This window comes from Hyla sarda, chromosome 9 (genome assembly GCF_029499605.1).
Source record: "Hyla sarda isolate aHylSar1 chromosome 9, aHylSar1.hap1, whole genome shotgun sequence".
NCBI lineage: Eukaryota > Metazoa > Chordata > Amphibia > Anura > Hylidae > Hyla > Hyla sarda.
Window position 1 is genome coordinate 169,348,873 of NC_079197.1, and position 59,141 is coordinate 169,408,013.

Consider the following 59,141-nt stretch of genomic DNA (forward strand, 5'->3'; position numbering starts at 1 on the left):
AAGATCTACCATTAGGAATCCGAAACCGAATCTAAATTGGTTATTATTTTTTAGATCTGACCTAACTGAGGAGATCTTGTTCTTCAATAACATTTGTATGTCTTTTGCAGGTAACATTGCTCTCCACCAGATCTCCTCCTCAGGCTCCTATGAGCTCCGTGTGGATCTCCGGGCTGGAGGAGAATCCGCCTACGCGGTGTATGATGACTTCCGTGTGGAGTCGGAAGCCAATAACTTCAGGCTGAGGCTCGGACAATACAGAGGAGATGCAGGTGAGGGGGACAGCCAGTATTTGGGAATGTATCATGGAGAACTTCCTCATTCTGTTCTGAGCACATGGGGAGCAGTAGATGCTATTATGGTTTGTGTAGAGAAGACTTAAAGGGGCACTCTGCCCCTAGACATTTTATCCCCTATCCAAAGGACAAGGGATAAGATGTATGATTCATAGAATGAATGAATGTAGGGGGCGTGGTGTGATGTCACAAGGGGGCGTGGCCATGACATCACGCCTCAGAAGCAGTGCCCGGCACAGAATGCCAGGGGGCTGCACCGAGATCACGGGGGTCCCAGCGGTGATTTGGATAGGGGATAAGATTTATAAAGCTGGAATACCCCTTTAAGGTCCCCATACACAATAGAAAAATGTCAGCCAAACCCACCGATCATCCATGGGGTATATGGCTGCTGGTCAATTGCTATTGGCAGTGTGTGGCCCAGTTAAATCCCTAAAAGTCCAGTTCAATTTTTATTTTTGCACTTTAGTTTTGTTTGCCTCATTTTAATAAGCATAACTCTTATTTTTTTTATCTGCACACCCATATGAGGGCTTGTTTTATGTGGGATCAATTTTACTTTATAATGACTTCCTACTCTGGGACCTAGGAATTGCAGATTAGACCCCCTAAACAAATACAGACCCCAGGTCCCATAAACTAATAAAGACTACAGACCAGACCTCCTAAACAAATACAGACCACAGGCCCTATCAATGTATACAGATTCCAGGCCAGAACCCCTGAATTAATAATGACTCCAGACTCCCAAAAAGTAATACAGAACTCAAACCAGACCCCCTAAACTAATAGACTCCAGATCAAACCCCTAAACTAATACAGACTCCAGACCAAAGCCCCTAAACTAATACAGACTCCAGACCAGACCCCCTAAACTAATACAGACTCCAGAACAGACTCCCTAAATAAATACTTACTCCAGACTAGAGCCCCTAAACAAATACAGACTTCAGACTACAAAAAGTAATACAGAACTCAAACCAGACCCCCTAAACTAATACAGACTCCAGATCAAACCCCTAAACTAATACAGACTCCAGACCAGACCCCCTAAACTAATACAGACTCCAGATCAAACCCCTAAACTAATACAGACTCCAGATCAAACCCCTAAACTAATACAGACTCCAGACCAGAGCCCCTAAACTAATACAGACTCCAGACTCCCAATAGTAAGACACACCCCAGATCAGACCCCCTAAACTAATACAGACTCCAGAACAGACTCCTTAAATAAATACTGACTCCAGACTAGAGCCCCTAAACAAATACAGACTTCAGACTACAAAAAGTAATACAGAACTCAAACCAGACCCCCTAAACTAATACAGACTCCAGATCAAACCCCTAAACTAATACAGACTCCAGACCAGACCCCCTAAACTAATACAGATGCCAGATCAAACCCCTAAACTAATACAGACTCCAGACCAGAGCCCCTAAACTAATACAGACTCTAGACTCCCAATAGTAAGACAGACCCCAGATCAGACCCCCTAAACTAATACAGACTCCAGACCAGGCCCCCTAAACTAATACAGACTCCAGATCAGACCCCCTAAACTAATACAGACTCCAGACCAGAGCCCCTAAACTTATACAGACTCCAGACTCCCAATAGTAAGACAGACCCCAGATCAGACCCCCTAAACTAATACAGACTCCAGAACAGACTCCCTAAATAAATACTTACTCCAGACTAGAGCCCCTAAACAAATACAGACTTCAGACTACAAAAAGTAATACAGAACTCAAACCAGACCCCCTAAACTAATACAGAGTTCAGACCAGACCACCTAAACTAATACAGACTCCAGAACAGACTCCCTAAATAAATACTTACTCCAGACTAGAGCCCCTAAACAAATACAGACTTCAGACTACAAAAAGTAATACAGAACTCAAACCAGACCCCCTAAACTAATACAGAGTTCAGACCAGACCACCTAAACTAATACAGACTCCAGAACAGACTCCCTAAATAAATACTTACTCCAGACTAGAGCCCCTAAACAAATACAGACTTCAGACTGCAAAAAGTAATACAGAACTCAAACCAGACATTCTAAGCTAATACAGAGTTCAGACCAGACCACCTAAACTAATACAGACTCCAGACCAGACCCTCTAAACTAATACAGACTCCAGACCAGACCCTCTAAACTAATACAGACTCCAGACCAGACCCCCTAAACTAATACATATCCCATATGAGACCCCCTAAATAAATAAAAGAATAAATAAATAATGAAATACCTTTATACCAGACCCCCTACACAATATAGACCTAAAGCTAGTACCCTGAAAGTAATGAATTCCCCAGACCAGACTCTGCATATAATCAGCTCTCCTTATTCCTCCAGGTACTGGCCCAGGTAATGGTTCCTCTCTTATTGGTTCCCCTAGGCAGATGCCTGCTTCTCTGGTCCTGTTCATCTCAATAATGCATCCATGACACCCGATCACTTTGTGCATTAAAGTGAAAACCATATGATGAAGGTTTCTGAGACGAAGTATATGGTGGAGCACATAGAACCTGTATACGATAGATGACTGAGCCTGGAGTGGACACTGACGTATGATATATTTATATTTTAGGAGACTCCATGAGCTATCACAACAATATGATCTTCTCTACACGAGACCGAGACGCACAGAAGAGAATCCTGCCATGTGCCATGTCCTATAGGGGAGCCTGGTGGTACAGGAACTGTCACTACGCCAATCTCAACGGGATATACAACAACAACAAAGACCACCAAGTAAGTGATGAAGTCCTGATTAATCGTATTTTTTAATTCAATTTCATTCTAAATCCAAAACATTTTGTTCCTGTATTATTTGCTTACAATCGCAATGTGTTTGGATCCCCCGCGTCTCTACAAGAACATAGTGTAGCCTTCAGGATCTGGGGCTCCAGACACATAAATTACTAAATTAAAAAATACTTATTACATTACAATAAACAACTAAATTAAGGAATTAACCGGCTTAAAGGGGTACTCCGGTGGAAAAAAAAAAACCTTTTTTTTTAAATCAACTGGTGCCAGAAAGTTAAACAGATTTGTAAATTACTTCTTTAAAAAAAATCTTCATCCTTCCAGTACTTTTTAGCAGCTGTATGCTACAGAGGAAATTCTTTTCTTTTTTAATTTCTTTTTTGTCTTGCCCACAGTGCTCTCTGCCGACACCTGATGCCCGTATCAGGAACTGTCCAGAGCAGGAGAAAATCCCCATAGCAAACCCATGCTGCTCTGGACAGTTCCTGACACGGACAGAGGTGTCAGCAGAGAGCACTGTGGACAAGACAAAAAAAGAAATTCAAAAAGCAAATAATTTCCTCTGTAGCATACAGCTGTTAATAAGTACTGGAGGGATAAAGATTTTTTAATAGAAGTCATTTACAAATCTGTTTAACTTTCTGGCACCAGTTCATTTAAAAAAAAAAAAAGTTTTCCACCGGAGTACCCCTTTAAGCTTTTTGCAGTGACGCTTGTCGAGCCTGAGACACATGTAAGACATTTTATAGTCAGACTTCAAGCATAAAGGAACATAATAGAGACCAAAGTGTAATGCAGGATCAATTCCCTTTAAGGTCGCCACCTTTCTTTCCTAAAAAATACAGGCTATGCTAATTTGCATAATTAATTATATATGCGTGACATCACAGGATACACATATGAGGGGAAAATGTTGTCCGATTCTGACCCCTATAACTTATTTATTCCTCCTTATACGTCCTGTATGAGGCTCATTTTTTGCGCCCCGATCTGTAGTTTTTAACAGGACCATTTTTGTTTCGATGGGACTTTTTGTTCGCTTCTTTTATTAAATTCAGGAGTTATAGTTAGTTACTAACTACAACTCCCAGCATGCCCTGATACAGCCTGTGGCTCAGCAGCTGCCCCAAATGAAAACTACAACTCCCAGCATGTTGGACTATACAGTAGTATATAGTATAGGTCAGTGTTTCCCAACCGGCGGTGCCTCCAGCTGTTGCAAAACTACAACTCCCAGTATGCCCAGACAGCCAACGGCTGTCCGGGCATACTGGGAGTTGTAGTTTTGCAACAGCTGGAGGCGTTTTAGTTGGGAAACACTGGTATAGGTTCTGGTGCAACATTCCGGGAGTTGGAGGATTGGTTGGATAAATACCAGTCAGGTGGCAACCCTAATTCCCTTTTATAAGACAATCACTGACAATGTCATTGAAAGAGATTTATTTTACTCCTATTCACATACAGCAATTTCGATAGTTCTAGTTCTAAGATGAGGCAAAAAAGCTTAATGCTTATATTCACACTGAAATCCAACCTTAATAGGCATATAACAGCATTGAACAGTATAGAATGTGGTTTAGGTCCCTGTCCACTCTACACAGGCCCCTCCCATTGCTGTGTTACTCTACACAGGCCCCTCCCATTGCTGTGTTACTCTACACAGGCCCCTCCCATTGTTGTGTTACTCTACACAGGCCCCTCCCATTGCTGTGTTACTCTACACAGGCCCCTCCCATTGTTGTGTTACTCTACACAGGCCCCTCCCATTGCTGTGTTATTCTACACAGGCCCCTCCCATTGCTGTGTTACTCTACACATGCCCCTCCCATTGCTGTGTTACTCTACACATGCCCCTCTGTCACGATCACACCCTATCGGTCCAGCCAAGACATTAGAGAGAGTGTGATGGTGCAAGGGTTAAAGCCGCCAGACCTCTGGGTATACACTACTAGTCCCAGCAAGTCACCAAATTAACCCTTAGATAAACGTGTTTCCACCAGAGCTGCCTTCAGAAAGGTGAGCTCATATATTTAGAGATCAAAGACCAGAGCTGATTAATTAAACATTTAATCTGATAAAAGGTATCACAGTGCTATGCATAAAAATAAACAAATGACATACAGTTACAAAAATAGATAAAAGAATTTTGCAAGACAAGTTCAGAAAACAAAAGATGAAGTTCTTACAGCGTAATAGTATAGCAGTCCTTCAGTGAGTTCCAGCTGTTCTTAGGATGGTCTTGTCAGCTTGTTGCACAGCATTGAACAACCTGAGTCTAGCATTGTTTTAAATATCATATCTGCTTTCTTGGGAGGGAGACTCCATTCCCCCCTCCCTTCTGATCCCACCAGGGGGTCTTCTCTCTTCCTGGCCCCTTATCTGTTTGATTATAGGATGGGACCAGAGTGCATGACTTAAAAAAAGCCTTTCACTTCAAAGGAGATGTAAACAAACAGCCAGACTCCCAATAAAATGCAATACACAAACCCACAGTCTGAATGACCTCTCACCCAGTTATAATTATAATACACATATAGGATTTTAATAATCAGGCCTTGGGCCTGACACCCTCCCATTGCTGTGTTACTCTACACATGCCCCTCCCATTGCTGTGTTACTCTACACAGGCCCCTCCCATTGCTGTGTTACTCTACACAGGCCCCTCCCATTGTTGTGTTACTCTACACAGGCCCCTCCCATTGCTGTGTTACTCTACAAAGACCCACACCAGTTCCATACTTTCTGCTATCCCTGTGAGAACCTGCTCTTTTCTGGCACCACTAAGGCCTGCCTACAGCACAGCCAGGATGTAGTCTCAGGTCTCATGACCCTACCCCCAGGGGCTCTCACTACCACTCCCACAATTCAATGGGCCCAGCCCACTACTCTCAGAACCGTCCTAACTAGGTACCTCAGATCAAAATATCCAGGGCACTCAGCAAAACCAGACTTTGACACAGCTTTCTATTGGCCCAACACAATGCTGGCTCGCCCCTTACATGTTCTCCATATCGGGCTAACTTTACTTCCACTCCCTCAGCCGAATCTCCAGAGATTATGACTCTAAGGTTATCAGTACACACTTAGCCCATAATGTTTCAGAGAAGGCCCATGCAGGACACTGTAAGCCACCCTCCTCTGCATCCAAGTGTCCTAGCCTCAGATTATAGTGGTCACTCTGTGACCTTTGTGCAATCTCCCATTGGTGAAGCCACCAAACCATGTCACCATAAAGGGGTACTCCGCCCCTAGACATCTTATTCTCTATCCAAAGGCTGCGGCACCCCAGACATCCAATGCACGGAGCGAACTTTGCTGACTGGCAATGCGGGGCGGAGGCTCGTGATGTCACGGCCACGCCCCATCAATGCAAAACTATGGGAGGGGGCATGACTGCCATCACGCCCTCTCCCATAGACTTGCATTGAGGGGGCGTGGCCATGATGTCATGAGCAGGGCGCGGCCGTGACATCACGAGTATCCGGCGATGTTCCCGATGCTCTAAACATACGACGGGTGTAGCCGGGAGATCGCGAGGGGCCCCAGCAACGGGACCCCTATGATCAGACAGGGGATAAGATGTGGAGTACCCCTTTAAAGACTCTCTGCACACACAGAAGGGGACCTTGTTGCACAGCCTTCCACATGTCCACGTCATCTCACCCCTGTCATCATCCCCCACCCTCAAGCCCACCACTGCTCTCAGAGGGGAATCTTCTCTCAGGCCACCACTGGGGTTCTAAATGCCAAGAAAAAAGTAATTTCTTCCAAGATGGTGTTTTTTCTAGGGTGGAAGGCTGCAAGTCAGACCATGTAATGTTGCTTTGTAGACCAAGTTAATTGATGGATAATGTTCTCGGTGTACCTCATTCTTTTGGTCTGCATCCAAAGTCCCATGTGGCCACTTGACACATGACTATACAGACTAGCCAATTTTATGTGCAATATCCCTCGGCCGGTTCCGTTTAATCATGGAAAGTGTAATAAATCTTTTCTCCTTTCTTTAGGGTGTAAATTGGAAAACTTGGAAAGGTTTTGAGTTCTCCATTCCCTTCACTGAGATGAAAATGCGCCCTCGAGGAGTGGGCAACAGACGCCGACTCTAGATCTACGACCTTCTCTGGAACCACTAAACTGAAAACTGGAAGCAATGTGACACCTCCTGCAACCTTAACATAAAAATCCATCCTTCCAGAATCCTCGAACTCAGCGCAAACTCCAGACCTTTCAGAATCAGACCGGCTTTATCATGCAACACAGTATACATATTATACCATTGGAAATAAATACGTTTAGGGACAATCTCTGCAGGAAGGAGAAATCTGGAATCATAGTCAGGACTATAGATACAGAACCAACTATGGGTTAAGGATATGCACAACAAAGTGGAACAATGGCGTACACAAGAGGGTGTCCCATTATGGTGCCAATTTTTGCCACCAAGGAGAGAAGGGCTTGGTATGTCTCCCCCCCTCCATGACCCTTTCCTCTCGATACGGGAGTCCTGCACGGGTTCTTGCCACCCAGTAGAAAAGGGGTTGGGACCAACCAAGGCTAGGCCCCTTCTCTCTAAGGGCCCCATAGCAGTAACATGGTCTGCCTCTATGTAGGATGGACAATGAAGGATGGGTTAGTAGATATCGAAACCATGACTATAGAACGGTGAGATTAAACTAAGATCCAGATATTTTGGATGTATATAGATGTAAATGCAATAGTCAGTTCTAGAATAAAAAAAATATGAGAAAAAAAAAAAGAGAACATTTTTTTGTCATAAGGGATAAAAGAGCAATTGTCACCAGGAACCTGTGAGCAGGGTTGCAACCTCCACGATGAGGTCTGGGTCAAGAGGTATGTGTCACAGCGTCAATGAGATAATGGTGGCGGAAGTAGGGCCCTGGTTCTACCCTATAACCGCCATCACTATATAAATAGATATATATAGCAAAATGGATACACTGTCTATTTTTATAAAAGCACAGCATTGGAGGAACGTTATGGGAGGGACGAGATGGGGAAACTCTATTCTGCAAACCGCTTCAAATAAAATCTGACGGGACATGATGGCGAATGGGTCTTGTGTTTGATGTGGCTTAAAATACATGGTATTGTGGCACACTGAGCCAAAACCTGGTTCAATCAAAGCCCCAAAAAGCGAGAAAATAAATACTAGAAAAAAAAGGGAGAATTATTTAGCAAACTAAGGGTCCCAAGAGGTGTAACTATCATTTCTACAGGATGTGTGTGGAGGGTGGGTCAGGCCATAGAGGAAAAGCCTGACTGCACCAAAATTTTAAGTAGAAAATTCATACCATATTGTGCAGTTTTTGGTATTTTTAAAGATAAAAATATGAGAGATGAGGAAATCTCCTGAAATTTAATTTGGCCATCAGATGTGATTTGGATTCAATACTATGTACAGTGAAGGATATAAATATTAGATTTTGATCCTCTGATGATTTTTTACTTTTGCCCAATGACAAAAAAAAAAAAAAGATCGGTCATTAATTTTAATGGTCGATTTATTTAAACAGTGAAAGAGTGTAGTGTGTTACCAATAGATTTCCTGGTGTTTATGGTCCCAGCTGCCTTGAGATCATTGACAAGATCCTCCCGTGTAGTTCTGGGCTGATTCCTCACCGGTCACATGATCATTGAAACTCCACCTGGTGAGAACTTACATGGAGCCCCCGACCGAGGGAGACTGATGGTTATTTTGTGTTTCTTCTATTTGTGAATAATGGCACCGACTGCTGTAAACGTCTCCCCAAGCTCCTTGGCGATGGTCGTGTAGCCCATTCCAGCCTTGTGGGTCTACAATCTTGTCCCTGACATCCTTGGACATCTCTTTGGTCTTGGCCATGGCGGAGAGTTTATAATCTGATTGATTCCGTGGACAGGTGTCTCGTATACAAGTAACAAGCTGAGATTAGGAGCACTCCCTTTAAGATAGTGCTCCTAATCTCAGCTTGTTACCTGTACAAAAGACTCCTGGGAGACAGAAATCTTACTAATTGATAAGATAAGATCAAATACTTATTTCACTTAAAGGGGTATTCCAAAGGATAGGGGATAAGATGTCAGATCGCCGCGGTCCCGCTGCTGGGGACCCCTGGGATCGCTGCTGCAGCACCCCGCTATCATTACTGCACAGAGCGAGATCGCTCTGCACGTAATGACGGGCAATACAGGGGCCGGAGCATCGTTGCGTCACGGCTCCGCCCCTCATGACGTCACGGCCCGCACCCGTCACGGCAACGCCTCATGACGTCACGGCCCGCACCCGTCGTGACATCACGGCAACGCCCCTTGTGATGTCAAAACTCACCTCCTCAATACAAGTCTATGGGACGGGGCGTGGCGGCTGCCGCCACGCCCCCTCCCATAGACTTGCATTGAGGAGGCATGGTGTGATGTCATGAGGGGCGTGGCCGTGACATCACGACCCCCAACGCCCACTCCAAGCAACTGTGGCAGTGGAGTACCCCTTTAATGTGCAAATAAACCGAGCGTTAAAATTATAGACTGATAATTTCAGTCTATAGGCAAATGTACAAAATAAGGGGGTCAAATAATTGTTTCCTTCACTGTACAGAAGCAGGGAGTCCTCTCAAAGACAGACGTCCCTGCTCCTGTACATTGTTATTTTCAACAGTTAGTTAATTTTTACTCGTCTGGGTGCAGAACACCTAGCCCAGCAAATGTAGTGAGTGTAAGGGCAATGCATACAGAATCACCACTTACCTCCGGGCAGCCATACCCATTCGCCGGGCCAGGCACCCTGTTAACATGAACAGTGAGGCACTGTACAGGGGCAAGGACTCTTGACTTTGACAGGTGTCCCTGCTCCTGTACATACTTGCGATATTCCCTCCCAAAAAGTTAAATTTGGACAAATCTGAATTTTTTTTTTAGAAAATTTTGGTAAATTTAATTACAAATGATTCGCTAATTTTTATTGCCATTGTATTGAAAAATCTGCCATTGCGGATCCACTGTGGACTTATTGTGGAGGTTGAGTCCCTCATTCTAGTCAATAGAAAAAATTCACAATAAATGTTTCCAGAACATAAATTCACAAGCTGTGAATATAAAGTTCCTTTGGTAAATCTATTTTTCTGTGAAAAATGTGTAATTTTTTTCTGTATCATGATATTCTGTAAGCTTATCCAGGTCGCTTGAACCGTTAAAGGGGTACTCCAGTGGAAAACGTTTTTTTTTTTTTTTTTTAAATCAACTGGTGCCAGAAAGTTAAACAGATTTGTAAATTACTTCTATTAAAAACTCTTAATCCTTCCAGTACCTATTAGCTTCTGAATACTACAGAGGAAATTATTTTCTTCTTGGAACACAGAGCTGTCTGCTGACATCATGACCACAGTGCTCTCTGCTGACATCTCTGTCCATTTTAAGAACTGTCCAGAGTAGGAGAAAATCCCCATAGAAAACATACGCTGCACTGGACAGTTCCTAAAATGGACAGAGATGTCAGCAGAGAGCTCTGTGTTCCGAAAAGAAAATAATTTCCTCTGTAGTATTCAGCAGCTAATAAGTACTGGAAGGATTAAGATTTTTTTAATAGAAGTATTTTACAAATCTAATAAATAATAAATACAAGTCGGTTGGTGGGGATCGATCTTTTAGCCGCATTAAGCCTCGGAGACTTGGTTGTGAGCTGCACACATTTTCAGCCGTTGGCTGTCCGGGCATGCTGGGAGTTGTAGTTTTGCAACATCTGGAGGACCGCAGATTGAAGACCACTGCAGGAGGAGGTAATACTCACGTGTCCCTGCCGCTCCGGACCCGTCACCGCTGCCCTGGATGTCGCTCCATCGCTGTCGCCGTGTCCCCGTCGCTCCGGAACGTCTCTGCTGCCGGCCGGGTATCCTCGCTCTCCGTCGCCGCCATCACGTCGTTCCGCACGCCGGCGCACGTACGCGACGACGTGATGACGAGGAAGGAGAGCGCCGGCCATACAGGGGATCCCTGAACGGAGAAGACACCGAGGAGGCAGGTAAGGTCCCTCCCGGTGTCCTGTAAGCACTAACCCGGCTATTCGGTCGGGCTGTTCGGGAACGGCGCGGTGAAATCGCGGCGGTCCCGAACAGCCCGACTGAACAGCCGGGTTAGTGTCACTTTCGCTTCAGATGCGGCGGTCAGCTTTGATCGCGGCGTCTGAAGGGTTAATACAGGGCATCACCGCGATCGGCGATGTCCTGTATTAGCCGCGGGTCCCGGCCGTTGATGGCCGCAGAGACCGCCGCGATAGGTGTGTGTATTCGCCGTAAAATACGGTATATAAAATATATATACAGAAACCAGTCCTCAAGAGCACTAGGGGTATAAAAGGAAACAAGGATAAGAAAAGGAGAAAAGAGGTTTAGGATCCAGTAAAAGTATATTTATTAATTATAATATATGTAATGAAATATGTTAATGAATGGCCGATCACCTTGCAGGGGCGAAATGTATATATTAATACAAATAATATTAGGTAAAATAAATGAATACAGCACTGATCAAATAACAATAATTACAGTGGTCCCTCAAGTTACAATATTAATTGGTTATGGGACGACCATTGTATGTTGAAACCATTGTATGTTGAGACCAGAACTCTATGGAAACCTGGTGATTGGTTCTAAAGGCACCAAAATGTCATCCAAAAATAGGAAAAAGTGAGGATTAAAGAAAAATAAGTAGATAACTAATATAGATAAAGAAAGTTCTTACATATAAAAGTAATAAAAGATCTGCTGGGAGCTGTAATCACTGTCTATGTCAGTGTTTCCCAACCAGGGGGCCTTAAGCTGTTGCAAAACTACAACTCCCAGCATGCCCGGACAGCCAAAGGCTGTGTGGGCATGCTGGGAGTTGTAGTTTTGCAAAAGCTTGGGCCACCCTGCTTGGGAAACACTGGTCTATGTAGAGGACAGAAGCATCTTCAGGGTCCTGTACAGTACACAATGTCCTAAAAAGTAACATGGAGTCGCCCTCAACTAGTATCCAGAGGAGCAGCTAACCCTGGTACAGGTAAAGAGTACAGAACATGTAATACCTCCCTGTACTGTAGGGGCGCTACCAGTCAGTGCATACACTTCAGTAATACAGGTAAAGAGTACAGAACATATAATACCTTCCTGTACTGTAGGAGGCGCTACCAGACATCAGTCAGTGCATACACTTCAGTAATACAGGTAAAGAGTACAGAACATGTAATACCTCCCTGTACTGTAGGGGGAGCTACCAGACATCAGTCAGTGCATACACTTCAGTAATACAGGTAAAGAGTACAGAACATGTAATACCTCCCTGTACTGTAGGGGGCGCTACCAGACACCAGTCAGTGCATACACTTCAGTAATACAGGTAAAGAGTACAGAACATGTAATACCTCCCTGTACTGTAGGGGGCGCTACCAGTCAGTGCATACACTTCAGTAATACAGGTAAAGAGTATAGAACATGTAATACCTCCCTGCACTGTAGGGGGCGCTACCAGACACCAGTCAGTGCATACACTTCAGTAATACAGGTAAAGAGTACAGAACACGTAATACCTCCCTGTACTGTAGGGGGCGCTACCAGACACCAGTCAGTGCATACACTTCAGTAATACAGGTAAAGAGTACAGAACATGTAATACCTCCCTGTACTGTAGGGGGCGCTACCAGTCAGTGCATACACTTCAGTAATACAGGTAAAGAGTATAGAACATGTAATACCTCCCTGTACTGTAGAGGGCGCTACCAGACACCAGTCAGTGCATACACTTCAGTAAAACAGGGGTTTTACCAGTGAATGCCTATTCTGATTGGTCAGTTCTTCCGGCCATTGACACGTTTCACAAATCTGGACTGACTGTGCATTGTATGTTGAGTCTGGTCCAGAAAAGACCATTGTATGTTGAAACTATTGTATGTTGAGGCCATTGTAAGTTGAGACTATTGTATGTTGAGGCCATTGTAAGTTGAGGGATCACTGTATAATAAGTCTTGAGTCTTATTCTGTTGGTATAGGTATATAGTTCACAGGTATATAGTTCACAGGTATAGGTATATAGTTCACAGGTATAGGTATATAGCTCACAGGTATAGGTATATAGTTCACAGGTATAGGTATATAGTTCACAGGTATATAGTTCACAGGTATAGGTATATAGTTCACAGGTATATAGTTCACAGGTATAGGTATATAGTTCACAGGTATATAGTTCACAGGTATAGGTATATAGTTCACAGGTATAGGTATATAGTTCACAGGTATATAGTTCACAGGTATAGGTATATAGTTCACAGGTATAGGTATATAGTTCACAGGTATAGGTAAATAGTTCACAGTTCGTTAATCACAGTTCGTCACAACAGATAATATTGCAGAAGATAATATTCCAAAAGTGACCAAATTGTCAGTAACAATAGATTCCAGTAGCGCTGAATAGATCCCATTAATTATAATCTCACGTAGCACTGGGTAGATCCCATCGATCGTGCCGCTTGTGTCTGTGTTGCGATCTTAGTTAACCCCAGCGCAGTTGTATCATCGAGTCCAATAGTAAAACTTGTAACTTTGTTGCAGTTTCGGAATAGTTATAATACAATTGTATGAGCGGTGTTTGTAGAAATGATGTTTATAAGGGAACGGTGCACAGCATCACTCACCCTCCTCCGCAGATCTCGGATGCAGACTTGGTGCGGCAGTATCTTAGGGTACCGATGTCTGTCTGTACTTGCGGTGCCTTGCTGAGGTACAACCTGGGTGAGTGGCTCTCCGGTGGGCTCCGAGGTTCCCGGATTGGCACGGAATGGCGTCCGGCCTCGTGGGGTGATGTCCGGGAGCTCCGCCGCCCGGGGCTGTGAAGAGGATTGCAGGAAGCAGGTGCGAATCTGAACAGAGCGATAGCAGTACGAGCGTCACAGGGGTCCCAATAATAAGGGCATCCAGCAGTTGCAAGTCAGGAAAAGTGGATATAGTCTATTTTTAAGTGATATACACTAAGTAGAATAGTGCTTAATTACGGGTCCGACGCGTTTCAAGGCCGCGGGCCTTTTCTTCAGTGACAAAAGGTATGTATACCTGGTGGAAAGGTCTATATTTATATAGTCTACATTTAGTGATGTCATTATGATTAAGGTGGCAAGTAAAACATGGAAAATGGCAACTCAAAGTTTTATGCAAAATAAGGGATAGATCCAATAAGATAGATGAAGAAATAGAATAGAAAATAGAAAAATAGAGGAAAAAAATGATATAATATGTAATTATTGATATTTGTTTATAGAGTATGCTGGGTGTGATAATGAATGTATTGATATACATGTATAGTTAGATATGTGGGGCTTATGTATGTAGGTCCAATACATGAAAAATATATAAGTAACAATATATATATATATATATATATATATATATGTGTGAATTTAAAAATTTAAAGTATGAATAAAAAGATAGTAAAATACACAAAATAGGTATTATATGTAGAAAATAAGCATAAATAGGTACACATGTAAAAATATGAAGTGGTAAAAAATATATAAATAGATAAATATATATATGCAAAAAAAATGGACATATGGTGAAACTATAAAAATATAAAATATAAAAATACATAAAATTAAATATAGGGGGGGGGGGGGGGGAAGGGTCTGGACAAACAAATGAAAGAGACTTGATTGTAGAAAATTCTTGGGGAGGCTCAAACCCCGGAACCATCACTGGGTCAATAATCGACCAGCCAGTGATGGGTCGGGAGGATGAGCCGCACCCCAAGATGGAATCAAAGGAACCTGAAGATTTCGAGTTCTGCATTGAGTCCCCTCGGCTTGATTGTGTCGAAGTCGAATATCTTTCTTGATTCGGCTTTTGACATCTTCTTAATATAATCACCACCGCGCCAACATTTTCTTACATTCTGAATTGCTATAAAGAATAAGTCTGATGGGTTCTGGTTATGATGCTCTGCAAAATGTAATGACAGCGGCTGCGTTTCTAAACCTCTTTTTATGTTATAGATATGTTCCGCCATCCGTATTTTGCGTTGTCTCTTCGTGCTGCCTATGTACTGTTTCTGACATGTACATTGGATTAAGTAGATAACCCCCTTGCTGTGGCCGGTGAGACATTCTGGGATTTTGTGGGTATAGTTTTCCACCGGAGTACCCCTTTAATGCTGCATATTCTCTACATGGAAGTTACTGTTACTGCAGTGTATATGCCACCTGTGGCCATACTCTAGTACTGCACTCATCCTGTAACTAAATACTTCCAACATACAGTGCCATATAACAGTACTACGAAGTACTCACATAATAGCATCCTACCGAGAACACATAGTGCCATAAAGTGCTCAGCCTTATCTCTTTTACAGTTCTGATATAATTCTTTATAATTATCAATTATCACTATCAGTTCTTTATAATTATCACTCATTGCTCTTTAACATGCCCTTCACTCTGTCCTTCACCATGCCCTTCACCCTGCCCTTCACCCTGCCCTTCACCCTGCTCTTCACCCTGCCCTTCACTCTGCCCTTCACCCTGCCCTGCACCCTGCCCTTCACCCTGCCCTTCACCCTGCTCTTCACCCTGCTCTTCACCCTGCCCTTCACCCTGCTCTTCACCCTGCCCTTCACTCTGCCCTTCACCCTGCCCTTCACCCTGCACTTCACCCTGCTCTTCACCCTGCTCTTCACCCTGCCCTTCACCCTGCCCTTGACCCTGCTCCTCGCCCTGCTCTTCACCCTGCTCTTCACCCTGCTCTTCACCCTGCCCTTCACCCTGCCCTTCACCCTGCTCTTCACCCTGCTCTTCACTCTGCCCTTCACCCTGCTGTTCAATCTGCCCTTCACCCTGCCCTTCACCCTGCCCTTCACTCTGCCCTTCACCCTGCCCTTCACCCTGATCTTCACTCTGCCCTTCATCCTGCCCTTCACTCTGCCCTTCATCCTGCCCTTCACTCTGCCCTTCACCCTGCCCTTCACTCTGCCCTTCACCTTGCCCTTCACCCTGCACTTCACCCTGCCATTCACTCTGTCCTTCACCCTGCCCTTCACCCTGCCCTTCATCCTGCCCTTCACTCTGCCCTTCACCTTGCCCTTCACCCTGCCCTTCACTCTGTCCTTCACCCTGCCCTTCACTCTGCCCTTCACCATGCCCTTCACCCTGCCCTTCACCTTTCCCTTCACCCTGCTCTCTCCTTTCCACAAAACAAAGTCATTGATCATTCCATCTAATAACACATCTGCATGGAATTATCCAATAAGCCATAAACAGAGGCTGAGTCATCCATTAACACAGATGCGGGAAGAGTGAAAGTGTCACTACAGAGCGATGAGGTCCAAGTATCCTTGTACAGCTAAGTACACTCTGGACCCAAACTAAGAACCTCCAATACAATAAACAACAGAAACATAAACTCTAAAAATAAAGACAAAACATGAAACAATTGGAGACAACTCAGCCATGACAGCTCAGCATCGGCCATTGATCACCGTCCAGTCACTGTTGACAGTAAACAGCCCACCCAACTATTACCGATAGGTTCATGTCCTTCTGATCTTATGGCAGTTTTACAGATATAATGGGGGCCAAAGCCTCATATACGAGCGTGTGAGCCTTCACTTTTTATCCTTTAGGAATCTTAAAGGGGTACTCCACCCTTAGACACCTTATCCCCAATCCAAAGGATAGGGGATAAGATGTCTGATTGCGGGGGCCCCGCGATCTCAACTGCAGCACCACAGACATCCGGTGCACAGAGCGGATTTTGCTCCATGCAGGATGACTGGCGATGCGGGGCAGAGGCTCATGATGTCAAGGCCACGCCCTGTTTGTGACATCATGGCTACGCCCTCTCAATGCAAGTCTATGGGAGGGGGCGTGACATCCGCCACGCCCCCTCCCATAGACTTGCATTGAGGGGGCGTGGCAGTGACATCATGAGCCTACAGTGCTGCACCCAACGCTCTAAACGAACGCCGGGTCCTGCACGAAGAATGCAGTGGTCCCCAGTGGCGGGACCCCCGCAATCCGCCATCTCATCCCCTATGCTTTGCATAGGAAATAAGATGCTTAGGGGCAGAGAATCCCTTTATCTTCCAAAGCAATGGCCCCACACACCACACATCTCCTATCTGTGGTCTATGTTCCCTGGGACGTGGTTTCAAAAAGTTTCAAGTCAAGTTGCCCAGTTCACATAAATGTCAAACAAGTATCCCCAAAACTATACTTGGTCCCATTTTTGTCCAGTTGACCACATATCTTGGTAGTAACTAGTGTTGCTCACGAATATTCGCAATTCGAATATTATTCGCGAATATCGCATATTCGCGAATTTCGCGAATATAGCGCTATATATTCGTAATTACGAATATTCGTTTTTTTTTGTTTTTTTTTTTTCACAGTACACATCACAGTGATCATCCCTCTCTGCTTCCAGCTTGTGTGGTGTAAAGAAGGCTGTAATACTACTGTGTGAGACTGGCGTGCAAGAATTCGCATATGCGAAAATTAGCATATGCTAATTTTCGCATATGCTAATTTTGTATATGCTAATATTCACATATGTTAATTTTTCGCATATGCGAAAATAAAACGAGAATATAACGAATATGCGAATATTCGCGAATATATGACGAATATTCGTCCATATATTCGCGAATTCGAATATGGCCTATGCCGCTCAACACTAGTAGTAACAGGAGACGTTCCCCTGTTTAATGGGTAGATGTCCCTGCTACTGAGGGGCGGGGGGGGGAGGTCCTTTGACTTGATATATTTAGGTCATGAAAGAGTCGCTGGGGCTTGGAAGGTAAGTGCATTTCTGAGAGGTATTGAGATGTGGAGCCCGGTGCAGGTGTTGACAACATTCTCAGGTATTAATGAGCCCATAAGAGTAAAGATGGCCACACAAGTAAGATAGATGTTGGCTGAACACTAGTTTGGCCAATAGCCATCTGTCCTGATCCCCCTATACATATTAACCCTGTCTGAGGGTGGATGTGATCCTCATTCCTTCCCCCAACATCCATCATGAGAGGAGATTCGAGAGGCCCGAGAGATGGTCAGTCAGTATCCCCACCATTGGTGGAGTTGGCAGATACCTATCTAATAGGTACATCCAGTCATCTTTCCCGATTGACGGAGCCAGTTGACTATATCCACAGCAATACCGTGTCGTAGATGCAGCCTGCGCAAGTGAAAGGAAGAGGAAGACATAAGGCCTGGGAGCACCATAAGAACTTCATAGATATGTACTGTTCACTATGATACAGAGAGGAGCAATGATCTAGAGATAGGTGATCATGTCATCCTGAAGATCGAGAAGCCTATCAGATCTCTCCTGGCAGCTCCCAGACCCCTCTCAGATCTATCTGTATACTGCTGCTGCTAATTCTAAGGGATCAGGATATATAGTAGTTATACACTTCCCCTTCAGCTCTATCTGTATACTGCTGCTGCTATCTCTATGGGATGAGGATATATAGTAGTTATACATCTCCCCTCCAGCTCTATCTGTATACTGCTGCTATCTCTATGGAATCAGGATATATAGTAGTTATACACCACCCCTCCAGCTCTATCTGTATACTGCTGCTATCTCTATGGGATCAGGATATATAGTAGTTATACACCACCCCTCCAGCTCTATCTGTATACTGCTGCTGCTATCTCTATGGGATCAGGATATAGAGTAGTTATACACCTCCCCTCCAGCTCTATCTGTATACTGCTGCTGATGTCTCTATGAGATCAGGATAAATAGTAGTTATATACCTCTTATCCAGCTCTATCTGTATACTGCTGCTATCTCTATGGGATCAGGATATATATTAGTTATACATTCCCCCTCCACCTCTATCTGTATACTGCTGCTGCTATCTCTATGAGATCAGGATATATAGCAGTTATACACCTCCCCTCCACCTCTATCTGTATACTGCTGCTGCTATCTCTATGAGATCAGGATATATAGCAGTTATACACCTCTCCTCCAGCTCTATCTGTATACTGCTGCTATCTTTATGGGATCAGGATATATAGATGTTATACACCTCCCCTCCAGCTCTATCTGTATACTGCTGCTATCTTTATGGGATCAGGATATAAAGTAGATTTACACTTCCCCTGAGGCTGTTTTTACATGCTGCATTTTTTCAGTTTTTGCCCTGTTATTGCAGAATGACATTGCTGCATGAGGATGGCCGAAACACGATGCAAACATATAAAAAATGCTGTAAAGGTGCAACATGTGAACACAGCCTGATTCCAGAACCGTATAAAACATCTACATTGTCATTATAGGTCAAATTACTTTCTCATTATTGAAATATTTCAATTATGCATTTTGAGTAAGAAAAAACGTTTAAACTGCACATGATGTGAACTGACCCCAACCCATTTATGAGTCTCAGCAGTTTAGGCTTCTGGTTGCTGCAGCCAGATGATTATGTCTCATTAGGTGAACTGCAGTGATGAGACTCTATCTGCTATCTCTGCAAAGACTCATGGGAAATGCAGGAAACATGGTAAAAATCCTTTTTGTTCTGAAATATAAATAGTATGGCTGAAAACCCATTCCTGCCACATGAGCTAAAACAGGTAAGCAGAAGGCATACACAAGACCCTCTACAATATTCTCTAATAATAGCCTATGCTGCTCTATATAACCAATATATATATATATTTATTTATTTTCACTTTCAGGGATTTTCTTTATGAAAAACACAGACTGCCAAGACAAGGAGGGAGATTTATCAAAACCTGCGCAAAGGAAAAGTTGCGCAGTTGCTCATAGCAACCAATCAGATCGCTTCTTCCATTTTGCAGAGGCCTTGTTAAAGGGGTAGTCCAGTGCTGAAAAACTTATCCCCTATCCTAAGGATGGGGGCTAAGTTCCAGATCGCGAGGGGTCCGACTGCTGGGACCCCCCAGCGATCTCCTGTACAGGGCCCTGGCAGCCCGCGGGAAAGGGGCGTATTGACCACTGCACGAATCGGCGTCTGACACGCCCCCTCAATACATCGCTATGGCAGAGCCGGAGATTGCCTAAGGCAGCGCTCCGGCTCTGCCCTAGAGTTGTATTGAGGAGGCGTGTCAGACGCCGATTCGTGCGGTGGTCAATACGCCCCTTTCCCGCGGGCTGCCAGGGCCCTGTACAGGAGATCGCGGGGGGGTCCCAGCAGTCGGACCCCTCGCGATCTGGAACTTAGCCCCCATCCTTAGGATAGAGGATAAGTTCTTCAGCACTGGAGATCCCATTTTTGGCTTTAAAAAAAACAGAAGGACAAAATTCCCATACAAAATAAAAGTATGTAGCCTAAATGGTGTGCACGCCATGCTCCTGAGACCTCCAGGCACTGTCGGGGGCCGGCTCATGTGTCACTGTTGCAGGTTGACTCTATTATTGGGGGAGTTGTTGTATGCAAGGTGCGCCCACGTAATACAAATGCCATACAGTCTATATTTACCATACCATGCCAAACAACCATACCAGATATACAGATATACATTGAATTTGTTACCTTGGCAACTGTCCCACCCGATGAGCAGGAGGGTCTCTCCATGTTGGATATCAGATTGGGCGGAAATGGGTTGTAATACGGATGCATTTTTTTTTTTTTTAACCCAGCCTTAGTATTATGTCGCATGAAGGAGAAAGATAGGGCCCAACCCAGGCTGGGTGCATATCTTAATTTAATTGGTGGTGAGAACGTATATAGTACCCCAGGTTTGTGTGTAAGGTAACTAATATCTAAACACATAAATAAAAAGGCCCACACCAGGCCAACTAATATCCTTTATACACCCAGCTTAAAACATTTATCAATATCCATAAGAACCTTATTAATATCCTTGACCCCCTGAAGATGCTATTAGGAGAGAAACATGTTGGGGAGGTTCTGTGTTTGAATTGTAAATACACTTTCCCATTAGCTGTTATAGGTAGACTAAAGAAACCTATATCTTGTATTTTGAAATTCACTGCAAATTAATATAAGTCTACTGAAGTCAGGATACAACGAAAAGTGAGAAATAGAGCTGTCATATATATTTTGCAATGGCAGGGGGGCCCCCCGCGTGCTGCTCAGTGGCGGATCCAGGGGATCCGCCACTGAGCAGCCCGAGATTCCTTTCCCCCCTCACATTCAGGACATCCCTGTGTCCTGAAAGATCTCTTCGGGACACAAGGATATCCCGGTTACCTTTCGGCGGCCTCGCGTTAACTTGAAAAACGCAGGGGCTGCTGAGAGGTAGCGCACGTAGGGATGTCACTGACGTCACTGATGTCCCGTGCGTGCGCCCATAGAAACGGAGGAGTGGAGCAAAAAGAAGGAGGACGTGCGCTGGCCGGCATGGTAAGTCACCAGCATGTTAGCTTCAGTGCTCCGACCACCGGAGGAGCGGTGGACATAGCACTGAAGTGGGGCAGTACACAGGCATGCAGCCTCCAGCCATACACTGTATATGGGGGAACTATACTGCCAACCTAATGTGCGGGGAACTACAACCTAATGTGGGGGAACTATAATGCCAGCCTAATGTGGGGGGATTATAACCTAATGTTGGGGAACTATAATGCACCTAATGTGGGGGGAACTATACTGCCAACCTAATTTGGGGGAACTACAACCTAATGTGGGAGGAACTAGACTGCCAGCCTAATGTGGGGGAACTACAGAAAAATATAAAATTGTACTATTCTGATCCCTATAACCCTTTTATCTTTCTGTATATAGGGATGTATGAGGGTCATTTTTTGCGCTGTGATTTGTAGTTTTTATCGGTACCATTTTTGTTTTGATGGGACTTTTCAATAGCTTTTTAGATATTTTTTAAGGTATTTGAAGTGACCAAAAATGTGCAATTCTGGTTAGTGCACTATTACGACTTTTGGGGCCCCACTTTTGATTTTGCCCAGGGCCACGCTAAGCCTAAAACCGGCCCTGTATACGAACACTAATAAGTGGTATGTTTTAGGGCGGCTGTATAGCTGTATTAGTTTTTTGTATGAACATGTTTTTAGGGACCTCATCTTCACAGGCCCTACCTATCAATTTAAGGATCTAAGAATACATATTGGGGAAAACAAGCACCAATACCTCCTGTTCCTACTTGTACCAGAAGGGGGGGGCACATTTCAGTCTTTGTTACTTGGCCCCCTCACAACTATGTATGTCTCTGATCCAATACAAAGTTCAACAACAATTAGACAATGTCTACAACGTTTGGTTGTTATGAGGAGCCTATTGGTGCTATGTGTTATCCATATGTGGCCCACATGTGAGATCTAGGAGGGGCTCCTATGTCTTATACTACAGCCAAAATTGACATCAATTTTATGAAATATTACAGAAGAATATCTTGTTTGTTTTGTTTTATTGTTGCTCAGAAGCTGTCAAGTCACGCACAACAACAATTACGGAGCTATTAAGAGGAGATTTACGGTGATTGTTGTGTGGTCATTGTTGGCCGGAAGAGGAGGTTGATATAATAATATCCATGACTTCAATGTTAGGAAGATATGATTCATATAATCATGTGCACGTTGTGTTCCTACAAGAATACCTTCCAGTTTACATCATATGGAGCCTCCTCGGTATAGACATGGGACTTCATAGAGTATGTCATCATTCACAACTACTACTGGGAGTATGCTACTGACTGCAGCTTATATCCTCATATTACTGTATATGGCCTTAGTCTTGCTCCAATACATTACGGCTTAGTCCAGCAAATATATTATCATGTACAATGTACGGGGAGGGAAGCCATTTTGAATAATGCACTTAAGTTCACCCTCTGTTCGTTTACTTAACAAAAGGGCAACCAATGTGTAACGGGTGTGTCTGCCTCTGGTTCTGGTAGCAGTTGCAACCCCTCCTGTGTCCGGGTGAGACATCGCTCGTTGCCATGAAGACATCTGTGCCAAAAAGGGGGCGTGGATGCTGAGCCAATGACATCCAGCATTGAGGTCCACTCCCTCCTGAGGTGGGCTATTTAAACTTCAGTCTGTCATCTACACATTACCCATGGCAGATGTTCTTCCTTGTTACTGGCTCTGTATCTGCTGTATTACTGTGTTATTACCTTGGGTTGTGACCTGACAACACCTTTGCTTTCTGATTATGTACCTCGCTGTTATTTTGGTCTTGACTGTCTGACATCTCTTTGTCTGTCTGTTTGTTCATTCCCTGTGATTTCTAATTACTCTTTAGTCTGTGCCTGTGTAACCCATTGTGTCCTGACCTGCTCCCTGAGTTCTGCCCAGTGTTTGTTTTATTGTATTTGACATTACTATGCCCTGAACCTTAGTGAGAGTAGGGATCATTTCCAAGTCGTTGGTACATCGCTTAGGGTGGATCTTCAAGTAGGCAGGGTCAGGGCTCATGGGTAGCCTAGGGCTGCACTTACTTACTCTTGCCCTATGTAACATTATGATTTCCAAAAAATCGTACACTTCTTGTGATCGCTCTTGGCTTGGAAGACATATAAGGGTTAACAGAAGAGAAGGGTTTATGAGGAAATAACTGTCTGTTACCTTAATGAAACTACCAAATATGTAGGCCTCAACCACTTTTTATTGCTCCCTAGGTCCATGCCTAATGAGGATGTCATCAATATACCATAAGAAATTAATTTCTTGACTCGAATCCAAATAAATCATATAAACATCTGCTGGACACAGAGGTTTCACATATGTCAGACTTCATTTCTTTCCTATTTGTCTCATATGTGCAAGCTGGACACATAATAGCCCTATACAAAAATGTACCAAATATAAGGTATATATTACCATTAGAAATGAGCGCATTTTTGAAAAATTCGATTCGGCCAATTTGTTTTAGTCTGAATTTATTTGCGGCAAATCACTATTAAAAACTACTATTTCTGGGCTACAGAGAGCCTAAATAGGGGTGTAGAACACTTTTCCTTGTCATAACACGCATAGGGAGTATGCTGTGTTAGTGAAATAATACTGTTATTCAGTATGACATGCAGATTACAGGCATCGCTATTAGAATCACTGCTGCAGAGGGTCGATGTGGCAGCAGAGCCGGGAGACCATATGGTGTCAAAATTGAAGAGATTAAAGAGATTTTTTAATGTAATTTTTATTTAATTAAATTTGAATTTATTTTAATTATTTGAGTACCCATTCTGGTGAGGATCGAGCTGGCGGTCTGCTGCGAGGCGAGCTACCATCTGTTCCAGCCCCTGCCTTTCAGTGCCCCCTGCCTCTCAGCGCTCTTGTCTCTGTTCGTATTGTCTGTCCACATATGGAGGGTGGAATTCCAACGTGTGGAAACGTCGCATATCAGGCTATGTTGGGGGATACCGTTTGGACGCTGCAGCTCAAGGAGGGTGTGCTTTGCGGTGGCTGAAGTGCATGCAAAGTTTCCTCCCCATTGTTAGGATGTCTTGCAGATGGGGGGAACACTTCAGGAACCGCTTGACAACCAGATTGAACATGTGTGCCATGCAGGGCCCATGTCTCAGGCTTCCTTTTTGCAGCACAGACAAGATGTTCTTCCTGTTGTCTGTCACCATGGTTCCCATTTCCAGTTTTCATGGAGTAAGCCATGATTCGATTTCTTGATGAATGACTTTTAGCAGTTCCTCCCCTGTGTGACTCCATTCGCCAAGACAAACCATGTGAAGAACAGCGTGACACCACCGTGCCCTGCACACATGGTATGCTGGAGGGGCATTTTATTAAAATTATTAATTAAGATTAATTTATTAAAATGTATTTATTAAAATGTTTTAAAATTATTTATTATTTAAAATTTTTATGTAATGTGCCAACAGCATGAGGAGACCACATGGTGGCAAATGACACAGCCTGGAGGTTGCAGGAGCATAAGGAGATCATATAGTGTCAGAATGACCAAGCCTGGAGGTGGCAGCAGCAAGAGGAGAACATAAGGCCTCACAATTGATTAAAGATTAAATTAAATTTTAAATAGATTACCATAAACATTTTTAGGTAATGTCCCAGCAGCATGAGGAGACAATAGGGCCTCACAATTGAAAAGATTAAAGATATATTTTCAAATTTAAATTGAAGATTTTAAAAAGATTACCATAACATTTTTTTTATATTCAAAGTTTTATTTTCAAATAACATTCCAAACATAGCATAAACAAATAGAGCTATCATACAAATGCGGACAATAAAGCAAAACAAGGTGAGCAACCCGTATAGGGTATGTAGATACTTGTAGCAGGGACTATTGAGTGAACCAATAAAATAACGCAATAATTAACAAACTCAAGAAGTTAGGTCGCATATGAGAGTCATCAATCAAAAATGGGAGAGGAAAGAACTCCCAGCAGAATCAACAGAAAGGGGGGTCAACTGTTCCTCATACAGAGTGTAGAGTGAAAAAGAAAGGCACTGAAAGAAAGGCCTGAGAGGAGGGAGAGTAGTAGAACAAAAGAGCAGTCAGAAGAGGAGCCAAAATCAGAAAGAGTAACAGAGAGACATGAAGAGGAGGAGAAAAAACACACACAGAAACAGGAGGATAAGAGGGAGGGGATGGGTTCAGGGAGCCACGGGGGGGGACAGGGTCTACAAGGGCACGATAGCCAGCCGAGTCTTGGAGAGCCAACCATACGGACCAACCATAAAATTTTTTAGGTAATGTCCCAGCAGCATGAGGAGACCACATGGTGACAAAATGACACAGCCTGGAGGTGGCAGCAGCAAGAGGAGACCATATGGTGACAGAATGACACAGCCTGGAGGTGGCGCAGCCTGACCAGACAAAGGGGCCTCACAATTGAAAAGATAAAAAAAATTTTTTTTATTCCAAATGGCCATGTTAACATCCTCCGGATACTTGATCAAAAACTGCCACACTGCAGAGTAGCTGATTTTCCCCCCAACAGTCCCCCAGACTGCTACTGCCACCGACTCCAGCGACCCCTGTTCCACTACCTCCTGGGCAGGTAGGCTGCCACAAAGCAGGTGGTCTACCCTGGGTATGTTTGGCTCCAGACTTCCCACTGCTACAACCATGCTGATTTCCAACCATGCTACCACCTTGCTGGATTAACTGCTGCCTCACAGGCAACCTGTCGCTCTGTTTTCCTGATGATGATGAAGCCCCTTCTGCACCCGTCTCCCAAGTGCGATCGGCTTCATCATCATCGAGTTGTGTCTGCACGTCACTGATGTCCTCCTCAGATTCCTCAACAGTGTGTGCTTTAGGAGCCTGAACGATACCAACACCACCTATCACGCCACTCTCCTCCTCACTACTTGCCCGCCTAGCGACGGAAGCGGGGGATGTCTCCTCCACTTTTTGGCTGGGCAGTAGCTGCTGACTGTCCTCTAGTAGATCATCTTGACTAGTGTTGAGCGGCATAGGCCATATTCGAATTCGCGAATATTCGCGAATATATGGACGAATATTCGTCATATATTCTTGAATATTCGCATATTCGTAATATTCTCGTTTTAGCATATACAAAATTAGTATAAGGGAAAATTCGCATATGCGAAAATTAGAATATGCAAATTTTCGCATATTCGAAAATTCGCGCACCAGTCTAACACAGTAGTTTTAGAGCCTTCTTTACACCACACAAGCTGGAAGCAGAGAGGGGTGATCACTGTGATGTGTACTGTGAAAAAAATAAATAAATTAAAAAAAACGAATATTCATAATTACAAATATATAGTGCTATATTCGCGAATTCGCGAATATGCGATATTCGCGAATAAAATTTGCATTGCGAATATTCGCGAGCAACACTAGTCTTGACTAAAAAGTGGAGCTGAACCCACAGCATAGGATACTTCTATGAGGGAGGGAACAGCATAGGACAGAGGCAATTGGAGGACAGGGACTGCTCCCGGGCCATGCCAACTGGGTTGTGTCTGAGGAACCCACCGACTGTTGACTATCAGATGTCAGAGGAATAAAATGGTACACCTCTTAGATATACGCACAGGTTACACTTAATAGAGGACAATACACTTTTAGTGCTCTGCTCACCCTAACTGGCTGGCTACTATTAGCTTTTTAGTTGTTGTACACACCAGTGCTGCAGCACTCAGTCGCTGTGTACTACACCCAAAATTGAACTTTGTCTCTCAATCTCACTCCCATCCCTATGAGTGCTTCTAGGCTGGATTTGGGCTTAAGGTGAATCACTGCTGTAATACACCCAAAACTGCACTTTCTCTCAATCTCACTCCCTTCCCTATCAGTGCTTTTAGGCTGGATTTGGGCTTGAGGGGAATCGCTGCTTCCATACACCTACAATTGCACTTTCTCAAACTCACTCCCTTCCCTATCAGTGCTTCTAGGCTGGATTTGTGTTTGTGCTGAATTGTTGCTGTATAAAAAGCTTTTCTGTGCAACACACTGCTCTCTGTCCCTCTCTGCAATAGAGCACTGATGTGAGTGGCCGCAAAATGGCTGCCGATTATATTGGGCTGTGACATCACAGGGGTGGCTGGCTGCTGATAGGCTGCATGCTGCATGTGATTCAGGGTCATCCTGCCGACCCTTGTTCCCACCTTCCCAGGATACCTTGCCCCCTGCCCTCACATGTGGATCCGCCATTTTAGATGCCCTGGAGCCTGCACCGCACTAAATGGAGTTTAATGAAGTAATTTGCGCAATCAAATCCTGGCGATATTCGCATTTGTTGCAAATCAAATCTTTCCTGAAGTTCGGAACAAATTTGGATACATCAGATTCGATTTGCTCATCCCTAATTACCATTCTACAATTTTCTAGACTGATTATGTGAGGACATCATATGGAATCAATTACTCAAATAAAATATATCATTGTCTGCGGGATCAAGAAGTATAAAATATATCATGGTCCACCTCCTTATGTCACTTCCCATTCACCCCGCAGGCGAGAGTTGGACACATCAAAGGCACGATTCTCATCCTACAAGTCCGATCATGGCTGCTCTCTCCAGGGAATGTCATCAATGTACTGTTACGGGATTAGTGAAGTTGTTCCTGCCTCATGTCCTAACAAAATGTATCTACTCCTAATGGAACAAAAGATGTCAATTATGTCAGATTCCAACCCCTTGAGTCACTTCATATTCCCTCACAGGTGTGAGTTGTACAAATCAAAGGTGTATATTAAAATAAAACATACATATTATAAGGTGAACATTCCCATTATACAACTTTGTAGCCTGATTATAACCAGTCTCTTGTAAGGACGTCATCAATGCACCTTTCTGGTATTAATAAAGTTTTTCCTTAATTAAATTTAAAAAAAAAAAAAAAAAGGTTCTACTCCCACTGGATCAAGAGATTTTAAATATGTCAGATTTCACCCTTTTATACGGGTACTCCAAAAGAAAAAAATATTTTCATATCAACTATTGCCAGAAAGTTTGTAAATTACTTCTATTAAAAAATCTTAATCCTTCCAGTACATATCAGTTGCTGTCTGCTCCAGAGGAAGTTGTGTAGTTCTTTCCAGTTTGATCACAGTGTTCTCTGCTGCCACCTCTGCCCGTGTCAGGAACTGCCCAGAGCAGGAGAGGTTTGCTGTGGGGATTTGCTCCTGCTCTGGACAGTTCCCAAAATGGACAAAGGTGGCAACAGAGAGTATTGGTCAAACTGGAAAGATCTACACAACTTCCTCTGGAGCATACAGCAGCTGATAAGTACTGGAAGGATTAAGATTTTTTTTAAATTTTTTTTTTAAGTCATTTACAAATCTGTATAACTTTCTGGCAACAGTTAATTGGAAAACTATTTTCTTCCTCCGGAGTACCGCTTTAAGTCAATTCCAATTCGGCACACGGGTGTGAGTTGTAAAAATCATAGGCATATACTGAAATGAAACCTATAAATCTTATAAGGTATACATTCCCATTTTATAATTTTTTAGCTCAATCATGACCATTCTCATGTGAGGACGTCATCTATGTACCAGTATCTAATCCTGCTGGATGAAGAGACTTCTTTATAATTTCTACATTCCCATTCTACAAAATGAAAGCCTTCTTATCCCTTTTTTCACCCGGGATGTCATCGATGTAGCATTATGGAATTTATGACGTTTTTTCCTGACACAAGTTTACATGTATCTACTCCTGCAGGATCAAGAAGTATCTGATAATAATGTTGGGACTTCGCGAGGAAGGGCCCGAATCAGAAAAGGATGACATTTCAGATTAATCCCAAAGACACCTCGAAGGTCGGGAAGAAGAGCCGGGGAAAGAGGAGAGAAGACAAAATCTCTCAGAAGATGAGAGAGGAAAAAGAATATTTCCATGCGGGCCATGGCCTCTCCGATGCAGAGTCTTGCCCCCATACTGAAAGGGAGGAGCGACCTGGAGGAAATGTTACCTTCAGGATTGGTCAGGAATCGTTCTAGAAGAGAAGAGAAAGGGAATTTGTTAAGTCAATGTATCACACCTATACCATAGCTATGCATAGAGCATTCCCAGAAAACACACAGAGGCAGCCATATTTATAGAAAGGATAAGGAGAAGGGGTGAAGCCGGGAAGTGGTCTCCACACTGCTGGAAGTTAGGTGGGATCAGCAAAATTCTGAAGTCATCGGTAATGTAGGATTAACCACTTAAGGACCAAGGACGTTCTGGAACGTCCCCGCACCCTGGGATTTAAGGACCAAGGATGTTCCAGAACGTCCTGGCGTTTTCCGGTCCCGGCCGCGCGCCAGGCAGAGATCGGAAGCGGATCCCTGCTGAAATCCTTCAGCAGGGATCCTGGGTAAACGCCGAGGAGGGCCATGTCTGCCCCCCATGTTGGCGATCGCCGCAAATGGCCGGCGAAATCGCGCCAGAGATTTGCGGCGATACCGGGCTGATTGGGTCTCTGGGACCCGACCGCCCGGTAATTTTGCATGATCCCGGTTGTCACAGACAGCCAGGACCATGCTGGAGTATAGGAGCCGGCCACCTCCTCCGATCCCCTGCAATCCGTCGGTTAGTTAACCGACCAATCGCAGGAGGGGGTCGGTTACTTCTTCCCGCCCTGCCCGGCCCCTGGAAGTCCGGAGAGAATGAGAGGAAGACCGGAGGACGCGGCAGGGGGACGGGGGAGTGCTGGGGACCGGCCCCGGTACTTACCTCGTCCCTGAAGACCCGGATCCCGGCGATGAAGACGGCGGTGGTGGCGACAGGTGAGTAGATCTTCAGCCGCGGTCGGGCCCTTTACAGCAATGCATGTCGCCGTAAAGCGACATGCATTGCTGTATTGGGACCCTGTATACTACAACTCCCAGCATGCCCAGACAGCCCTTGGCATCTGGGCATGCTGGGAGTTGCAGTTTTGCAACATCTGGAGGTCCACAGTTTGGAGACCACTGTGCCCTTCCAGATGTTGCAAAACTACACATCCTCAGCATGCCCTTACTGTCCAGGCATGCTGGGAGTTGTAGTTCTGTAACATCTGGCCCTTCAGATGTTGCAGAACTACAACTCCCAGCATGCCTGGACAGTTTTGGCATACTGGGAGTTGTAGTTTTGCAACATCTGGAGGGCTACAGCTTGGACACCACTACACAGTGGTCCCCAAACTGTTCTCTTGCAGATGTTGCATAACCACTACTCCCAATATGCCCTTCCGCTGTCTGGGCATGCTGGGAGTTGTGGTTTTGCAACAACTGGAGGCACACTGGTTGGGAAACATTGTCTGTTTCCTAACTCAGTGTTTCCCAACCCGTGTGCCTCCAGCTGTTGCAAAACTATAACTACCAGCATGCACTGATAGACCGTGCATGCTGGGAGTTGTAGTTTTGCAACAGCTGGAGGTCCCGTCCCCCCCCCCCCCCTGTGAATGTATGGGCAGGGGGCTTACAGTGAGTATCAGGCTGCAGGTTTGCTATGCAGCAAATTTTGCACGGCAGCTCAAACTCGCAGTGGGAAACCCGCTGTAACCCCCCTGCCCATGTGACTGTACCCTAAAAACACTACACTAACACAAAATAAAATAAAAAGTAAAAAACACTACATATACACATACCCCTACACAGCCCCCCTCCCCTCCCAAATAAAAATGAGAAACGTCTGGTACACCACTGTTTCCAAAATGGAGCCTCCAGCTGTTGCAAAACAACAACTCCCAGTATTGCTGGACAGCCGTTGACTGTCCAAGCATGCTGGGAGTTTTGCAACAGCTGGAGGCACCCTGTTTGGGAATCACTGGCGTAGAATACCCCTATTTCCACCCCTACGCAAATCCCTAATTCAGGCCTAAAATGCGCATGGCGCTCTCACTTTGGAGCCCTGTCGTATTTCAAGGCAACAGTTTAGGGTCACATATGGGGTATCGCCGTACTCGGGAGAAATTGCCTTAAAAATTTTGGGGGGCTTTTTCGCCTTTCACCCCTTATGAAAAGGTGAAGTCGGGGTCTACACCAGCATGTTAGTGTAAAAAAATAAATTGTTTACACTAACATGCTGGTGTTGCCCTATACTTTTCATTTTGACAAGAGGTAAAAGGGAAAAAAGCCCCCCAAAATTTGTAACGCAATTTCTCCCAACTACGGAGATACCCCATATGTGGGCGCAAAGTGCTCTGGGGGCGCACAACAAGGCCCAGAAGGGAGAGCGCACCATGTACATTTGAGGTGATTTGCACAGGGGTGGCTGATTGTTACAGCGGTTTTAACAAACGCAAAAAAAACAAAACCCCACATGTGACCCCATTTTGGAAACTACACCCCTCACGGAATGTAATGAGGGGTGCAGTGAGAATTTACACCCCACTGGTGTCTGACAGATCTTTGGAACAGTGGGCTGTGCAAATAAAACATTTTGTACAGCCCACTGTTTCAAAGATCTGACAGACACCAGTGGGGGATAAATGCTCACTGTACCCATTGTTACGTTCCTCAAGGGGTCTAGTTTCCAAAATGGTATGCCATGTGGGGGTTATTTTGCTGTCCTGGCACCATAGGGGCTTCCTAAATGCGACATGTCCCCCCCCCCCCCCGCCCCCCCATTTCAGCAAAGTTTGCAAATGTGACTCCTTCTCTTCTGAGCATTGTAGTTCGCCCGTAATGCACTTGACGTCCACTTATGGGGTACCTCCACACTCAGAAGAGATGGGGTTACAAATTTTGGGGGGTCTTTTCTGCTATTAACCCTTGCAAAAATGTGAAATTTGTGGGGAAACACACATTTTAGTGAATTTTTTTTTTTTTTTAACATATGCCAAAGTGGTGAAACCCCTGTGGAGTATTAAGGTTCACGTTACCCCTTATTACGTTCCCCAAGGGGTCTAGTTTCCAAAATGGTATGCCATGTGTTTTTTTTTTTGCTGTTCTGGCACCATAGGGGCTTCCTAAATGCGGCATGCCCCCAGAGCTAAATTTGCTTCCAAAAAGCCAAAATGTGAGTCCTTCTCTTCTGAGACATGTAGTGCGCCAGCAGAGCACTTTTCACCCCCCATATGGGGTGTTTTCTGAATCGGGAGAAATTGGGCTTCAAATTTTGGGGGGTATTTTCTGCTTTAACCCTTTGTAAAAATGTAACATTTTTGGGAAACCAAGCATTTTAGGTAAAAAAAAATTTTTTTTCACATATGCAAAAGTTGTGAAACCCCTGTGGAGCATTAAGGTTCACTTTACCCCTTGTTACGTTCCCCAAGGGGTCTAGTTTCCAAAATATAATGCCATGTGGGTTTTTTTCTGCTGTCCAGGCACCATAGGGTACCATAGGGGTATTTTCTGCTTTAAACCTTTGTCAAAATGTAAAAATCTTGGGAAAACAAGCATTTTATGTAAAAAAAAAAAATTTCTTTACACTTGCAAAAGTCATGAAACACCTGTGGGGTATTAAGGCTCACTTAATTCCTTGTTACGTTCCCCAAGGGGTCTAGTTTCCAAAATGGTATGCCATGTGTTTTTTTTTTTTTGCTGTTTTGGCACCATAGGGGCTTCCTAAAGGTGACATGCCCCCCAAAACCCATTTCAGAAAAATGTTCTCTCCAAAATCCCCTTGTCGCTCCTTCCCTTCTGAGCCCTCTACTGCGCCCGCCGAACACTTTACATAGACATATGAGGTATGTGCTTACTCAAGAGAAATTGGGCTACAAATACAAGTAAAAAGTTTCTCCTTTTTACCCCTTGCAAAAATTCAAAAATTGGGTCTACAAGAACATGCGAGTGTAAAAAATGAAGATTTTGAATTTTCTCCTTCACTTTGCTGCTATTCCTGTGAAACACCTAAAAGGTTAATACACTTACTGAATGTTATTTTGAATACTTTGGGGGGTGCAGTTTTTATAATGGGGTCATTTATGCGGAATTTCTAATATCAAGACCCTTAAAATCCACTTCAAACCTGAACTGGTCACTGAAAAATAGTGAGTTTGAAAATTTTGTGAAAAATTTGAAAATTGCTGCTGAACTTTGAAGCCCTCTGGTGTCTTACAAAAGTAAAAACTCATAAATTTTATGATGCAAACATAAAGTACACATATTGTATATGTGAACAAATTTTTTTTTTATTCTGAATATCCATTTTCCTTACACGCGGAGAGCTTCAAAGTTAGAAAATGCAAAATTTTCATTTTTTTCATCAAATTTTAGGATTTTTCACCATGAAAGGATGCAAGTTACCATAAAATTTTACCACCATGTTAAAGTAGAATATGTCATGAAAAAACAATCTCGGAATCAGAATGATAACTAAAAACATTCCAGAGTTATTAATGTTTAAAGTGACAGTGGTCAGATGTGCAAAAAACGCTCTGGCAACTTTTTTAGGTTCATACAACGCGTTTCTGGGTGTAAACCCTTTCATCAGGCGTGGTATCACGCCTGATGAAAGGGTTTACACCCAGAAACGCGTTGTGTGAACGTAATAAAAGTTAATCCTACCTTACCGATGACTTCAGAATTTTGCTGATCCCACCTAACTTCCAGCAGCGGGGAGACCACTTCCCAGCTTCACCCCTTCTCTTTATCCTGATTTAACGCCGATGTTTTCGGTGTGGGAAGCCACAGCAGCTTCATCTACCTTGACACGAATTTGCACAACCTTTCCAGGTGAGCACGTTTCCTTTCTCCAAGAATCTCCTCCAAAAAGGAAGCGCTTTTTGTCTATTTGTCTTTCTATATTTATACAAAAGACTTCTCAGTAGGCACCTACCAGGACAAAACTCTTCAGGGTTCTCCCAGACAGTTTCATCATGATGAGCTGCATAGATATTTGGAATTACCGTAGTCCCTTTAGGAATGGTGAAACCGGCAACACTATGTGGAAAATAGAATATTTATTAATATTATTTACCACTAAAAAGTAGGACATTTTTTTTTTTTTTAACCCCTGCTGATTTTGTACATTTGCCCACTGAGAAAGTAATGATCAGTATAATTTTAATGGTCAGTGAAAAACACAATAACAGCAAAAAATCCCCAAAATACATTTCAAGGATCACAGAATGGAGAATGGGGACAAACAGGCACCAATACCTCCTGTTCCTACTCGAGAGAGTTAAGTCTTCTGTCTAGTGACGGGACCCATGTAATGAGGCTGTTTTCTCATGGCTGGTGAATTCACACAATTTAATCAAATGTAGCAAGTAAAATGGTAACAGAATATAAAATAATAAAAATATTGCACTTTCAAAATGACTTTCGGTATAATTTGGGCACAGCTTGTATACAACTCCCCCAATAATCGAGTCAACCAGCAACAGTGACACACGAGCCAGCCCCCCGGGGTGAGATCCTACAAGGAGCCCCCGACCAAGGGAGATTGACAGATATTTGGCGTTTCTTCAATATTTCTCCCCAAGCTCCTTGGCGATGGTCTTGTGGCCCATTCCAGCCCTGTGTAGGTCTACAGTCTTGTCCCTGACATCCTTGGACGGCTCTTTGGTTTTGGCAATGTGGAGAGTCTGGAATTTGATTGATTCTGTGGACAGGTCTCGTATACAGGTAACAAGCTGAGATTAGGAGAGTCCCTTTTAAGGGTTTATTCACACGGTGGAATTCCGCCTCAAATTAAAGCCGGATTACGCACTCCCATTCACACTTCTGAATTTCCGCTTGCGTAATCCCATAGAAGTCTACGGGCTTTAATTTGAGGCGGAGAGAGTTAAATCTCAGCTCTATAAAATAGGGATCGACCGATATCGATTTTTTAGGGCCGATACAGATAATCTGTGCAGGTTAGGGCCGATAGCCGATAACTGATACTGATATTCCGGTATAAGTTATCGGCTATTTATCCCCACCCCCGACAACGCTGCAGATCATTGACAGGCTTCTCTCCCCCTGCCTGTCTGGGGGTCCTCCTGAGTCGTATCAACACCACCGCGACCGCCACTGCCGCACCGCACCACACTCCCGACCGCACCGCCCCGGCCCCATTGCCTCCCCCATCCCCGGTTTTATAATTACCTGTTCCCGGGGTCCATGCTACATCTGGCTCCGGTGGTGTCCTCCTGAGCTGTCACTGTGCGTCACTCGTCAGCATAGCACAGTGTAACACAGGACGCAGTAGGAGCCAGAAGTAGCGTGAACCCCGGGCACTCGGGAACAGGTAATTATAAAACCGGGGATGGGGAAGGCAATCGGGGCGGTGCGGTGGGGGGTGCGACGCGGTGCGGTCAGGGGTGCGACGCGGTGCGGTCAGGGGTGCGACGCGGTGGGTGGTGCGGTGTGGTTGGGGCGGTGCAGGGGGCGGGGGATTATCGGCAAGGTAATTGCCGATACCGATAACGCCCAAAATCGTGAATATCGGCTGGTAATATCGGCCAAACGGATAATCGGTCGATCCCTACTATAAAAGACACATTGACTATTTTATACTGGATGGATTTATAGTGACTAAAGATGCTTACGGCCATTTACAAAGAGCCGCTGGGCAGAGAGAAGGGGATACTGACTGCTGGAATATAAGGAGGATGCCATGTTCTCAAAAAGGTCTCATATATAACAAAGAAATATAATAAAAGCCTTGTACATTCACACAGTAACAGGACTGGAAATATTCTATTTATCCCATTTTAAAAACGCTGTACATTTAGTGGGGTACTCCGGCCCTAATACATCTTATCCCCTATCCAGAGGATAGGAGATAAGATGTATGATCCCGGGGGTCCCACAATCTGTCATCCCGCACCCACCTTTGTGAGATCTCCACAGCGCTGGAGGCTCTGAGTGTGAAGCGTGGTGACCACGTCATGACTCCGCCCCGTGTGACATCACACCCCGCCCCCTAAATGCAAGTCTATGGGAGGGGGCGTGGCATCCCATGGGGTGGAGTTGTGACATCATGATACTCTGGCCCCGTGGTCATCATGCTTCACACTCGGAGCCTCCAGCACTATGGAGAGCTCACAAAGGTGGGTGCGGAATGATAGATTGCGGGGGTCACCAGGACCCCCACGATCATACATCTTATCCCCTATCCTTTGGATGGGGGATAAGATGTATTAGGGCCGGAGTACCCCTTTAATTCCATTTTACTTTACCTGGTGTCCCTAATGGTAGAATGTGGCACTGCAATGGGCACCACAGGGCGAAGTCTCAGCATCTCTGTGATGGTTGCGTTGAGATATGGCATACTGTTACGGTCTGAGTATGTAGGGTACCGATCGTGCCCGGTCATGCTTATGATCTCCTGGTGAATTTTCTCCTGAGCCTGAAAGAAAAACATCTGCGAAGCATCAATGATTTCCTCATAACTATCTCCTGTATTGTGTACATACTGTAGGACACCATGGAGATTGCTACCTAAAATGGTTATTGACATCCAGCATAGCTGCCATGGCTGGGGGTGCCCGATGGGTCTTGGCACACATGGTCCTGGCACTGACCACTATCATTGGTGCGGCAGTGCCTGGAAGTGAAGAGAAGCCAGAAGTATGGAGCAGTAAGTATACAGAGTGTACGTGCCACAATGATTTCCTCATATCAATCTTCTGTAGAATTGTATACACACTACTGGACACTAGACATCACCATGGAGATTGCTAACAAGGTTTTATCTGACTAAAATGGTAATGAAATTCACTTGAAAAATTGGACCCTAGAAATCCCTCAGCACATAACACCCGTGCACTGGTATAACCCGACGTGTTTCTGCCACATTGATGGATTCATCAGGGGTTAACCAGGCAGAAAACCAGAGACCACGAAAGGGTCGAATACAAAAGTCAACTGATGTATAAAATTACGGTTAGAAAGGTAAATTAACCATAAACTGTATTGCACATGACCACAAGGTAAAAAACAATCATTATCCACAGTGCAATGTAAATTACCGTAGGGAGAAATCAAGAATAAACGAGGCAAACAAATGCAGATACAAATTGCAGAAGAGCACAAAGAAATCAATAAACAATATAACTGGAAATGGAAGTAAAGTCCCACTGATGATGGGGACTATATAGCAGAAAATGCTCCGCAATGGCGGCTCCCCGTATGCTACAGGGAGAGTCTACTCACAGTACCCGCGGCCGCATTGGCGGCGTCCCAGGCTGCTGGCTGCAGTGGCAGGCGAGGCAGCGATGAGCAGGTGTCCAGGAAGCCCAATAGGGCCTAGCACTCAAGGTCTTGGCACCGTGAAGAGAAGCCAGAAGAGAGGGCTATGGTCCGAAAGAATTTATGGGTTCTGGATAACTTTAGAGTTCTGAATAATCTTTGGGGGCTGATTTTATTTCGAGGTTTGATGCCTCTCCTGCCCCCTTCCTGCTCTGGTTATTTGTGAGGTCATGCAAGGTTTGCTATGGTGTCCAACCCTTGCTAGTCATGGCTCAAGTCCTGCAGGAATGTGTGGGAACGGAGTTCCTCCACTTTTTCCATAGCAGAAGCACCAATCCCATTAGTAGGACCAGCCCTTAAAGGGGTACTCCGGTGGAAAACTTTTTTTTTTTTTTTTTTTTAAATCAACTGGTGCCGGAAAGTTAAACAGATTTGTAAATTACTTCTATTAAAAAATCTTAATCCTTCCAGTACTTATTAGCTGCTGAATACTACAGAGGAAATTCTTTTCTTTTTAGAACACACAGCTCTCTGCTGACATCACGAGTACAGTGCTCTCTGCTGACACCTCTGTCCATTTTAAGAACTGTCCAGAGTAGGAGAAAATTCCCTTAGAAAACATATGCTGCTCTGAACAGTTCTTAAAATGGACAGAGATGTCAGCAGAGAGCACTGTACTCGTGATGTCAGCAGAGAGCTCTGTGTTCCAAAAATAAAAGAATTTCCTCTGTAGTATTCAGCAGCTAATAAGTACTGGAAGGAGTAAGATTTTTTTATAGAAGTAATTTACAAATCTGTTTAACTTTCTGGCACCAGTTAATTTAAGACAAAAAGTTTTCCACCGGAGTACCCCCTTTAAAGGAGTAGTCCAGTCCTGAAAAACGTATCCCCTATCCTAAGGAAAGGGGTCAAGTTTCAGATTGCGGGGGGTCCGACCATCCCAGCATCCTGCAGGAAGGGGGCGTGTTGACCACCACACGAAGCGGCGGCTGACAAGCCCCCTCAATACTACTCTATGGCAGAGCCGGATAACTGCCTTCGGCACTCTCCGGCTCTGCCATAGCGCTGTATTGAGGGGAGTGTCAGCCGCCGCTTCATGTGGTGGTCACCCGCTATCTGGCCAGCGAGTCGGGGCCCCGTACAGGAGATCATTGGGGGGGGGGGCCCAGCAGTCCGACTCCCCGCAATCTGAAACTTATCCCCATCCTTGAGATAGGGGATAAGTTTTTCAGGACTGGACTACTCCCTTAATTGGAAATCTTGGGTGAGTTCCCACACTTTTTATCCCCAGGAATTGAACCCTAACATTACACTATGATGTCCACGTACCTCAGGGTGGTGGACGAGGAAGGCCACGGTCCAGGTCAATACAGAAGCCGTGGTCTCAGTGCCCCCAATGAACAGGTCCACCACGGCCATGTGCAGATGCTCCTCCGTCAGATCCGACGCGTCTCCGTCTTCCACCTTCTTATTTACTTTAAGAAATCGGATCATCTCATGCAAGATATCTTCTTGTTGCGACTCTTCTTCTTTTTCCTGGAGATGAAGCTGCCATGAGGCCCAAGATAAATATGGCGTTATTTCTATAAGGGGATAAGTCATCGCAAGATGGTGTCATGTTCCCCCCCCACTCACCTTATGTCTCTCCATCTGACTCCTCACGAAATTGTCTCTCTTATCCGCCGCCTTTAGAAGACGAGTCAAGGATTTGTTTGGAAACTTCTATAGACGGAAGGAAACCAGAAAAGGTTAAAAATAAATAACTAAATAAGTAAATAATAAAAGAAATAATAATATGATAAATATTAATAATAATATAATAAATAATAGTAATAATAATAATAATAATAATAAAATAATAATAAAATAATAAATAATAATAAAATAATAAATAATAATAATAAAATAATAAATAGGTCTGTGTTTCCCGACCAGGGAGCCTCCAGCTGATGCAAAACTACAACTCCCAGCTTGCCCGGACAGCCGTTGGCTGTCCGGGCATGCTGGGAGTTGTAGTTTTGCATGAGCTAACGGCACACCGGTCAGTTGCAGTTTTCTTATGACTGATCTTATTCTTACCCTCAGGAACGGGATAAAATCCAAGATGTTGACAGCCGGAGCCTCAAACAGCTTGACTATGTTAACAACGCACCGATGGATGTCCTGGAACGCGGGGTCTGACAGCGCATACTATGAGAGACACGACGAATCAAAAATATAAAGGCCTACATGTGGTGTCCCAGTACAGGATATCATGCCACAGTCCTGTCAGGTTGAGTCCTTGTATAGTGTAAAGGACCTTTGATATGGTCACATGATTATTAGTCACATGATAATGGTTGTCACATGTTAAAGTCACATGTTTTGTTACCCAGAGAGCACCAGGTGACCAGATGACCCGCAGCTAGCCTATGGGCTCCTTTATAAGAGGGGGAGGTTCTACAATCTGTCTCTTGTGTTTCACTTTCTGCTGAGGTCAAGTCCAGTCCAGACGTCTCAGACCCAGTGTCCAGCACATCTGGAGGCCTCAACCTAAATTACAGCCACAAGTCCGTAAGTCATCTCTCTCTGCTGTCACTATCTACAGTCAAGTCAAGTCTATTATAGTCAGCGTGGCTGTCCTAAAGTCCGTCAAATTATGAATTCGAGTAGAATACAGACATGGTCGCACATCTACAATCTTGTATAATGATCTAATTGCTTCTCAGCACAATATCAAAAACTAACAGGTTGTTAGTATACATTTTTGATCAAAAAGTACAAGCCCACTCGCCACGTCAAGGCCACCTATCCAGAGTGGGTCCCTAACGTCCCTAGCATAAAATGGCGCAGCACCGGGCGGCGACCACCACCGCCGCGACACAGATGCCCACGGGGGGGGGGGGGGGAGCGACCCACTGGCAGAGCGGCCCCAATGCCTCTCAAACCAGTCTATGGGCCGCACTCGCCCGCAGACACAGCGCCACGGCAGCAACGGACGCCGCCCCGCACCACACCAGTGTGAACAAGGTGTAAAGGCTCACTTACCTTGCTCTCCCAGTCAGACTGGGAGGCTGCTAGGAGTGAAAAGGCCCTAGTGTGGCTTATTACCACCTATAAAGGTTTGGGCTGAGGGGGTGGGGAAGAGTGCAGCACATGTTCAAAAAAAAAGAGCGGTGGTGGTCGCCGCCCGGTGCTGCGCCATTTTATGCTAGGGATGTTAGGGACCCACTCTGAATAGGTGGCCTTGACGTGGCGAGTGGGCTTGTACTTTTTGATCAAAAATGTATAACAACAACCTGTTAGTTTTTGATATTATGCTGAGAAGCAATTAGATCATTATACAAGATTGTAGATGTGCGACCATGTCTGTTTTTCTACCCGAATTCCTAAAGTCTGTCAAAGTCACTGCAAGTCCCAGCAAGCTGCGAGGCTACCGTTAATCCTGACCTGGCCTTGGACTCTTATTTGCCCTGCCTAACTAGGACTAGCGGTGCTTCCGTTCGGGTGGTTCTTGGTTAAAACCACGCCCTGGCGTCAAGAACACGAAGGGGTTAACAACACCTGTCTCTGGGCTACAACACCTGCCCCATACACCTCACCTCACACCCCATGGCTTCTCCACACATAGTAAAATGAAAACAATAAAAACTAAAAATAAAACCCCTCAATTTACTATGTCTTTGATTCACCCACTTCTAAGAAGTTACAAATTCTTTTCTGCTTTTTCTGAGATTCTGGGATTTTTCTGAGGTTCGGTGATTCTGGGAAAGCTGGGTGACCACCTGTACATAGGAAATCATTGCAACAGTGTGGGGAACTCCATCAGAGTATACAACCTGCGGGTCGTCCTATATCTTGCTGTTATAAAGTGATATATATAGTGATCCCCCAACTTACAGCGGCCTCAGATTAGAATATTTTTGGTCTTCTCTGGACCATTGTAACTTGAAACCAGACTCAACATACAATGCTACGGACAGTCCAGATCTGCGAAACAAAGATCTGACCAATCAGAATGGGCATTCACTGGTAAAACCTCTGTATTACTGAAATGCATGCACTGCCTGTTGGTAGCGCCGCCTACAGTACAGGGAGGTATTACATGTTCTGTACTCTTTACCTGTATTACTGAAGTGCATGCACTGCCTGTTGGTAGCGCCGCCTACAGTACAGGGAGGTATTACATGTTCTGTACTCTTTACCTGTATTACTGAAGTGTATGCACTGCCTGTTGGTAACGCCGCCTACAGTACAGGGAGGTATTACATGTTCTGTACTCTTTACCTGTATTACTGAAGTGTATGCACTGACTGGTGTCTGGTAGCGCCCCCTACAGTACAGGGAGGTATTACATGTTCTGTACTCTTTACCTGTATTACTGAAGTGTATGCACTGACTGATGTCTGGTAGTGCCCCCTACAGTACAGGGAGGTATTACATGTACTGTACTATTTACCTGTATTACTGAAGTGTATGCACTGAATGGTGTCTGGAAGCGCCCCCTACAGTACAGGGAGGTATTACATGTTCTGTACTCTTTACCTGTATTACTGAAGTGTATGCACTGACTGGTGTCTGGTAGCGCCCCCTACAGTACAGGGAGGTATTACATGTTCTGTACTCTTTACCTGTATTACTGAAGTGTATGCACTGACTGGTGTCTGGTAGCGCCCCCTACAGTACAGGGAGGTATTACACGTTCTGTACTCTTTACCTGTATTACTGAAGTGTATGCACTGACTGGTGTCTGGTAGCGCCCCTTACAGTACAGGGAGGTATTACATGTTCTGTACTCTTTACCTGTATTACTGAAGTGTATGCACTGATTGGTGTCTGGTGGCGCCCCCTGCAGTACAGGGAGGTATTACATGTTCTGTACTCTTTACCTGTGCCAGGGTTAGCTGCTCCTTTGGACACCAGGTGAGGGCGACTCCATGTTGTTTTTTTAGGACATTGTGTTCTGTACAGGACCCTGAAGAAGCTCCTGATTACAGCTCCAGCAGATCTTTATTACTTTTATATGTAAGGATTTGCTTTGTCTATATTAGTTATCTACTTATTTTTCTTAAAAGGGGTACTCTAGCAAACAGATTTGCAAATTACTTCTATAAAAAAAAAAATCTTAATCCTTCCAGTACTTATCAGCTGCTGTATGCTCCACAGGAAGTTCTTTTCTCTCAAACCACAGTGCTCTCTGCTGACACCTCTGTCCATCTCAGGAACTGTCCAGAGTAGGAGCAAATCCCCATAGCAAACCTCTCCTGCTCTGGACAGTTCCTGACACGGACAGAGGTGTCAGCAGAGAGCACTGTGGTCATACTGGAAACAACTACACAACTTCCTCTGGAGCATACATCAGCTGATAAGTACTGGAAGGATTAAGATTTTTTTAAATAGGAGTAATTTACAACTCTGTTTAACTTTCTGGAGCCAGTTGATATGAAAACTTTTTTTTTTCCACCGGAGTGCCCCTTTAATCCTCACTTTGTCATATTTTTGGATGACCTTTTGGGGCTTCAGAACCAATTACCAGGTGTCCATAGAGTTATGGTTTCAACATACAATGGTCGTCCGGGAACCAATAATATTGTAACTTGAGGGAGCACTGTGCGCTTTTGATTACAGAGATTGGTGTAAAATGGCGCACTCAGCTCTGCTATACCTGTAGTTGTATCGCATGAAGTGATTAGTTAGTAAAGAATGAGATATCTCACTGATGTGCCGAATGTCAGCTCCGCGATCACTTTACACGTGCGCCGGGAGAATTCTTCGCTTACGTCGATTGGATCCCCGTTCCTGGTCATGAAATCCTGGGAAAGAGGAGAAACAACTTACTGGCTGTGGCCTAATTTGCATAATTAATTATATATGCGTGACATCACAGGAAGTGATATTAGAGATACAAAACATGTGCGGGGAAAATGTTGTCCTCTTCCGACCTCTATTACTATTCTATTTCTCCGTATATGGGGCTGGATGTAATACCTCCCTGTACTGTAGGGGGCGCTACCAGACACCAGTCAGTGCATGCACTTCAGTAATACAGGAAAAGAGTACAGAACATGTAATACCTCCCTGTACTGTAGGGGGCACTACCAGATGTCAGTCAGTGCATGCACTTCAGTATTACAGGTAAAGAGTACAGAACATGTAATATCTCCCTGCACTGTAGGGGGTGCTACCAGACACCAGTCAGTGCATACACTTCAGTATTACAGGTAAAAAGTAGTACAGAACATGTAATACCTCCCTGCACTGTAGGGGGCGCTACCAGACACCAGTCAGTGTATACACTTCAGTAATACAGGTAAAGAGGAATACAGAACATGTAATACATCCCTGTACTGTAGGGGGCGCTACCAGACACCAGTCAGTGCATACACTTCAGTAATACAGGTAAAGAGTACAGAACATGTAATACCTCCCTGTACTGTAGGGGACGCTACCAGACATCAGTCAGTGTATACACTTCAGTAATACAGGTAAAGAGTACAGAACATGTAATACCTCCCTGTACTGTAGGGGGCGCTACCAGACACATGTCAGTGCATACACTTCAGTAAAACAGGTAAAGAGCACAGAACATGTAATACCTCCCTGTACTGTAGGGGGCACTACCAGATGTCAGTCAGTGCATGCACTTCAGTATTACAGGTAAAGAGTACAGAACATGTAATATCTCCCTGCACTGTAGGGGGTGCTACCAGACACCAGTCAGTGCATACACTTCAGTATTACAGGTAAAAAGTAGTACAGAACATGTAATACCTCCCTGCACTGTAGGGGGCGCTACCAGACACCAGTCAGTGTATACACTTCAGTAATACAGGTAAAGAGGAATACAGAACATGTAATACATCCCTGTACTGTAGGGGGCGCTACCAGACACCAGTCAGTGCATACACTTCAGTAATACAGGTAAAGAGTACAGAACATGTAATACCTCCCTGTACTGTAGGGGACGCTACCAGACATCAGTCAGTGTATACACTTCAGTAATACAGGTAAAGAGTACAGAACATGTAATACCTCCCTGTACTGTAGGGGGCGCTACCAGACACATGTCAGTGCATACACTTCAGTAAAACAGGTAAAGAGCACAGAACATGTAATACCTCCCTGTACTGTAGGGGGCGCTACCAGACACCAGTCAGTGTATACACTTCAGTAATACAGGTAAAGAGTACAGAACATGTAATACCTCCCTGTACTGTAGGGGGCGCTACCAGACACCAGTCAGTGCATACACTTCAGTAATACAGGTAAAGAGTAGTACAGAACATGTAATACCTCCCTGTACTGTAGGGGGCGCTACCAGATATCAGTCAGCGCATACACTTCAGTAATACAGGTAAAGAGTACAGAACATGTAATACCTCCCTGTACTGTAGGGGGCGCTACCAGACACCAGTATTGCATACACTTCAGTAATGCTTATGGTGCAACGTGCTGGGAGTTGTAGTTTTGCATGGCATAAAAACACTGTCAGGGTGGTCAAAATACCGACTGCGTTGCTTAAATACCGCCCAGTTGGCAACCCACAGTCACCTATCATCCTGCACTAGATAGGCCAGAAAAGTTTAATTGGTTGAAGGGTTATGGCCTCTGGAAGCCCAAGTATCCCAAAAATTGTGGAATTGTGGCTTGGAACTGCACTTAAAGGGGTACTCCGGTGGAAAACATTTTTTTTTTTTTTTTTTTTATCAACTAGTGCCAGAAGGCTAAACAGATTTGTAAATTACTTCTATTATAAAAAAAAATCTTTATCCTTCCAGTACTTTTTAGCAGCTGTATGCAACAGAGGAAATTCTTTTTTTTTTTTTCTTTTTTGTCTTGTCCACAGTGCTCTCTGCTGACACCTGATGCCCTTATCAGGAACTGTCTAGAGCAGTAGAAAATCCCCATAGCAAACCTATGCTGCTCTGGACAGTTCCTGACACGGACAGAGGTGTCAGCAGAGAGCACTGTGGACAAGACAAAAAAAAAGAAATTCAAAAAAGCAAAGAATTTCCTTCAAAAAACCAAAGAATTAGCATACAGCTGCTAATAAGTACTGGAAGGATAAAGATTTTTTTTAATAGAAGTAATATACGGATCTGTTTAACTTTCTGGCACCAGTTCATTAAAATAGATAGGGGATAAGATGTCAGATCGCCGCGGTCCCGCTGCTGGGGACCCCGGGGATCACCGCTGCGGCACCCCGCCATCATTACTGCGCAGAGCGAGTTCCCTCTGTGCGTACTGATGGGCGATACAGGGGACGGAGCAGCGTGATGTCATGGCTCCGCCCCTCATGACATCACGGCCCATCCCCTTAATGCAAGTCTATGGCAGGGGGCGTGACGACCACCACGCCCCCTTCCCATAGACTTGTATTGACGGGGCGGGCCGTGACGTCACGAGGGGCGGAACCATGACGTAACGATGCTCCGGCCCCTGTATTGCCTGTCATTACGTGCAGAGCGATCTCGCTCTGCGCAGTAATGATGGCGGGGTGCTGCAGCAGCGATCCCCGGGGTCCCCAGCAGCGGGACCGCAGTGATCTGACATCTTATCCCCTATCCTTTGGATAGGGGATAAGATGTCTAGGGGCGGAGTACCCCTTTAAGTGCAGTTCCAAGCCACAATTCCCCAATTTTGGGGATTTTCTTGGGTTCCAGAGGCCATAACTAGTTCAGGATCATGATAGGTTACTGTGAGTTGCCAACTGGGCAAAAAAAAAAAAAAGGTTTTCCACCGGAGTGCCCCTTTAAATAAAGCTCCTTCTCTATCAGGAATGGTGGCTGAGCCCCTCCGCTCTTATTATTCTGTCAGACATCTTGATCACAGCACTGAAGGCCATAGTGATAACTCACCTGACACAGCTCCCTGGCCTCTGCCTCCAGCATGGTCTCCAGGCCCCTTCTCACCCGTTTCTGTAGAGATAAGTGGACGAGACGTCTCTGCACCTTCCAGACCGGAGTGTAGTCTCCAAGGGACACATCTTTGCCTCCGAATGAGATCAAGTCACCTACACCATGGATGATAAGATGAGTAGGAGCCAACGTCCACAATGGCCGCCTTCTAGTCACCGGTGATCTGAGGAGGACAATCACCCCGTATACAACCATCCCAAGCATGGACCTACCTACGTAGCTCTGGGGTCTTCCGGCAAAGTCGGCCCACTTCTTAAACAGAGCTTCACGGATCACAGCTGCATTGTTCAATACGACAACATCTGTGGGAGGACAAGATGGCGGGAGAGGTGGAAGCACCAGGGATGGTCATCATACATCAAGACATTTGACCAACTCATACTCATACCTGTACCAAAACATGACCACCCCCCCCCCCCCCCCCCCCCGAGCACTCACATCCATATCAAAAGATTTACACCCAAAACTAAGTCAGGTTTGTCATCCGGCCCAGTCATCAAAATGTTCAAAGTGTTCAGGGGGCTTAAAGGGGTACTCCAGAGGAAAACATGTTTTTTTTTTTTGTTTGTTTTTTATCAATTGGTGCCAGAAAGTTAAACAGATTTGTAAATGACTTCTATTAAAAAACCTTTACCCTTCCAGTACTTTTTAGCAGCTGTATACTACAGAGGGAATTCTTTTCTTTCTTTTCTGGGAGTTGTAGTTCTGCAACAGCTGGAGGCACCCTGGTTGGGAAACGGTGGCCTACACTCTAGCGCCCAGACTCCAATGTCCACCCCCGTAACGTATATGGTGCCTCCCATCTCTCCCCTGACACGAGTTCAGGGAAAGGATTGGGCACATTGAATTTCAATGCTCAATCCTTTTGTCCTTCCTACACATAAGCTGCAGCCCGAGCAGCTTGGCAATGGTTTTTTCTCCTTTCCTCACTGAATATATATGCATGCTCAGCCAAACGAAGAGTGCATGTGTATAGGGAGTTCAGGAGGAAGAGCTGTTGGCTGGACAAGCATTTGGTCCTTCTCTCCTTTTACATGTCCAAAGATTAAAGGGGTACTCTACTGGAAAATATATATTTTTTTTAAATCAATTGGTGCCAGAAAGTTGTAAATTGCTTCTATTTAAAAATCTTAATTCTTCCAGTACTTTTTAGCTGCTATTTGCTCCACAGGAAGTTCTTTTCTTTTGAATTTCCTTTCTTTCTGACCACAGTGTTCTCTGCTGACACCTCTGTCCATTTTAGGAACTGTCCAGAGTAGGAGCAAATCCCCATAGAAATCCTATCCTACTCTAGAAAGTACCTTAAAGGGGGACTCCGGAGGAAAACTTTTTTCTTTAAATCAACTGGTGCCAGAAAGTTAAACAGATTTGTGAATTACTTCTATTAAAAAAATCTTAATCCTTCCAGTACTTATTAGCTGCTGAATACTACAGAGGAAATGGTTTTCTTTTTGGAACACAGAGCTCTCTGCTGACATCACAACCACAGTGCTCTCTGCTGACATCTCTGTCCATTTAGGAACTGTCCAGAGCAGCATATGTTTTCTATGGGGATTTTCTCCTACTCTGGACAGTTCTTAAGATAGACAGAGATGTCAGCGGAGAGCACTGTGGTCATGATGTCAGCAGAGAGCTCTGTGTTCCAAAAAGAAAACCCTTTCCTCTGTAGTATTCAGCAGCTAATAAGTACTGGAAGGATAAAGATTTTTTAATAGAAGTAATTTACAAATCTGTTTAACTTTCTGGCACCAGTTGATTAAAAAAAAAAAAAAAGTTTTCCATGGGAGTATCCTATAAATGGACAAGGGTGTGAGACAGAAAGGAAATTCAAAAAGGAAAGAACTTCCTGTGGAGCATACAGCAGCTGATAAGTTCTGGAAGGATTAAGATTTTTTAATAGAAGTAATTTACAAATCTGTTTAACTTTCTGGCACCAGTTGATTCAAAAAAGTAATTACCCCTTTAAAACAAAGTAAATACATGAGGATGGTGTAAAACAAATCTTGAAGTCTATCATAGTGCCATACTGTATAACACCATACATAAGACAACATCAGCACTGTAGCACATGTAATGTATTGTGCAGACACTAATATGTAAGTGAAGTGACAACATGTAACACTAATGTCATATATGGCCCATCTACAGGCATTACATAGTACAATATAAGTTTTAGAGAAAATTTATATTAAATTCACTTCCTATACTTTTAGCACAAAACAAAGTTTAGCAGGAACGTCCCATAATAAATTCTGCACCATCACCGACCTACCTTGACCCCAGAAGCTGAGCCGATAGATGGGGCCGTATTTCTGGGCCAGATGCATGAAGTGGCAAGGTAGATCGCTGTGCCCCAAATCCAGCAGATTGCCCAAGAAGGGCAGAGGTGTGGGGCGCGGGGGGCGCTGGGTCTGGTGGGATCCCGAGAGCCGACCTTTGGTGTGAGAACATCCTAAGTATAGAAAGAGGAGGAGGAGGAGAGAAGGCAGCAGCAGCACAGGGACCATGGTGAAGACTTCAGATTTAGGAGACACTGGGTGTATATATAGAGATGGGCACAACCTTGAGGAGCAGAGGAACAATAAAGGGGGAGTAGAGACGATATCCCAAAGGGAGGATCCCGGCACTTCCAATCCAAGGCTCAGAAAAATATTTAAAACATATCGGCTTTATTTATACTTGTTAAAAATATATAGAGGTGCCACAAAAATAGAAAAATCCAACGCGTTTCGATAGACAACCTTTATCAAGGCATGAACAGCTACAAGATAAAACACTGAATAAATGGAAAAATATCACCAAGTATGGTCGATCCCCCGTTCCTTCCACCTGTTGAGCGGGATTCCCTCCAGCTAAAAGATGCCATCCACCAATACATAGAAATATCTTCATTATGATATCATTGTGGTTAGAGCATGCTATATATTTCTATATTCTTATAGTAACTGTAACGGCTGGTGATGGAAAAGTGATGGAAGTGGATCCACTGTGCCTGTGTGGATGATGGCGTGGGCCGTAAAAGGGAGCGGAGTCTAAGGTGCCGCTGGTTTTCACCAAAGCCCGCCGCAAAGCGGGATAGACTTGCTGCGGCAGGCGGAACCCAGGTCACTACCCATGATACGACTCCTCCCCACAGACTGCCGAGGTATGGCGTGGCACATGAAGGAAAAGGCAAGCTTGTAGTCAGGACAGGAAAAAGGTCAGGGCTGGCGGCACAGGAGCGTGGTCGGGGACGTAGCAAGGTGGTCAGAGGCTGGCGGCGCAGGAGCAAGGTCAGGAATGTAGCAAGAAGGTATGGTACACGGATAGTCAGAACACACAGAAAAACGCTTTCTCTAAGGCTCTAGGAGACACAAAGATTCAGCAGGGGTCAAGGGGAAGTCATTCCCCTTTATAGGCTGGCGCACTGGCCCTTTGAATATTAGAGAGCCGCTGCATGTGCACAAGGGGGCGGGTGCACGCGCTGGCAACCAGAGCGCATCGGGGTGTGGAGAGGTGTGTAGGGGTAGAAGACACAGGGGTGCCTGCGATTCGGGATGCGGACCGCAGCACCAGAGGGGGGCAGAGGCGAGCGCCTGTGGCCGGGACACCAGACCGCAGGAAGGCCGATGATAACAAAGAGTTAAAGGGATACTCCGCTGATCAGCGTTTGGAACAAACTGTTCCGAATGCTGGAGCCAGTCCTGGGAGCTCGTGGTGTCATAGCCCCTCCCCTTCATGATGTCACACCCCGCCCCCTCAATGCAAGTCTATGGGAGGGGGCGTGATGGCCGTCACGCCCCCTCCCATAGACTTGCATTGAGGGGGTGGGGTGTTATGTCATGAGGGGCGGGGCTATGACCTCACAAGCTCCCGGCAACGGCTCCAGCATTCAGAACAGTTTGTTCCAAACGCTGATAAGCGGAGTACCCCTTTAACCACAGGGAATCCCGCTCAACAGGTGCAGTGGACTTTTCACCCAGTGGAAGGAACGGGGGATCGACCATACTTGGTGAAATTTTTCCATTTATTCTGTGTTTTATCTTGTAACTGTTCATGCCTTGATAAAGGTTGTCTACCGAAACGTGTTGGATTTTTTATGGCACCTCTATATATTAATATGAACATGTATACATAAAGCCGATATGTTTTAAATATTTTTCTGAGCCTTGGATTGGAAGTGCTGGGATCTTCCCTTTGGGATATCGTCTCTACTACATTGACTTGCAAACCGGCTGCAATGCCCCAGCACCTGGTCAACCATCTTTTTCCTTGAATTTGGACACTATCTACAAGTGGGTGAGATGATTTTTTTTTCTTTTTCTTTATTTTTGTGCTCTACTAAAGGGGGAGGCTGGAGACTGATGGAAGAGGAGGCAGAGCAGAGAGCTGTAACATATCTACTCGCCGGGAATTCTCTTTAGTTTAGTCCATAGCACCAGATCCAATGGGGAGACTCCATCTTCGTGAACCGATAGGACAGATGGTAGAAAGTGATTCCTGAACAGCATTATTACCGCCCACTACTCTACATCCTCCGATATCATCCTACACAGAAAATAACATCACATCAAGGTCCACTGAGGAATAAGCAATTTATTGGGTGGGAAATATATGGACATCTGATTTGGGAAACAGAATTTAGGGTAAGTAGATACAACACTTTCCTTGACGTCCTACAGCACCAATGGGGATTTAGGATTTAACCATTAGTGAGGGGTTATTTCGCACCATGGACTGTAATGCTTGGCCAAAGGCTGGTGATCAGGATTCTGGTATCTAATGATGAGCGGCAGGGGCCATATTCGAATATTCGTCCTATATTCGCAAAATTCGCATATTCGATATATTCGCGGCAATTTTTGCTTTTTGCGCATGCGGATAACTATCTACCTATCTATCTATCTATTTATCTATCTATCTCATATCTATCTATCAATCTATCTATCTCATATATATTTATCTATCTATCGAATATCTATCTATCGAATATCTATTTATCTATCTATGATCTATCTATCTCATATCTATTTATCTATCTCCTATCTATCTATCTCATATATATCTATCTCATATCTGTCTATCTATATTATCTGTTCAAGCTCGAAAATGTCGACGAGAGGTCACAGGAACGTCCCTTCTTTGTACACTGGGATGATGCAATAAACCTCCACCTATTTTTGCACTATTTTTTGTGTGCTGCTGGTCTCTTGCTTGATGTTTAGTTGTGAACCATTCACCAAGGTCCACATCCAGTGTGCACCATCTTTGCTTGTTTTCTACCTGAGTTGTGCTGTTCTTCTTGGATTTTATCTATCTAATATCTATCTCATATCCACCTCTCTCATATCTATCTATCTGTATATCTATCTATCTCATATCTATCTATGTATCTTATATCTATCTCATATCTATCTATCTGTATATCTATTTATCTCATATCTATCTATCTATCCATCTATTTATCTCATATCTATCTAATATCTATCTATCTACCAAAGAATAGGTTGGCCAGCACTATTGATTCCAAACTATTGTATAGACCTGGCTTACAGGTGCAGGCTGCTGGGCTAAATATACAGCAACAGGAGAATACAGCAGCACACTGCTAGCACAAAGATATAGATGAAACATGAGTATATAGATAAAACATGAGTATATAGATAAAACATGAGTATATAGATAGAACATGGAAAGCTATACAGCTGTAATGCAATAAATGAAAATATGAAATTATGAGGTACTTAGCGTGGACCGTCCCACCACGGTAAGGTGACCTCATTCTGGGACGGACCCTACACCATGAATATGCCTCTGTGTGAACAGCTCAGCAGGCATTGCAAGATCTGAAACATCCAAGGCACCTTATATACACCTAATAGAGGTGGGTGGGGTGCAAGAGCCAACATGGAGGTAGCCACTCCCCCGTATGTGTAAGGCTGGGTTCACACTACGTTTTGTCCCATACGGGAGCGCATACGGCAGGGGGGAGCTAAAATCTCGCGCTCCCGTATGTCACCGTATGCGCTCCCGTATGCCATTCATTTCAATGAGCCGACCGGAGTGAAACGTTCGGTCGGCTCATTTTTGCGCCGTATGCGCTTTTACAACCGGACCTAAAACTGTGGTCAATAGTGCTGGCCAACTTATTCTTTTTTGGTTGTATTACACATACGGGGGAGTGGCTACCTCCATGTTGGCTCTTGCACCCCACCCACCTCTATTAGGTGTATATAAGGTGCTTTGGATGTTTCAGATCCTGCAATGCCTGCTGAGCTGTTCACACAGAGGCATATTCATAGCGTAGGGTCCGTCCCAGAATGAGGTTACCTTACCGTGGTGGGATGGTCCAAGCTATTTGGCCGCCAAATTTGCAAGCTAAGTACCTCATAATTTCATATTTTCATTTATTGCATTACAGCTGTATAGCTTTCCATGTTCTATCTATATACTCATGTTTTATCTATATCTTTGTGCTAGCAGTGTGCTGCTGTATTCTCCTGTTGCTTTATATTTAGCCCAGCAGCCTGCACCTGTAAGCCAGGTCTATACAATAGTTTGGAATCAATAGTGCAGGCCAACTTATCCTTTGGTTGTATTACACATACAGGGGAGTGGCTTCCTCCATGTTGGCTCTTGCACCCCACCCACCTCTATTAGGTGTATATAAGGTGCCTTGGATGTTTCAGATCTTGCAATGCCTGCTGATATATTCACACAGAGGCATATTCATAGTGTAGGGTCCGTCCCAGAATGAGGTCACCTTACTGTGGTGGGACGGTCCAAGCTATTTGGCCGCCAAATTTGCAAGCTAAGTACCTCATAATTTCATATTTTCATTTATTGCATTACAGCTGTATAGCTTTCCATGTTCTATCTATATACTCATGTTTTATCTATATCTTTGTGCTAGCAGTGTGCTGCTGTATTCTCCTGTTGCTGTATCTATCTATCTATCTATATCTCCTATCTATCTATATCTCATATCTATCTATCTATCTCTCAATCTCCTAATATTCTTGGTCTATACAGAAGTGATAATGGGTCTATGACATTTTTCATTTTGAATATTGTCGTCATATTCGCGAATATCGTCACTATCTATCTACCTATCTAATTTTTGTGACGATATTTGCGAATATTCGCTCTCCAGTCTAATACAGTAAATAGTATAGGAGTCTTCTTTAGACCACAAGCAGGAAGCAGGGAGGGATGAGATCACTGTGATGTGTTCTGTGGAAAAAAAAATTACGAATACATAGCGCTATATTTGCCGTGTTCGCAATAATGCAAAATTTGTGATAAATATTTGAATTGCGAATATTCGCGCTCAACACTACTGGTATCCAGTCAGTAATGATACAGAAAAGTGTGTAATGTAGTCCAAGAGTCTTATCTGGTCAGTGATAATGGTGAAATCTTATAGTGCCAGGTTTGAGGCCCTGATCAGTATGAGGGTGACTGAGGCCCTGATCAGTATGAGGGTGACTGAGGCCCTGATCAGTATGAGGGTGACTGAGGCCCTGATCAGTTTGAGGGTGACTGAGGCCCTGATCAGTATGAGGGTGACTGAGGCCCTGATCAGTATGAGGGTGACTGAGGCCCTGATCAGTATGAGGGTGACTGAGGCCCTGACCAGTATGAGGGTGACTGAGGCCCTGATCAGTATGAGGGTGACTGAGGCCCTGACCAGTATGAGGGTGACTGAGGCCCTGACCAGTATGAGGGTGACTGAGGCCTGTTCTTGTTTGATCATTTACATAACCTTTGGGATCATTGGTATGGGTGGAAACATGTAAGATGGACGGTCTATGGGATAGAGACGGACCATTGTCCGAAGACCATTGCCTGTCTCTCCTGAACAGGGAGCACAATGGTGTTACTTTCGTACTTGCATGGATGGCCATTAGGTCCACTTGGGGTGATCCCAGCGTTCTGTGATCTATAGGAAGATCATCTGATTCAGAGACCATTCCCCAAGAAGGGGAAAGGTCATGACTTAAAGGGGTTATCAACCATAATGTGATTTTAGTACATACCTGCCAGGCTATCCGGGTATTTAATCACAAAAGAAGAAAATACGGAGCACTGACCGGTAGAGATGCAGTAGGAATCTTTAAAAGGGTTATCCAGAATTTTATATATAGCAACTGGTTCCAGAAAGTTAAACAGATTTGTAAATTACTTCTATTAAAAAATCTTAATCCTTTCAGTACTTATGAGCTGCTGAAGTTGAGTTGTTCTTTTCTGTCTAAGTGCTCTCTGATGGCACGTGTCTCGGGATCCGCCCAGTTTAGAAGCAAATGCCCATAGCAAATCTCTTCTACTCTGTGCAGTTCCCGAGACAAGCAGAGATGTCAGCAGAGAGCACTGTTGCCAGACAGAAAAAAACAACTCAACTTCAGCAGCTGATAATTATTGGAAGGATTAAGATGTTTTAATAGAAGTAATTTACAAATCTGTTTAACTTTCTGGAGCCAGTTGATATAAAAAAAAAAAAAGATTTTTTTTAAACTAGTCATAATGAGGCTCAGTAGTTTGTGTGGCCTCCACGTGCCCGTATGACCTCCCTACAACGCCTGGGCATGATCCTGAGCAGGTGGTGGATGGTCTCCTGAGGGATGTCCTCCCAGACCTGGACTAAAGCATCCGCCAACTCCTGGACAGTCTGTGGTGCAACGTGGCGTTGGTGGATGGAGTGAGACGTGATGTCCCAGATGCGCTCAATGGGATTCAGGTCTGGGGAACGGGCGGGCTAGTCCATAGCATCAATGCCTTCCTCTTGCAGGACCTGCTGACACACTAGGAGGAACCCAGGACCAACCTCACCAGCATATGGTCTCACAAGGGGTCTGAGGATCTCATCTCGGTACCTAATGGCAGTCAGGCTACCTCTGGCAAGCACATGGAGGGCTGTGCGGCCCCCCCCAAACAAATGCACCCACCCCCCCCCCACAACTATTGACTCACCGCCAAACCGGTCATGCTGGAGGATGTTGCAGGCAGTAGAACATTCTCCACAGCGTCTCCAGACTCTGTCTTGTCTGTCACATGTGCTCAGTGTGAACCTGCTTTCATCTGTGAAGAGCACAGGGCGCCAGTGGCGAATTTGCCAATCTTGGTATTCTCTGGCAAATGCCAAACGTCCTGCACGGTGTTGGGCTGTAAGCACAACCCCCACCTGTGGATGTCGGGCCCTCATACCACCCTCATGGAGTCTGTTTCTGACCATTTGAGTGGACACATGCACATTTGTGGCCTGCTGGAGGTCATTTTGCAGGGCTCTGGCAGTGCTCCTCCTTGCACAAAGGCAGAGGTAGCTGTCCTGCTGCTGGGTTGTTGCCCTCTTACGGCCTCCTCCACGTCTCCTGATGTACTGGCCTGTCTCCTGGTAGCGCCTCCATACTCTGGACACTACGCTGACAGACACAGCAGACCTTCTTGCCACAGCTCACATTGATGTGCCATCCTGGATGAGCTGCACTACCCGGTTGTAGACACAGTCTCATGCTACCACTAGAGTGAAAGCACCGCCAGCATTCAAAATGACCAAAACATCAGCCAGGAAGCATAGGAACTGAGAAGTGGTCTGTGATCACCACCTGCAGAACCACTCCTTTATTGGGGGTGTCTTGCTTATTGCCTATAATTTCCACCTGTTGTCTGTTCCATTTGCACAACAGCATGTGAAATTGATTGTCAATCAGTGTTCTTCCTGAGTGGACAGTGGGATTTCACAGAAGTGTCATTGACTTGGAGTTACATTGTGTTGTTTAAATGTTCCCTTTATTTTTTTGAACAGTGTATAAACCAAGATCTCCTGTCTTGGGTGAGGCCTGGGGTCTGGACATCTGTTAAATTGTATGCGCAGCAACAGGGAAGGTTGTTTAGTCAGATGTCAGATCTTACATAACAGCTTAAAGGCGCATGCGCAAAAGTGCCATAAGCCAAAGGCATATAGGTTCTCCCCATTGGTTCTGTATTGTAGGGCGTCAAGGAAACTTTGGCCTTAAACCGAAGATTCCCCAAACTGCTGCAAAACTAGAACACCCATAGTCATAGTTTTTACAACCCAAAAAGAAAAGATACCTGGATACTCGCTTTACCTTTTATTTGCTTCTGTATCGTGCATTATAAGTCATACAGAGGACCTGTTCTGGCCTTTTATAACAACACACATCCTCTGTATGACTATGATGACCCAATGAATCAAGATGCAGATAACAAGAAAAGCGAGAACCAGAATATTTTTGCATTTTGGACTCCATTAAGGAACTTTGGCTAAGGGAACTTTCCCACAGGGCGTACATGCTGCGTATTCCTTGCTCACTATACACACAGGGCTTTCCGGCGGCAGCCCTATGCGTGTAGTGATTTTTAGAGGCGGGGCCGTGTGCTGGCGTGACTGTGACGCGCGGCTCCGCCTCCAAAACTCACTACACCCATAGGGCTGCCGCCGGAAAGCCCTGTGTGTATAGTGAGCAAGGAATACGCAGCGCATTTCCCGCTGCTGCCGTAAATTTTGTGCAGCGTCAAATACGCTGTGTATACGCCCTGTGGGAACGCACCCTAAGACCTGCAGTGCTGCCCCCCTGTTCTCTTTCAATATAGTTTTTTTTAAACTACAGGTTGAGAACCACAACTCTCTCCTATGTACACTCTACATGGAATAGATGGTTTGCCTTAAAAGGAAACTCCGGAGGGAAAAAAGTGTTTTCAAATCAACTGGTGCCAGAAAGTTATACAGATTTGTAAATTTCTTCTATTTGATAATGTGGTGGCCCAGTACAGTATCTGTTATTCTGTAAACTTGTGTGGCGACTTCTATTCCAGTGTTCCCCTGAGCCCACATCCCTCCTAAGGACTATAAAATCTCAGATCATATGTTGGTTAATCCTTTGAGGCATTTGAGGAGCTGAGGAGTTTGTGTGATCCAGAAGGAGGCCTGAGGCCTAGTCCTGCAACAACGCTTATACTGCAAGTTAACCCCTGCACCTGTAGTGAAAGTCAAAGCTACAAGGTAGGAACTAAACCAGTGGGGAAACTACAGAAGTCGAAGTCCAGTCAAGATAGTCAAGTCTGTCAATTTACCAAATTCAGCGTGGGTTGCCACAGTCAGTCCAAGTCCACTACAAGTCCCAGCAAGCCAAAAAGCTTCCCTAAGTTCACCTCACATCTCCTTGGTGCTGAACTGAGCTGTATAGACTGTAACACCTTGTCTGCCTCAGTAAAGAGCCATTGTTCAGTAACCTTGCCTCAGAGTGATTATTTGCCCCGTGTCTGGCCCAGGAATAATCAGCCAAACCTCGGGTGGTGAAATAGGTAAACCAAGCCCTGGCATCACGATCACACACAACTTTTGGCATCCTACGAACAGGATACGGGTGTGTGCCTTATACAAAAATACGCCCCCAGTCTGAACTGTGTCCATACTGCAGAAAAAAACGCACGTCTGCGTGACAGAAATTGCGCTAAAATCTGTACGGGATCTGTGTTAATCATGTGTAAAGTGTGAGCAGCAGTCATGCTGTGAAAAGCAAGATGTCTGGTACCTGAAAGGGTTAAAAGATCGGGAGAAAAGCCTGTGAAGAATGCCTGCGAAAGTTTTCTGGCCGGCGCCCATCTTGCCGGAGACCAGAATAAAAGGAGCAGCGCAGCCGGACCTCTGCAGTCTACAGGAAGTTGGTGAGCAGAGCAAGATGGCGGAGGCATGAGATCCCACGAGATCTGAGAGTCCCAAAATGGTACCTGGAAAGCAGCAGCGGCCGCGGCTCAAGTCTTCCAGGAGCTTGCGGCCGGCTGCAGAAGCTGTCGCTGGAAGGAGAAGAAGCTTGTCTGAATGTCTCGCTGCCGGAGGATGATGAGCAGTGGCCAGCGACTCCTGAGGGCGGAACGCCTGCATCATCCTGTGGAGCGTTGCCGGTGAGTCTTTCACCACACCATCGGACCTGGAGATCCTGGGCAGAGATCTACACCGAGGAGTCAGAAGTAAGTACCCCGGCAGAAGCTGAATTTTCTACCCCTTCATCTACTCTCAGCCCAGAGCCTGTACCCCAGGTCCAGAAGCCTGCAGAACACCCCCAGTCACCACCGCTGCCCGGGTGGGTGTTCGGCGATTAGCCGCAGATAATCAATCAAGTCTATGCGTCAGTACCTCCTGCCATTACCTGGAAAGGAGCATTATCCAGTTCCCTCAGCTAGGGCAGCTAGAGCCAAACAAGAGGCCCAGATGGCAGCTATTGTGGAAGAAAAAATGGAACAGAGGAGAGGGGAGTATAGTCCTAAACAACTACCATATGAAGTGTGGCCGGCCCAGCAGTCAGACACAAAGCACCTGTATATCCGCATGTTGGACCAGCCCAGAGCAGGAGAGCCACCCCTTGAAAGATGAAGAGCCACTATAGTGAAGTTTGATGAAGTCCAGGGGTTTGGCACCTTGCTGGACTGTTACCACGGGGGTACCGTCCTAGTTAACAGGCGAGCAGTCAAGAGGGACTACCTCCCAACACATTTACGCTTCCAGAAGAACGGGGGGGATAGTGGAATATACCTTAGTCCAAAGTGCACGAGGGGAATGGGTGGCAGCTGTGACCTGACCCAAGAATCTCACACAGCTCCCCTTTGTGTGCTTCCCGTCAGAGGACTGGAATTTGGATCCCTTCGGCCTGTTGCCCCTGAGAGTCAAAGGTTAAGTGGAGGAAGAGGAGTTCCTGCCCGAGATGCCTGTC

At 44.8% G+C, this 59,141-nt stretch overlaps 2 protein-coding genes across 7 annotated transcripts in view; one reads left to right on the forward strand and one right to left on the reverse strand.

Annotated features, from left to right (window-relative positions):
• Positions 1 to 8,837, forward strand: part of TNXB (tenascin XB) — a 108,995-nt gene extending 100,158 nt beyond the window's left edge. For 2 of the 4 annotated variants that reach the window (XM_056538665.1, XM_056538666.1), the window contains exons 23-25: positions 111 to 272; positions 2,895 to 3,058; positions 7,084 to 8,837. In XM_056538665.1, coding sequence (XP_056394640.1) covers positions 111 to 272; positions 2,895 to 3,058; positions 7,084 to 7,182 — 425 coding nt within the window. In that variant the 3' untranslated portion in view covers positions 7,183 to 8,837. The remainder of the gene's footprint in view (positions 1 to 110; positions 273 to 2,894; positions 3,059 to 7,083) is intronic. The other 2 variants (XM_056538669.1, XM_056538667.1) reach the window with 2 other exon arrangements.
• A 16,349-nt stretch (positions 8,838 to 25,186) lies between these two features.
• LOC130291259 (steroid 21-hydroxylase) lies at positions 25,187 to 50,067 on the reverse strand. 3 transcript variants are annotated; one of them, XM_056539840.1, is made up of 11 exons: positions 48,707 to 50,067; positions 46,647 to 46,736; positions 46,375 to 46,529; positions 43,234 to 43,329; positions 39,617 to 39,727; positions 39,173 to 39,259; positions 38,867 to 39,085; positions 36,526 to 36,695; positions 34,194 to 34,297; positions 29,419 to 29,442; positions 25,187 to 28,097 (listed from the first exon to the last, which is right to left on the reverse strand). In XM_056539840.1, the coding sequence occupies exons 1-11, from the start codon at positions 48,939 to 48,941 to the stop codon at positions 28,078 to 28,080; spliced, it is 1,311 nt and encodes a 436-aa protein (XP_056395815.1). In that variant the 5' UTR covers positions 48,942 to 50,067; the 3' UTR covers positions 25,187 to 28,077. The 3 variants fall into 3 exon arrangements, with proteins under 3 accessions (XP_056395815.1, XP_056395814.1, XP_056395813.1); XM_056539839.1 differs by lacking the exon at positions 25,187 to 28,097 and having other exon boundaries at positions 28,709 to 29,442; positions 38,867 to 39,073; XM_056539838.1 differs by lacking the exon at positions 25,187 to 28,097 and having other exon boundaries at positions 28,709 to 29,442.
• Between the last annotated feature and the right edge of the window lie 9,074 nt (positions 50,068 to 59,141).

Bases quoted from the DNA above. Each gene is read 5' to 3' on its own strand.
- LOC130291259 (XM_056539838.1), bottom strand. From the start codon at position 48,941: ATGGTCCCTGTGCTGCTGCTGCCTTCTCTCCTCCTCCTCCTCTTTCTA. The intron at 46,530-46,646 runs GTAGGTCCATGC...TCCATGGTGTAG, and splicing joins AAGACCCCAGAGCTACGTAG to GTGACTTGATCTCATTCGGA. The intron at 36,696-38,866 runs GTACGTGGACAT...TTTTTCTTTCAG, and splicing joins TCCTCGTCCACCACCCTGAG to GCTCAGGAGAAAATTCACCA.